This window comes from Periplaneta americana, chromosome 7, assembly GCF_040183065.1.
Source record: "Periplaneta americana isolate PAMFEO1 chromosome 7, P.americana_PAMFEO1_priV1, whole genome shotgun sequence".
In the NCBI taxonomy this organism is placed as follows: domain Eukaryota; kingdom Metazoa; phylum Arthropoda; class Insecta; order Blattodea; family Blattidae; genus Periplaneta; species Periplaneta americana.
In genome coordinates, this window is record NC_091123.1 from 187,641,931 (window position 1) to 187,714,019 (window position 72,089).

Genomic DNA, 72,089 nt, shown 5'->3' on the forward strand with positions numbered 1-72,089 from the left:
GAGGTGGAAATAAAGATTAAGAAGAGGTGGAAATAAAGACTAAGAAGGGGTGGAATAAAGACTAAGAAGGGGTGGAATAAAGATTAAGAAGGGGTGGAAATAAAGACTAAGAAGGGGTGGAATAAAGACTAAGAAGAGGTGGAAATAAAGATTAAGAAGAGGTGCAAATAAAGATTAAGAAGGGGTGGAAATAAAGACTAAGAAGGGGTGGAATAAAGACTAAGAAGAGGTGAAAATAAAGACTAAGAAGAGGTGAAAATAAAGACTAAGAAGCGGTGAAAATAAAGATTAAGAAGAGGTGAAAATAAAGACTAAGAAGAGGTGAAAATAAAGATTAAGAAGAGGTGGAAATAAAGACTAAGAAGGGGTGGAATAAAGACTAAGAAGAGGTGGAAATAAAGATTAAGAAGGGGTGGAAATAAAGACTAAGAAGGGGTGGAATAAAGACTAAGAAGAGGTGAAAATAAAGATTAAGAAGGGGTGGAAATAAAGACTAAGAAGGGGTGGAATAAAGACTAAGAAGAGGTGAAAATAAAGACTAAGAAGAGGTGGAAATAAAGACTAAGAAGAGGTGAAAATAAAGATTAAGAAGAGGTGGAAATAAAGACTAAGAAGGGGTGGAATAAAGACTAAGAAGAGGTGAAAATAAAGACTAAGAAGAGGTGGAAATAAAGACTAAGAAGAGGTGGAAATAAAGACTAAGAAGCGGTGAAAATAAAGATTAAGAAGAGGTGGAAATAAAGACTAAGAAGGGGTGGAATAAAGACTAAGAAGAGGTGGAAATAAAGATTAAGAAGGGGTGGAAATAAAGACTAAGAAGGGGTGGAATAAAGACTAAGAAGAGGTGAAAATAAAGATTAAGAAGGGGTGGAAATAAAGACTAAGAAGGGGTGGAATAAAGACTAAGAAGAGGTGAAAATAAAGACTAAGAAGAGGTGGAAATAAAGACTAAGAAGAGGTGAAAATAAAGATTAAGAAGAGGTGGAAATAAAGACTAAGAAGGGGTGGAATAAAGACTAAGAAGAGGTGAAAATAAAGACTAAGAAGAGGTGGAAATAAAGACTAAGAAGAGGTGAAAATAAAGATTAAGAAGAGGTGGAAATAAAGACTAAGAAGAGGTGAAAATAAAGATTAAGAAGGGGTGGAAATAAAGACTAAGAAGGGGTGGAATAAAGACTAAGAAGAGGTGAAAATAAAGACTAAGAAGAGGTGGAAATAAAGACTAAGAAGAGGTGAAAATAAAGATTAAGAAGAGGTGGAAATAAAGACTAAGAAGGGGTGGAATAAAGACTAAGAAGAGGTGGAAATAAAGATTAAGAAGGGGTGGAAATAAAGACTAAGAAGGGGTGGAATAAAGACTAAGAAGAGGTGAAAATAAAGATTAAGAAGAGGTGGAAATAAAGACTAAGAAGAGGTGAAAATAAAGACTAAGAAGAGGTGGAAATAAAGACTAAGAAGAGGTGAAAATAAAGACTAAGAAGAGGTGAAAATAAAGACTAAGAAGGGGTGGAATAAAGACTGAGAAGAGGTGAATATAAAGACTAAGAAGAGGTGGAATAAAGACTGAGAAGAGGTGGAAATAAAGACTAAGAAGAGGTGAAAATAAAGATTAAGAAGAGGTGGAAATAAAGACTAAGAAGGGGTGGAAATAAAGATTAAGAAGAGGTGGAAATAAAGACTAAGAAGGGGTGGAATAAAGACTAAGAAGAGGTGCAAATAAAGACTAAGAAGAGGTGGAAATAAAGACTAAGAAGAGGTGGAAATAAAGACTAAGGAGAGGTGAAAATAAAGACTAAGAAGAGGTGAAAATAAAGACTAAGAAGAGGTGGAAATAAAGATTAAGAAGGGGTGGAAATAAAGACTAAGAAGGGGTGGAATAAAGACTAAGAAGAGGTGAAAATAAAGATTAAGAAGAGGTGGAAATAAAGACTAAGAAGAGGTGGAATAAAGACTGAGAAGAGGTGGAAATAAAGACTAAGAAGGGGTGGAATAAAGACTAAGAAGGGGTGGAATAAAGACTAAGAAGGGGTGGAATAAAGACTAAGAAGAGGTGAAAATAAAGACTAAGAAGAGGTGGAAATAAAGACTAAGAAGAGGTGGAAATAAAGACTAAGAAGAGGTGAAAATAAAGACTAAGAAGAGGTGGAAATAAAGATTAAGAAGAGGCGGAAATAAAGACTAAGAAGGGGTGGAATAAAGACTAAGAAAAGGTGAAAATAAAGATTAAGAAGAGGTGGAAATAAAGACTAAGAAGAGGTGGAATAAAGACTGAGAAGAGGTGGAAATAAAGACTAAGAAGAGGTGAAAATAAAGACTAAGAAGAGGTGGAAATAAAGACTAAGAAGAGGTGAAAATAAAGACTAAGAAGAGGTGAAAATAAAGATTAAGAAGAGGTGGAAATAAAGACTAAGAAGAGGTGGAATAAAGACTGAGAAGAGGTGGAAATAAAGACTAAGAAGAGGTGAAAATAAAGACTAAGAAGAGGTGGAAATAAAGACTAAGAAGAGGTGAAAATAAAGACTAAGAAGAGGTGGAAATAAAGATTAAGAAGAGGTGGAAATAAAGACTAAGAAGGGGTGGAAATAAAGACTAAGAAGAGGTGGAATAAAGACTGAGAAGAGGTGGAAATAAAGACTAAGAAGGGGTGGAATAAAGACTAAGAAGGGGTGGAATAAAGACTAAGAAGGGGTGGAATAAAGACTAAGAAGAGGTGAAAATAAAGACTAAGAAGAGGTGGAAATAAAGACTAAGAAGAGGTGGAAATAAAGACTAAGAAGAGGTGGAAATAAAGATTAAGAAGAGGTGGAAATAAAGACTAAGAAGGGGTGGAATAAAGACTGAGAAGAGGTGAATATAAAGACTAAGAAGAGGTGGAATAAAGACTGAGAAGAGGTGGAAATAAAGACTAAGAAGAGGTGAAAATAAAGATTAAGAAGAGGTGGAAATAAAGACTAAGAAGGGGTGGAAATAAAGATTAAGAAGAGGTGGAAATAAAGACTAAGAAGGGGTGGAATAAAGACTAAGAAGAGGTGCAAATAAAGACTAAGAAGAGGTGGAAATAAAGACTAAGAAGAGGTGGAAATAAAGACTAAGGAGAGGTGAAAATAAAGACTAAGAAGAGGTGAAAATAAAGACTAAGAAGAGGTGAAAATAAAGACTAAGAAGAGGTGAAAATAAAGACTAAGAAGAGGTGGAAATAAAGACTAAGAAGAGGTGAAAATAAAGACTAAGAAGAGGTGGAAATAAAGATTAAGAAGAGGTGGAAATAAAGACTAAGAAGGGGTGGAATAAAGACTGAGAAGAGGTGAATATAAAGACTGAGAAGAGGTGGAATAAAGACTGAGAAGAGGTGGAAATAAAGACTAAGAAGAGGTGAAAATAAAGACTAAGAAGAGGTGGAAATAAAGACTAAGAAGAGGTGAAAATAAAGACTAAGAAGAGGTGGAAATAAAGATTAAGAAGAGGTGGAAATAAAGACTAAGAAGGGGTGGAATAAAGACTGAGAAGAGGTGAATATAAAGACTAAGAAGGGGTGGAATAAAGACTAAGAAGAGGTGAAAATAAAGATTAAGAAGAGGTGGAAATAAAGACTAAGAAGGGGTGGAATAAAGACTAAGAAGAGGTGAAAATAAAGACTAAGAAGGGGTGGAAATAAAGACTAAGAAGGGGTGGAATAAAGACTAAGAAGAGGTGAAAATAAAGACTAAGAAGAGGTGGAAATAAAGACTAAGAAGAGGTGAAAATAAAGATTAAGAAGAGGTGGAAATAAAGACTAAGAAGGGGTGGAATAAAGACTAAGAAGAGGTGAAAATAAAGATTAAGAAGAGGTGGAAATAAAGACTAAGAAGAGGTGGAATAAAGACTGAGAAGAGGTGGAAATAAAGACTAAGAAGAGGTGGAAATAAAGATTAAGAAGAGGTGGAAATAAAGACTAAGAAGGGGTGGAATAAAGACTAAGAAGAGGTGAATATAAAGACTAAGAAGAGGTGGAAATAAAGACTAAGAAGGGGTGGAATAAAGACTAAGAAGAGGTGAAAATAAAGATTAAGAAGAGGTGGAAATAAAGACTAAGAAGAGGTGGAATAAAGACTGAGAAGAGGTGGAAATAAAGACTAAGAAGAGGTGGAAATAAAGATTAAGAAGAGGTGGAAATAAAGACTAAGAAGGGGTGGAATAAAGACTAAGAAGAGGTGAAAATAAAGATTAAGAAGAGGTGGAAATAAAGACTAAGAAGAGGTGGAATAAAGACTGAGAAGAGGTGGAAATAAAGACTAAGAAGAGGTGGAAATAAAGATTAAGAAGAGGTGGAAATAAAGACTAAGAAGGGGTGGAATAAAGACTAAGAAGAGGTGAATATAAAGACTAAGAAGAGGTGGAAATAAAGACTAAGAAGAGGTGGAAATAAAGATTAAGAAGAGGTGGAAATAAAGACTAAGAAGAGGTGAAAATAAAGACTAAGAAGAGGTGGAATAAAGACTGAGAAGAGGTGGAAATAAAGATTAAGAAGAGGTGGAAATAAAGACTAAGAAGGGGTGGAATAAAGACTGAGAAGAGGTGAATATAAAGACTAAGAAGAGGTGAATATAAAGACTAAGAAGAGGTGGAAATAAAGACTAAGAAGAGGTGAAAATAAAGACTAAGAAGAGGTGGAAATAAAGATTAAGAAGAGGTGGAAATAAAGACTAAGAAGAGGTGGAAATAAAGACTAAGAAGAGGTGGAAATAAAGACTAAGAAGAGGTGAAAATAAAGACTAAGAAGAGGTGGAAATAAAGACTAAGAAGAGGTGAAAATAAAGACTAAGAAGAGGTGGAAATAAAGACTAAGAAGAGGTGAAAATAAAGACTAAGAAGAGGTGGAAATAAAGATTAAGAAGAGGTGGAAATAAAGACTAAGAAGGGGTGGAATAAAGACTGAGAAGAGGTGAATATAAAGACTAAGAAGAGGTGGAATAAAGACTGAGAAGAGGTGGAAATAAAGACTAAGAAGAGGTGGAAATAAAGATTAAGAAGAGGTGGAAATAAAGACTAAGAAGGGGTGGAATAAAGACTAAGAAGAGGTGAATATAAAGACTAAGAAGAGGTGGAAATAAAGACTAAGAAGAGGTGGAAATAAAGATTAAGAAGAGGTGGAAATAAAGACTAAGAAGAGGTGAAAATAAAGACTAAGAAGAGGTGGAATAAAGACTGAGAAGAGGTGGAAATAAAGATTAAGAAGAGGTGGAAATAAAGACTAAGAAGGGGTGGAATAAAGACTAAGAAGAGGTGAAAATAAAGACTAAGAAGAGGTGAAAATAAAGACTAAGAAGGGGTGGAATAAAGACTAAGAAGAGGTGTAAATAAAGACTAAGAAGAGATGGAAATAAAGACTAAGAAAATGTAGAAAATAAAAGCAAAGTAGTGAAGGAAAATGAAAAGAGAGCTAAGGAGGAAAATAAATGGAAATGAGAGATGTAATTAAAAGAAATAACCGCAAAATAAAACAAAGATGACTAAGAAGAAACAAATGAGAAGAGAAATAAGTAGAAAGACAATGAGTATAAAAACATGTAAGGGAAGGAAATAATAGCAATCAATGAAGGAAATAAAAACAAATAATTGGAAAAAAAGAAGTAAAGAACAAGAGTAAGATGAAAATGAAAATTGAAGGAAAATAAATGTGAAAGGCAGGTAAATTCAAACAATGAAGAGAAAGAAAATAAAATTATAAGGAAAGGAACGGAAGATGTCTAGAAGATGACAGAAGAAGAAGAAGGAGAAAGTAAGAAAAGTACGAGACGATAAATGAAAATAAGGGTACGAAGAAAGGGGAAACGATGAAAGAAATAGAAAAGACAGTTGAAAGAGAAACGGAAAGGGAAATAGCAAGAATGTGAAATAGAGTAGAAGAAGAAGACTGACAACTTTCAAGGGATAGGCCTATATACTTTTGAGTCCGTCACAAAATAGCGCCATATCTCCTGAAATCTCGCATGGAAACCAGGTGGAACGGAATATGGCAGCGAAGTTAGGAGATTCAATATAAAATCTATATTTATAAAAATTTAATTTCTACTTCACGTGTTAAGCTCTTGAGTTATACGAGATTGATTAATTCACTTCGCTATGAATTTGTATATAATTCTATTACTTTGTGTAGTACATGCCATCAAATGCAAATTCGGTAATCTAAAATGGAGTTTGGATTAGCTTATATCCTGCTTGATGTATGTACGTCGTTTCTAATAAAGTTTTAATGTAAATTTTGCGGGAGGAAATATAGGATCTGCTCTATAAACATGAAAAATAAGACTGGCCGTCGGATAACCGATCCCAAATTCCATTTCAATTCCATCAGCGGAGTAGACTGCGGGCGTGTCGCACACAACAGACAGGCTCCGGGCATTGGACTCGTGTGTATAATATATGGAATTAATTGCGTCTATGATCGGGACTATAGAGCTGATAAACCGATAGGCTGATCGCTTATTTACGTTCGCTTTAACAGTGGCGGCTTGTATGTGACAGCCAACATGAGTGCGACATTTTTCAATGAGCTGAAGCGGAAAAGCGGAAATGCACCCGCTGTTATTTCTCTTTTTATTCTTTATTGTGGCTGCATCAATGGCGCAAAGTACACTGAGTCACATTCAACCCACGAACACTTGCAGAGCTTTCGGAGTGATGCTGGAGCTTCACTCTCTTTGATAGACACGAATACTTCTTTAATTACACTTAACCTTTGAATGCAATACAGGAGCTATTGATTGTTATTCAATGTAAAATAAATCTTTATCGTCAAAGACTTGCCCCCTCCCTTTAGCGACTGTTTGAAGCGACTATCGATGGTCGCAAATAGCAAACATTTCAGATCAAATCGTCGAAATTTAAGACAACATAATAATAATAATCAGTGGCGCTACAGCTCGTGAAGGGCCTAGACCGACCAGCCGGCTGCTGCCTCATGCCCACATGTCGAAGCAGAGGTGGACGATCATCCAACCAGAATGGAGGTATCGTGTGGTTAGCACGATGATCCTCCCAGCTGTTATAGCTGTATTCGCAACCGGATTTCGCTACCTATCGTAGCTCCCCAAGTGCATCACGATGCTGGGTGGGCATCGGTCCCATACACTGGCCGAAATTTCATGAGAAAATTTCTTCCCCCATGAGGACTCGAACCAGCGCGCATTCCTTAACGCGAGTTCTAGGCGGGATGCCTTAGACCGCGACGCCACGGCGCGGGACTTTAAGACAACATAGGCAAGTATAAATACAAGAATTGTACGCCTGAAAACAGGTTTCGCTTTGTATACTGTCGTTAGAAAAGTGACATGGACAAGTAACAGCTGGCTTAGCGGTAACTCAACGCATTAGGTTTAGGGAATAAAATCTTACAACTTACACAGGGTGTTAAAAAGCATTCATTGTTTTGAGTGGTGGTAATACCCATCAGAAAAAGAAACAAAGTCCAATAAACTTTGGTCCTAAAATTGACATGTTCCGAGATATGAATACTTACTTGTTCAATAACAACATAAGAGATGCTCACTGTGATCTTCATTTTTTTAAAGAGCATTCATTATTCTGAGAGATGGCAGTGATGTTCAGACAAGTGAAGAAGTTTAACAAACATGAGTATTAAAATTAAATATTGCACGAAACAAGGACTTGGAAATTGGTATTGTAGGTTAGGTTAGGTAACTGTGGCTACGGCTGCGTTAGGGACAACTCTTTGCACGTCGGCCATACTGAGGCCTATTGTGCACCCCGAATTTATGGGATGAATGAGGATGAGGTGTACCAGCCCACCGGCCGCATGTGATCCCTCACCCGCTCACCCAATGGGGGCTCCCTACCCCCCGCTCTAAGTTCATACCGCCAAGATGACCAAACAGCACAGAACCCATTCCAACGGCCCTTCCAAGATGTCAAAGCGCCCTTGGAAGTGCACTTAAATAATGAATCCTGGCAGAGATATTGTGGAAGGCTGGGTACCCAGGAACGGTGGCGGGGAGAACGTTCCCTTCCGAAGGGGACGAGGACATGCGTCCTTTTCTTTTATGGATAGGGTATTTTACCTTTTTTACATAATACATTTAAATCTAGTAATTAAGTATATCAATACTTCAGACTCACATTGGGATATGATCATATTTGCATTCAATTTTTCATTTTGTTCGATTTTAACCTAACAGCAATGAGAAGAAATGCAACTCGCAAACATAACAACGCCCAAAGACAAACAAATGCAACTCGAAAATATAGGACACGTTTCCATGTAGACGTTGACTATTATCTTTGCAGAGGTATGGATGCTTTCCTTTAGTCATTTTGTAGAACCCGTAGACTTTACTCTGGCTAAATAAGGTGTCCGCTAACCATGTTTAAGTAATCGGTGATTATGAATGGTGCAAAGAAATTACATTTTAACCACGGTAACTGTTTAACCGTTGTTTCGTAACCTATGATTACTGCGTTTTTAACCGAGGTTGATACACTTTGACAAAATTGAAATTTATCCCGACTGGGGATCATTGAATATCCTTGGGATTACGTAGCAGAAGAATGCTATCATTCTTAATCATAATGGTAATGGATCAAACAAACACGTTTCCCTGCCATTTTTTTTTTCCTTGGTGATGGATCTGTCAAGTAGCTCTGAAACATTTGGCGTTTCTACATTTACGAGACAGTGGAGAAGCCCAAAGAAATGTCGCTCTACTTTAGACACCGTGAAAGTCTTAAGTCGTACAGTTTGTGATTTAAGATGTTATTTTTTAGAGGAGAAGAGAAACTCTAAGGTTCAATGATGCGTGTAAGTCACGATCGGGGTCTCGTAGTGTTTTTGTCAGCTATGTCTTGTGTTGTTTCTAACTGGAGATCTTGCATCATGTCTACCACACAACACATGAGTTCTAGCGTGTGTCTGTTTACATTGATCTGGACTGCTTATGCGAAATATCTGTCATCGAATTGAACAGTACATTGATGAAAGCTGAACAGTAATTAATCTGAACTAGATTTCGTGATTCGTTCACTTCACATCTTGATACAAATCCATCCTTACTGAGTTCGGTGTATTCTCGTTTTAATTTCCATCATTCTATAAGCTCTTAATATAACATTTTCGTCGCCCTAGGTCAGCCATGGCGAAAATGTGACTCACGAGCACATTGTGGCTCGCAATGATAGTTGTGCATGTCCCCTGCTTCCTACCTCCCCCAACCCCACCCTCTCACTCGCTGGAGTCAAACTCCGTGCCATTTGTATTTGTCTCTGACCTGCGAGTGGCGTATCGTCGCAATGTCTCTCTCGAAACCATGTACCTCTACAAAAACGAATGTTTCAAGTAGGATGGGAAGACGCAATTTTTTTGCTGCCAATATGATGAGAATATTAAATGTATGATTTGTTCACAAGTATTACGAGGAAAACTGTTGTATAACATAAAACGGCATTATACTACATGTTACTGATGAAACATTAAAAGGTTAAGTGTTGTTATTGTTATTATTATTGTTATTATCATCATCATCATCATCTCTGTACGTCGATCCTTTTTGAGCAGAGGTACGACTAATGCGGTTAGATCTTCGATTTAAAGTCACTGATTTACTATGTGATGTTAAATGAAAGCAGTTGACAAATGTTCAACCTTTCAAATCTTTGCCAAAAAATAAATATCCGAAGCTTCGTTCTTTCGCTTGCTCTGTTGAAGCCATGTTCGCTACAACTTACGTTTGTGAAAAATTATTTTCAACAATGAAAATAGTAAAAACCAAATTTAGATCACGACTGACAGACAAATACCTTCGTAATCAACTACGGCTGGCAGTAAGTGACATAATTCCTGATTTCGAAACTCTGTCGCAGAGACATTCTGAAGACAGTTAATTTTAGGTTGTGATAATGTGTCCTATGTTTTCTTGTTCATTTCTTTCTTCGTTACACGTACTAAACATTAGTTTGTAGCCTTGTACTGTATAAAATTTTATTCAAGTGCTTGACGTAAGGAAAATGAAAATCCGTTAATAAGTCAGACAGTTGCTTCACTTCCCCTTCGGGTGTCCGCCTCCCTCCATAGGTGCTATGCACGTTGCAGGTTACACAGTGGCTCGGCGTACCATCGCATTTTCGCCACGGCTGTCCTAGGTGATCTAGATATTGGATCAATGGCCCGCGGTATGAAGCCCGGACGAGGGCGATAAAATTTAAATGGCTATAGAATTTTTAAAATGGGAGAGAAATAAAGTTGTGGGTCTCTTGTCGTAGATTTACGAAACGTGAAATAATCCTGTCTCTCATGGGGAACTCGTGGCAAAATCTGTCAGCCATTACTAATCCTTGTACAATTTTGATGCTGCTTAAAGATGTCGTTAAACAGTACTGCTGTAACATTTTCTACTAGATTCGGTATTCCTATAAGACAACTGTTGTGAATAGAATAAATACATTCAACAATTCGGAGATTACATTCTAACGAGAGTTGAAAGAGTGGCTGATGGTCCGGGATGAGCCCCAGGGTTCGATCGTGGGCTCTTCTCGTGCTATGCAGTCCGCTCTCGAGAGACCCCTGAGATTCGTCTGTTTAAACAGCAGTACAGTAGCGCCACCGGCTTGTTTCTGGATGAACAGAGACTAGAGAGAATATGCCGTAGGTGGTCTGCGCACACTGAATTCCTATATACGAAAAGTACATAAGCCTATATTAAAGACTAGGATCAAGGTAAGGATGGAAGTTAAATTAATGTCAAAAATATCCCTTGAGGAAATAAAAGAAACGTCGTAACTTTACTGCCAAAAGACAATTGAAGGGTACACGGGAAAAACGATCAAGGTCCATCAAAAATCTAAATTGAGTTAATAATGCCATCTTATAGTGGAAAAGAAGTACTAACTAGTAATAGCTAGTAATAAGAAATCATCGTTCTTGACATTCCACTACGTCAATTTCTATTAAGCACACACATAACACAGTATTAAGTGCTTAAACTTCAAAATTCGTTTTTCTCGAAACTTTCTAAAATGGACCTTGATCGTTATTCCCGTGTACCCTTCAATTGTTAAGCGAAAATACGAGTAAGGGAATAGTTCCAAGAATATGTGTGATCTATTTTAGGAAATCTTGCATGTACAGGGACATCATTTTATTTTTACTAAAATTTCTAACATTAACCTGGCTATACCTTTGGATCAACGATTGAGAATCGGAAATGCCGTTTGCTACCCCCTACCACGACTGGAGTTCGATGATACTGGCGTAAAATACAAACAAATCACTTTACTAGGTATAGGAGGGAAGAAAAGTAGTTCATCCATTTACGTAAACTAGGAAATATCGTGATTTTGAGTTCGATAATTTTCATTAACTTTTTGTTTAATCAAAATACAGTACAGTATTAACAATGAGTGTTTTTACTCAAGAACTGAGCTGTCCATGTGGACGTATTCATTATGCAGTGTATATTATACTGTCTACAGCACATTAGCGTACAATATAGAGAATGAAGTTAAATTGAAAAATAATCATAATTTGGATATTTAAACACATTTTTTAAAATGGTGGCCGTTCATTTCGATACAGGCTTCAGTTCTAATGTGCATATTATCGCACTATAGATTATTGTACCTAATTCCAATTACCAGGTTCGTCCTTCGTACTTAGTAACTCATGTTGAAATAATTCTGTACCTACTCTATAAAAGAGTATCTTACGTACTGTAAATTCAATCTTCACTTCTGCCCGATCCGAAAAGATAAAAAATTACTCAGACATGCCATCTACTGTCCGTCCAAGTGGTTATGTCTTAGGGTCGTAGAAAGGGGGGAAATCACGTGACAGTTAATTACTTAACAAGGCCTTTTTATTTAAGTTATTTTAAACAGTTGTATGGATATAATATTACGTAGACTTCCAATTCCTAACAGAAATTAATGTTTTCAGAAAAGAGCTAAGACAGCCCAGCCACTAGCATTTACAGAGAGGCGAATAGAAGCAGGTGGGGGGGAAACCGGGATGAGAAGTAGGCAAATGGACGACAGTACAGAAATGTAGGTCTCTACTTAAATTTGGAACTTACTGGCTTTCCTTCGTACAAGAAAGTGGAAATAAGTTATCAGAATACATTAGAATAGACCGACAAAATGTCTGAAGTGAATTCATTCGCGATGAAGATAAACAGAATGCCGGTACTGAAACAGATTGTTAGATCATTCCGTGAATTTATGATAACGACTTTAATCACCAGAATAAGGTATGTTTGTGCGACTGTGAAGGGTAGAGAACCTGCAGTGGTCGCACATATGCCACTCTTATATAAATATTAAACTGTTCTGCACATTATTTTTACCGCGCTTCTCATATTCGTACTTCACAATTACTCTGGGGCTTCGGGTTATTTCTTGCGTAAATTGCAGATAAAGAGTGGTTAGATATAAAGTAAATATCTATTTTGTGTCAAAGAGAGCTATGTTACTGTATTTTTTATATAATTCAAACTTTTTATTTTATGCACGTAATCTCACACGAATTAATTTTAAATACTAAAATGAATAAATTTCATGAAATAAATTTAGGAGAAAAAAATATATATGAACAGACATTCTACTGCTGTGTTCCAGATAAAAGATATCCAAACAAAAAACCTGCATGCCTATCTCGGATAGTAACCTACTTATTCAAGGCATGGATGAATATAATAGGATGCGAAAGATGAAATCGTTTTTTTATTGGGTTATTTTACGACGCTGTATCAACATCTAGGTTATTTAGCGTCTGAATGATATGAAGGTGATTATGCCGGTGAAATGAGTCCGGGGTCCAGCACCGAAAGTTATCCAGCATTTGCTCGTATTGGGTTGAGGGAAAACCCCGGAAAAAACCTCAACCAGGTAACTTGCCCCGACTGGGATTCGAACCCGACCCGGGCCACCTGGTTTCGCGGCCAGACGCGCTGACCGTTACTCCACAGGTGTGGACAAGATGAAATCGTCATCGAGATCTTGTCTAAGTTGAGGCACCAACCATTGCTCCAATATGTCCAGATGTGAATGTCCAGTCATAGTAGCCTCAATGAAGAAGAAAGGTCCGTACAGTTTTCGTTGTGACAACGCGCAGAAAACATTCACCTTTGGTGAATCACGCTCATGTTCGATGATTCTGTGAGGTTTCTGTGTACCCCAAACACGACAGTTGTGCTTGTGAATTTTCCCACTCGTATGGAATGTCGCTTCGTCGCTGAAAATTAAGGGGCTGAATAAGTCATCGTCGTCTGCTGCCTGTTGTTGTAGCCGGCAAGAAAACTCGTCTGATCGTTGGATTGGACGTGCTGGAGTAAGGGACAGATGTTTCATGACATGGCCACCAAGGTCACCCGATATGACTGTATGTGACTTTTTTCTATGGGGGTAACTGAAGGACCGTGTGTTTGTACCGCCTTTGCCACGTGATTTATAGGAACTAAGAACCAGAATTCGAGAAGCTGCCGCCACGGTCACAGAGGATATGTTGAAAAGGGTATGGGAAGAGTTTGATTATCTTTTGGACATCTGCCGAGTCACTCGTGGTTCACACATTGAATCTCTGTAAGGTGTAAACAGAACTTTGAGAGTTTGACTTTAAACTGGCGTGTGTTTGAAAGTGCTGTCATTAGTATTTGTTGTGTAATAAAATATTGAAATGTTGCCGGACTTTTGGTATGCCCTGTACAAATATTTACAGGAAAGTTTCCAACACGAGCAAAACTCCTTAGCAGACGCTTCCGTGCAACAGGTCAGATTCCAAATGCGGTACCTTGGTTGTGCCGGTACTTAACAGTACTGATGACATTGACTCGAATATTAAAAAAGTCGTGTTTATGAGGTACAATTAAAATAACTCTGTATGATGAAACCAACATTGACACAATTCTAAGGTTCTATAAAGTAATGGCAGTTCACAGAATTCTTCATGGGTCTGTGAAGTGAGATTTTTGAGCCCAGTTTCGAGATATACAGTATATAAGACGTGATTAAATGAGAAATGAAAATATCACACATAAATTAAACATACGTAGTCGGGTAGAAGAAATAACAAAACATCAATAAAATTTCATTGAACATGTCGAAACTATCTTAAATTACAGAGCTTAGAGGAATAGGTCAGGAAAGACGATGAGCACAGTTTTAAATCCTTGAAGATGGAGGAGTCTAAAAAGATTAATCAATGAAGCTGTGATGATTATGATGATTTTAGAATTATATATGTGTCAGTGAAACGTACAGCAGAGTTCGTATAGGTCAGTTTCTGTCAGATGCGTTTCCAATTCACTGTGGGCTAAAGCAAGGAGATGCACTGTCACCTTTACTTTTTAACTTTGCTCTAGAGTATGCCATTAAGAAAGTGCAGGATAACAGAGAGAGTTTGGAATTGAACGGGTTACATCAGCTGCTTGTCTATGCGGATGACATGAATATGTTAGGAGAAAATCCACAAACGATTAGGGAAAACATGGGAATTTTACTAGAAGCAAGTAAAGAGATAGGTTTGGAAGTAAATCCCGAAAAGACGAAGTATATGATTATGTCTCGTGACCAGAATATTGTACGAAATGAAAATATACAAATTGGAAATTTATCTTTTGAAGAGGTGGAGAAGTTCAAATATCTGGGAGCAACAGTAACAAATATAATTAATGATACTCGGGAGGAAATTAAACACAGAATAAATATGGGAAATGCCTGTTATTATTCGGTTGAGAAACTTTTATCACCCAGTCTGCTGTCAAAAAATCTGAAAGTTAGAATTTATAAAACAGTTATATTACCGGTTGCTCTTTATGGTTGTGAAACTTGGACTATCACTTTGAGAGAGGAACATAGTTTTTTTTTTATTTTAGTAGGTTATTTTACGACGCTCTATCAACAGCTTTGGTTATTTAGCGTCTGAATGAGATGAAGGTGATAATGCCGGTGAAATGAGTCCGGGGTCCAACACCGTAAGTTACACAGCATTTGCTCATATTGGGTTGAGGGAAAACTCCGGAAAAAACCTCAACCAGGTAACTTGTCCCGACCGGGAATCGAACCCGGGCCACCTGGTTTCGCGGCTAGACGTGCTAACCGTTACTCCACAGGCGTGGACGAGGAACATAGGTTAAGGGTGTTTGAGAATAAGGTTCTTAGGAAAATATTTGGGGCTAAGAGGGATGAAGTTACAGGAGAATGGAGAAAGTTACATAACACAGAACTGCACGCATTGTATTCTTCACCTGACATAATTAGGAACATTAAATCCAGACGTTTGAGATGGGCAGGGCATGTAGCACGTATGGGCGAATCCAGAAATGCATATAGAATGTTAGTTGGGAGGCCATAGGGAAAAAGATCTTTAGGGAGGCCGAGACGTAGATGGGAGGATAATATTAAAATGGATTTGAGGGAGGTGGGATATGATGATAGAGAATGGATTAATCTTGCTCAGGATAGGGACCAATGGCGGGTTTATGTGAGGGCGGCAATGAACCTCCGGGTTCCTTAAAAGCCAGTAAGTAAGTACTAGTATTATTTACTGTTTTCTTAAAAAAAAAAAGAAAGTTAAAAATGATTGATGTGAAAATGAGGTCTGTAAATTCATCTGAGGACATAATATTTCAAAACTTAATATATTTAAGGAAAATATTTCCACCTGAACTGTTTAGGGAGCAGTTTTTTTTTTTTAATTTGGGCTGATACGAGAATGACTTTCGAATTGGTAATAGAATTGTTTCATAAATGCTGGGCTGATATGGAAATGTTTCTGCTTGCAGCTTAAACGGTTTTATGTAGACACGAGACTGATGATTTAATCACCAGCGACATCACTAGGCCTATAATGGAGCCGCCCCTGAATGTGCGGTGGCGTACATAAACCACGAGAGCGGGGAAATGGAATTGTTCATGCAGGAAAAATCCTGTGCTGTAATGGTAGTAATGTTCGGGGGGTTGTGTATTAATATTGGCGACCTACTTTAGCTTTTCCTGTAGGGCTTAAAATGATTTCAACCACTGACTTGCATCAACTGTATGAATAATCAACCGCAGCAAAAAATGTCAGCGGGGAGCCATTAAAAATATGCAGTTTGGAACCGAACTTTTGTCCTTTGGGAAACATTACATCTCTGTTTGGAATTAAAATTCGAAATTATCTCCTAATACACGATTTTCTACTATACAAGTTAAATTGGCTGACGTTATTTTGTTGGGAGTAATTAACACTAAAAACCCCTAAGCTTCTACAGGGACATCATTTTATTTTTATTTCAATTTTTATTGTACCTGAGTTTTTGAATGTACTTCACTCCCACCCCTTCTACTAATGAAGCCCTCCACACAAAATCAAGGCCGCATATAGTAAACAGTACTGAGTTAGTGAGTATAGTACGTTCCAGAAATATGTTCGCATTTTCCAGTGACGAAAGAGCTTTCAATATTGAATCATATTTTCGCACAGGTACTGTCGTCCGTTTACCTACGTCGCATCCCGATTTCCCCCACCAGCTTCTGCTCGCCCCTCTGTAAAAGCTGGGCTGTCTTAGCTCTTTTCTGAAAACATTAATTTCTGTTAGGAATTGCACGTCTACGTAATATTATACAACTGTTTAAAATAACTTAAATAAAAGGGCCTCGTTAAGTAATTGTCACGTGATTCCCCCCCTTTCTACGATCCTGGGACATAACCACTTGGGTCCACACCTGTGGAGTAACGGTCAGCGCGTCTGCCCGCGAAACCAGGTGGCCCGGGTTCGAATCTCGGTCGGGGCAAGTTACCTGGTTGAGGTTTTTTCCGGGGTTTTCTCTCAACCCAATACGAACAAATGCTGGGTAACTTTCGGTGTTGGACCCCGGACTCATTTCACCGGCATTATCACCTTCATTTCATTCAGACGCTAAATAACCTAGATGTTGATACAGCGTCGTAAAATAACCCAATAACTACTTGGACTGATAGTAGATAGCATGTCTGAGTAATTTTATCTGTGCGGGTCGGGCAGAAGTGAAGATTGAATTTACAGTACGTAAGGTACTCTTTTATAGAGTAGGTACAGAATTATTTCAACATGAGTTACTAGTACGAAGGACGGAATTTTCAATTGGAATTAGATTCAATAGTCTATAGTGCATAATATGCACAAAAGAACTGTAGCCTGTATCGAAATGAACGGCCACCATTTTCAAAAATGTGTTTAAATATCCATATTATGTTTATTTTTCAATTTAACTTCATTTTCTATATTGTACGCTAATGTTTTGTAGACAGTATAATATACACTGCATAATTAATACGTCGACATGGACAGCTCAGTTCGTGAGTAAAAACACTCATTGTTAATACTGTACTGTATTTTGATTAAACGAAAACCTAATGCAAATTATCGAACTCAAATCGCGATATTTCATAGTTTACGTAAATGGATGAACTACTTTTCTTCCCTCCTATACCTAGTAGAGTGATTTGTTTGTATATTACGCCAGTATCATCGAACTCCAGTCGTGGAAGGGTGTAGTAACCGTTGATCCAAAGGTATAGCCAGGTTAATATTAGAAATGTTAGTAGAAATAAAATGATGTCCCTGTACAATGCTACCAGAATGCGCTGCAGCTAGAAAGATAATAAATATTTTACCTTTTGTTCCCTTTAGAGAAATAAGATCGCACACCGCGTTAACGCTGCTGGCAAGATCCCTCTCAATTCTATACGCTTAATTAGTATCTTCTTTGCCACGCGAAAAGATAATTTTATCCAGTTTTAGTGGATTATAAGTATCTAAACAACTTCTGATAAAGTAAGCACACACATTAATTCCGTTATGAAACGGAAGTTAAGTCGTGAATTTTTGTTGATTATGTAACAGTACGCCCTATCAAATATGTGCAGAGGCATTAAATTTCGTTTAACACCTAACTTGGTTTAACTCCTCGTACTGCTGCTGAAATTGCTTATGAATTATGAATGTTTAAGACAGAATAAACCCTCCGCGCGCTCTCACTCGCTCCCTCTAGCTCTCTCTATCTCTCTCTCTTTTTCTCTCTGTTCCACAGTAGAGGATTCTCTTACCTCGTGGATAATCAACTGAATATAATGTTTAAATAAAGTGACAAAAATTCACAGAAGCCCTGTGATTGCTTGAATACGTCTTTGCTTTATTGATTTATATGTTGTTTTATTTTATTAGCTTCGAGACTTCGGACCCAATAGAGCAGTTCAGTGGGAAATCCGCATAACGGCGTACTGAGTATAGTGGTAAAGCGTACAGTGGGTGGGGTACTGTAGAATGGATGCCAACCAATAGCGTACGCAAAGAAAAACGCTCTAGATTTGAAGGTTCTGACGAATAACTTGGTTTTCATACAAACCTATTTTCAAACTGTGTCTGAAACTATTACACGGTTAGAAAAGCCAGAGCAAGAGATGCCGGAAGCCCTCAAATTAGTTGAGAAAATGATGCAGAGAATTAATGAGGCACCAAGTACACCGGTTACTGAACGTGTAAAACAGAAGTGGAAATCAATTTTATGTAAAAATAACGGGATATGGAACATTGTGTAATATAAACAGCAAATTAGTGGACATAGAGTCACCCGAGAATAATGGACTGTCTCTTACAGACTGCAATGATGTTAGGTTTTTTCGTTTTGCTCCTATCACGTCATGCGACGTAGAGCGCAGCTTTCTACAGTACAAACTTTGGCAGATAACTGAAAAAGAATTACGTTTGAGACACTGAGAATGTATCTTGTAGTACATTGCAATTCGGTACTGTAACTGCACTTCCTAAAGACGACCAGTAGGATAAATGAAAAAATTAAAATTGCTACATGCTTATTTCCACCTTTAACACTGTGTATAATTAAACACAAATGCTTATAAAAGACAGGAGAATAAATGCTTTTCACATTCTTTTGACATTGTCATTGTGTAATGTATATTTACTTTCAGAATGTCCATATGTGTGTGTTTCCCCATACTACCGTACTCTACTCTAAATAGCAACGTTGTTACCTCAACACATCTCTATCTACCTGCAGCGAGTCAACAACCTGTAGTACATGCACTGTAAACTTGTTATATCGGGTCCCAAGTCTGGAAGCCTGGTTATGACTTTTGTGTCCTTGACAAAACAATATAAAATGATTGAGTTAATAACATTCTAGTACATCTCTTTGTACATAAACAATAAACTCATCCATTTTCAGATGACTCTTCTCTATTACATGGACCCTATGTCATCATAACAGTATCGTTTGTTAAATGCAGATAACGTTAGTTGCTTATTAGATAACGGCAGTAGTTTAGTCTCTTATAAGTACATTATGCAATACTCAACAGATGGCAGCATGTGTATAGTTTGGCATATTCAACATCTAGGGAGATATCTTCAATTTCTTGTTACGGCTAATATATTAGATTTTCTCATCACTTATTGTATCTCGAAAAAAGACGTATTCTTTACGCCGAAAATATTAGATTTTCTCATCAATTATTGTGCCTCGAACAAGGACGTATTCGTTACGCCGAAAATATTAGATTTTCTCATCAATTATTGTACCTGTTATTCGTTACGCAGAAAATATTAGATTTTCTCAACAATTATTGTACCTTGAAAAAAAGACGTATTCACGTTTAAAATGTAACTATGTCTAATTTAATAAACTAGAGTTAGTACTTAAACACATATTTGATGAACATCAACAATAATATAGGATCCAATAACATGAAAAGGTGAATGTTAATAGTTAATGGAAGCTTTTATGGTCTGAATAATATTTTAAACTCCAAATCCATAACCCGGAAAAGAGATAAATCTGTATAGAACATTAATAATAAAACATGTCTTAAATAATGGCTGCGAGACATGGGTAATGAGTGAAGCAGGTGGAATACATCTGAGAGGGAAATCCTCGGGTGCGTCTTCGGAGGTGTAGTGAAAACTGAAGAACTGTATAGGCTGTACGCTGTTCAAGATACTGTCGCACACTTAAGTAGGAAGGATTGTATGGGCACGTTGTGCGATTCGAAAGTCAGCAATTGTTTAAACAAAAAAATATATGGGAACAGGGTATTCGGGCCGACCAAGTAGTATCTTTAAAATGCTCAGCGGCAGATGCAGTACATGGTAGGATCGTGTGGAAGAAAGCCAAGACCCAAGAAGGGTTGCAATGCAGTAACAGCTGATGATGTTGATGACGGTGATAATAATGATGATGTCTTCAAATTCATTGTGTTAATTTCTGTATGCTTTGAAATTCATTCTTGGAGAACTGATAATTAACGCGCATACATACTTTTATTTTTTCAATGTAAATGATAAGTGATAAAGTGTCAATGTATTATTTGCATGTAATTTACTATAATTATCTGTACCGTATATTAATTAATACTTACTTACTGGCTTTTAAGGAACCCGGAGGTTCATTGCCGCCCTCACATAAGCCCGCCATTGGTCCCTCTCCTGAGCAAGATTAATTCAGTCTCTACCATCATATCCCACCTCCCTCAAATCCATTTTAATATTATCTTCCCGCCTACGTCTCAGCCTCCCCAAAGGTCTTTTTCCCTCCTGCCTCCCAACTAACACCCTATATGCATTTCTGGATTCGCCCATACGTGCTACATGTCCTGCCCATCTCAAACGTCTGGATTTTATGTTCTTAATTATGTCAGGTGAAGAATACAATGCGTGCAGTTCTGTGTTGTGTAACTTTCTCCATTCTCCTGTAACTTCATCCCTCTTAGCCCCAAATATTTTCCTAAGAACCTTATTCTCAAACACCCTTAATCTCTGTTCCTCTCTCAAAGTGAGAGTTCAAGTTTCACAACCATAAAGAACAACCGGTAATATAACTGTTTTATAAATTCTAACTTTCAGATTTTTTGACAGAAGACTAGATGACAAAAGCTCCTCAACCGAATAATAACAGGCATTTCCCATATTTATTCTGCGTTTAATTTCCTCCGGAGTGTCATTTATATTTGTTACTGTTGCTCCAAGATATTTGAACTTCTCCACCTCTTCGAAAGATAAATCTCCAATTTTTATAGTTCCATTTCGTACAATATTCTGGTCACGAGACATAATCATATACTTTGTCTTTTCGGGATTTACTTCCAAACCTATCTCTTTACTTGCTTCCAGTAAAATTCCCGTGTTTTCCCTAATCGTTTGTGGATTTTCTCCTAACATATTCACGTCATCCGCATAAACAAGCAGCTGATGTAACCCGTTCAACTCCAAACCCTGTCTATTATCTTGAACTTTCCTAATGGCATATTCTAGAGCGTAATTAATATTATGATAAAAATACGGTTTAACGTTTAAATCTTCTTCCATTCCGTCCACGCTGTATTGGTAATATTCAAACTAAGCTATATTCGTTTTCCTGAATTTTCGATCAGTTAAACATACGGCGCATGCTCGGTGCTTAGTTGGAACTTGGAAAATTCAGGTGGACTAAATTTTGGTTATAGGTCTTTACAGGGGCAGGAAATAGCTCCACATATTGTTTCCAATACACAATACAAAAAATATTTGAGTATTTAATACAATATCGCCTTCAACTTGCGAGACGATATTGAACAAATGATAAGTAGAAAACAGTTCGCCTGAATCTCTCATGCCGAGCGGATGTCTGGTGCCGTCAGTGTGTGTTGCTAAGATACTGTGGGTTTCTGCATATCCTGAAGTTGATAGTAACGTGGTTAGGCTATCCACTAAGTTATAAACATGATGGAAACTAAAGTCAATAGGAAGAATACATTGAAAGCAACTTTAATACAGCGAAGCAGAGGCCGATCGCCATGGAAACACACAAGTGGGTGGAAGGTACGTGAAGATGAATTACAAACTTTGCAATTAATAGGAAAACAAAATGCAATGTATTTAAAATTTAAAACAAATGTTAAGTATGATACTCATTTAGTAACCATGTTGCCAACTCAACTGTAACACTTATGAGTGCAGAGAAGGTAAATATAGTTGTAACCTCTGTACATCAGGAATTTACAGCAGTAAGAATTTTTAACATTCTTCCGGAACTAATAATAATAATAATAATAATAATAATAATAATAATAATAATAATAATTTATTTAACCTGGGAGAGTTAAGGCCATACGGCCTTCTCTAACACTCAACCAGGAGTAAAACTGCGTTACAAAAACACTACAAATTTACAAAGTACACTACAATTTTACACACAAAACTGAATAAGATAATAATAATAAAATGAAAAAAGTAAGTAGAAATCAGACATAATATATAACATACAGAAAGAAAGGAAAAAGCATAATAAAATGTGAACAGTAGGTCAAAATAAATTAGACATACAAAGTATAAAAAATAAGACAATTATTGATGATGATAATAATAATAATAATAATAATAATAATAATAATAATAGCAGTAATAAAATAGTGCAGTACAAGGCATACAATGAATACATTATTTTTAAGTACACACAGTAAGGAAAATTATGATTATATATAGCTCAACTTATCACATTATAGATTACCATTATCGGAAAATATGAAAACAAAAATATAAAATAAGTTAAATATCACTAGAACATAAAAAAAATTTGAATACGTGGTAACATGCAATACAACACTTGTCATAATAGTAAGTTAGTTTGGCAACTCGTCATAAGATAATAATAGTATTAAAAATGTTCTACATAATTATGGAAATGTACACGAAGTTAGTAATGAAAAATGGCCAGCTCGGTACAAATTTCAAGTGAAACTGATACACGGCTCGTACAAATGATAGTTGTAAAACTAATGCCTTCTAGAGCTATAAGGCTTTTGTTTCTTATGTTGGACAAGAACAAATATGTTTCCGTTGTGAAAGTTCACCACAACTGAACCTTATTTGCCCGAAAAATAGTACATGAGAAGTTTACACTAGTTCCGCCGACATTTAGTGATTTATTTCCTACATTAAATAACAGGTTTGATAAAATCCGAAGAGACCTTTTATTCGACATATTATAAGATAAAATATTCCAAATTCGCTATTACAAAATATAATAGAAATCTACACAGACAGCAAAATAAGTGTCAAAATAAATAACTGTATATCCGAAAGAAAATTAGTTAATAATGGAGTTCGACAAGGTTGTCCACTATCACCAACTTTATTTAATATTTATATAAATGAAATTATTTTAAAATTGAACCAAATCTACACATCAGAAATCAAAATAACCAGTGCTCTAACATTAAATACTTTACTCTCTGCCGATGATCAAGTCATAATTTCTAATTCAGAGAATAATATACAAAGAGGGTTATATACATTACATAAAATATTAAAAGATTTTGGGTTGGAAATTTCAGCACAAAAATCAAAAGTAATAACATTTTTAGGACAAGACCCAGTCAGAAGTAAGATAATACACAATAACCAGTGCCTCGAACAAGTACAAAATTTAAATTATCTGGATTGTGAAATATCTTATCAAAATGAAAAAGATGTGAACAAGAAAATTACCAAATTTACACAAATTCTAGGAATAATAAACAATACATTAAAAGCTAAATTAGTACAAAAATCTACAAGAATAAAAATATATAATACACTAGCATTACCCTCCCTTTTATACGGAAGTGAGATTTGGACATTAAAGAAAAAAGACATGAACAGAATCAAAGCAATGGAAATGAAATTTTTCAGGAGGACAGCAGGATATACTCTTTTAGACCGAAAAAGGAATGAAGAAATTTTAGAACAATTAGAAGTAGAGTCAGTAGAAGAAAAAATCAGCAGATACAAATTCAGTTGGCTAGATCATGTAAGAAGAATGGAAAATTCAAGAATCCCAAAAATTATGATGCAGTATAAACCTAGAGGACATCGTCAACCAGAAAGATCTCTTAGACGACTGCTAGATGGGGCCGAAACAGGTCTACAGAGGCCTAATTCGTGAAGGATGATGATGATGAAAATGATGATGATGATGATTAAATAACAGTCACAACAACTCACAACAACCCGAACCTAGTGTGTCCCTACAACACCTAGATCCGAAGTTTGTAGGACATAGCAATGAAAATACAAATATAGCGAGAAAACATAATGCAATTGAAACAGAAATAAACACGAAGCATTGACAAAATATTACGAAGAGAGTTCATTTGCCAATCCTAAATTCTGCAACAGGGTCAAATGTCGAATCCAATACTGTAGACAGAATATACAGCCAGAAGGCAGGACGACCTCTACACACTGCGGGTGAAGACGGTCAAAACGGGTAGATGGAGGCTCAACACGAACGATGCCGGGACAATGCGTGTAAATAAATTGCATGAGGAGGAGACTATGAGTTAGAGTTGGGATTAAGGTACAAATAGCAAAACTGCAGATCATATACTAGGGCGCGAACCTCACAGACAACACGATGAGAATAAAGAATCAATGGAAAAGAAGGCAGCAGTGATCCAAGACTTAGACTCATTCTGTATGCTTTGTTATTGTGCAACCATATCAGAGATGTCGTAAAAAAAAAAAGTCGTACCTGAAAGTTAAATTTTGTATGAGGTGATTGTTTTGAAAACATGCATTTTTAATTTCAGTAACTCAAAAACCATTCATCTGGTCTTCCTTACTTACTTACTTACTTACTTACTTACTTACTTACTTACTTACTTACTGGCTTTTAAGGAGTCCGGAGGTTCATTGCCGCCCTCACATAAGCCCGCCATCGGTCCCTATCCTGAGTAAGTTTAATCCAGTCTCTACCATCATATCCCACCACCCTCAAATCCATTTTAATATTATCTTCCCATCTACGTCTCGGCCTTCCTAAAGGTCTTTTTCCCTCCGGCCTCCCAACTAACACGCTATATGCATTTCTGAATTCGCCCATACGTGCTACATGCCCTGCCCATCTCAAACGTCTGGATTTAATGTTCCTAATTATGTCAGGTGAAGAATACAATGCGTGCAGTTCTGTGTTGTGTAACTTTCTCCATTCTCCTGTAACTTCATCTCTCTTAACCCCAAATATTTTCCTGAGAACCTTATTCTCAAACACCCTTAACCAATGTTCCTCTCTCAACGTGAGAGTCCCAGTTTCACAACCATAAAGAACAACCGGTAATATAATTGTTTTATAAATTCTAACCTTCAGATTTTTTGACAGCAAACTGGATGTTAAAAGCTTCTCAACCGAATAATAACAGGCATTTCCCATATTTATTCTGCGTTTAATTTCCTCCCAAGTATCATTTATATTTGTTACTGTTGCTCCAAGATACAGTATTTGAACTTCTCCACCTCTTCGAAAGATAAATTTCCAATTTTTTTATTGCCATTTCGTACAATATTTCCGTCACGAGACATAATCATATACTTTGCCTTTTCAGGATTTACTTCCAAACCTATTTCTTTGCTTTAGCCCACAGTGAATTGGAAACGCATCTGACAGAAATTGACCTATACGAACTCTGCTGTACGTTTCACTGAGACACATTTTAATTGATCGAACTAGTTTCTTGGGAATACCAAATCCAATAAGAATATCATATAAAACTTCTCTCTTAACCGAGTCATATGCCTTTTTGAAATCTATGAATAACTGATGCACTGTACCCTTATTCTCCCATTTTTTTCTCCATTATCTGTCGAATACAAAATATCTGGTCAATAGTTGATCTATTACGCCTAAAACCACACTGATGATCCCGAATAATTTCATCTACATATGGAGTTAATCTTCTCAAAAGAATATTGGACAAAATTTTGTACGACGTCAACAAAAGTGATATTCCTCGAAAGTTACTACAGTTAGTCTTGTCCCCCTTCTTAAAGATAGGTACGATTCATCTGGTCATAATGAAACTTATTGCAAGAATGCTTATACGAAAGGGATTAAGTATACAAATGATGAAATGTCGTCCATCTTGCTTCATGAGTGATGCCATATTGGTGTCACTTATGAAGTTCAAACCTGTATCCCGTCATTTTCCCTTATCAAAAAGGCTAATGCACTGGCTGTCGGTATTTAGCAGTATCCAGTAGAAAAGTTCGACTAGAACTTGTTGAACGAAAATGTGTATTGCGGGCCAGTATCCTCGGGATACATCCGTCACTACTCCCTCCACCAAGAACTGATCGGCACTGCAAGTCATTATATCGGATCAACTGCTGAACTGAAAAGATATTGGGAGAGAGAAATTTTTTTCCGATAGTAATGGCTATCATCGATTTATTTTCAGTTCGACGATTTTTTATATTATTGCTAACCATCAGTTTTCTTATTTTCAGCTCACCTATAGGAACAAACAGTGCACTTTCCGTAATTTATTGTTTTAAATCTGAGAACAAATTGTTTAATCTAAGAGATATAATTCAGAAGCTCGTCCCGATGGCACGAGGGGCCTCATGACGGACCTGTGGGGGGTGCCCGCCTATCTGTCACCCTGGACGCGGAAGGACGTAACAAATTGCTTGTACGAAACAACAGCAATGGGACCGAGAGTCAAGGGGGGGGGGATAAAAAATCGATTGGGCGCGCAAATGTGAAACGTGGTCAGAATATGTGCGTGTCGTCGAAAGATGAGGAGAGGAAGGAAAGAGAAGATGAAAAGCGAGTAATCTCGACACCGACAATCAGAGCAGAATGAGCCTAACAGAATGAAGATATGCCGCCTTGAAGCGCTCTGTGTTTAGATTGAAATTTAAAGTAAATGGAAAATAAGGTAATCAGATTTTCAGGGGCTTTCAAGCCATTGAAATACAAATAACAAAAAAGATATGTGGAAATTTGAGAAGAAACATTTTCGTTTAAGCTAGGGATGTAACATTATGAGGTAGAGGAAAAATGTTTTTTCAACAATTTAAAAATGAATACAAGAGCATCTTATCTCACTAGATTCTCACTAGAGATTTCCGAAGTGCTCTTCTTCTGTTTTAATTCAGTGTTGGAAGGTTGTCCTGAAATACCCGACTAATCTCGTCTTGTGAAATAATTTGAAATGACTTGTGATATATTTTCTTTCACATTTTACATAATTTAAAACTACAGTAACTCACTGCAATATGCTACAAACCATTCTCAGACAATTAGGAAAAACACACTACCTTGGGCTACACTACGCACGAATGAGTAATCCCTTCATAACAGATTGAGCCGAACTGCACCCATTCAACGCCCGACAAACGCCCTTGAACTTCGGTCCGTACGATAGGCGCGCAGTGAGAGGGAACGTTCCTATACGTTCCGTGACGTCATATAGTAAGCGTACTGTATTTTACATATACTTACTTACTTACTTACTTTTAAGGAACCCGGAGGTTCATTGCCGCCCTCACATAAGCCCGCCATTGGTCCCTATCCTGTGCAAGATTAATCCAGTCTCTATCAACATATCCCACCTCCCTCAAATCCATTTTAATATTATCTTTCCATCTACGTCTCGGCCTCCCCAAAGGTCTTTTCCCCTCTGGCCTCCCAACTAACACTATATGCATTTCTGGATTCGCCCATACGTGCTACATGCCCTGCCCATCTCAAATGTCTGGATTTAATGTTCGTAATGATGTCAGGTGAAGAATACAATGCGTGCAGTTCTGTGTTGTGTAACTTTCTCCATTCTCCTGTAACTTCATCCCTCTTAGCCCCAAATATTTTCCTAAGCAACTTATTCTCAAACACCCTTAGCCTATGCTCCTCTCTCAAAGTGAGAGTCCAAGTTTCACAACCATAAAGAACAACCGGTAATATAATTGTTTTATAAATTCTAACTTTCACACTTTCTGCCAGCAGACTGGATGATAAAAGCTTCCCAACCGAATAATAACAGGCATTTCCCATATTTATTCTGTGTTTAATTTCCTCCCGAGTATCATTAATATTTGTTACTCTTGCTCCAAGATATTTGAACTTCTCCACCTCTTCAAAAGATAAATTTCCAATTTTTATGTTTCCATTTCGTACAATATTCTCGTCACGAGACATAATCATATACTTTGTCTTTTCGGGATTTACTTTCAAACCTATTTCTTTACTTGCTTCCAGTAAAATTCCCGTATTTTCCCTAATCGTTTGTGGATTTTCTCCTAACATATTCACGTCATCCGCATAGACAAGCAGCTGATGTAACCCGTTCAATTTTAAACCCTCTCTGTTATCCTGGACTCTAGAGCAAAGTTAAAAAGTAAAGGTGATAGTGCATCTCCTTGCTTTAGCCCACAGTGAATTGGAAACGCATCTGACAGAAACTGACCTATACGAACTCTGCTGTTCTTTTCACTGAGACACATTTTAATTAATCGAACTAGTTTCTTGGGAATACCAAATTCAATAAGAATACCATATAAAACTTCTCTCTTAACCGAGTCATATGCCTTTTTGAAATCTGTGAATAACTGATGCTCTGTACCCTTATACTCCCATTATCCCTAGTAAAAATGATCTTTTATTGCATATAAACTGCCTTTAAATATAGCATATACTTATTTATTGTTGTTATCATAAATAATTCAAGATCCAAGTGGTATTCCTGGTGTTCACGGACTTATGTAGACAAACAGTGCCGGTGCATGAGGGAAGAGTCCCTGGTTCATTGAAGCGTGAAGTGTTGACTTGCAAGTTGCTTTCCGTACGAATCTAGTATGAGTATGTAAACCTAGCTTGAATTAAAACTAATCGAACGCAGGACTATTTATAACGGAGAATCGCGACTTGACGCGTCCGACGTGGACTGCGACTAGACAGATTAGGAGTGACTTGCTTGCAAATGAAGAGAAATCGCCGCGCAAGAGAAACTGGGGGAGTTTAATAGCGGCGAAGATTTAGAAAAATCTCTTCTTCAAGGAAGACGGGTGCAGAGAGAATTCAACGGAGATCAGTCTGAGTTGAAATTGATGTTGTGCAACCTTTCCTATTCGGTTCTCATCCACGCTTCTCGAGGTCTGAAGCTGAGTAAGTTACCCTGAGTTTTGTTTGCTTGTTGTACTCTTCGTGCACTCCAGTAGCTGCAATGCATTGTTTCAGTTTTCTAAGAAAGAACCCTTCTATGGAGAAAGCATTCTTATCTTCCATACACACAACATGAGATAAATCACTCTGAATCTGTGTGTTTTATTTTTTATTATTTTTAGTATGTTCTTTACGACGCTTTATCAACAGCTTAGGTTATTTAGCGTCTGAATGAGATGAAGGTGATAATGCCGGTGAAATGAGTCCGGGCTCCAACACCGAAAGTTACCCAGCATTTGCTCATATTGGGTTGAGGGAAAACCCCGGAAAAAAACCTCAACCAGATAACTTGCCCCGACCGGGAATCGAACCCGGGCCACCTTGTTTAGCAGCCAGGCGCGGTGACCGTTACTCCACAAGTGTGGACTGAGTGTTTTATTATGCCGATCTGCAATAATAACAGTCGACCTTGTTGGCGAGTTGGTATAGTGCTGGCCTTCCATGCCCAAGGTTGCGGGTTCGATCCCGGGCCAGGTTGATGGCATTTAAGTGTGCTTAAATGCGACAGGCTTATGTCAGTAGATTTACTGTCATGTAAAGGAACTGCGGGACAATATTCCGGCACATCCGGCGATGCTGATATAACCTCTGCAGTTGCGAGCGTCGTTAAATAAAACATAACAATTAACATTTCAATAATAACAATAATAATGTAGGAATGGCATGTGCCTTCGAAGCTCTTAATATTGGCCACTCCTGAGTCTTCTGTTTTCTAATTTTAATCTACTTTGGAATATTGAGATATCGCTATTTGATTGCTACAAGTTTTGTTGACAATTAGATTGAACCGCCTATGAAGGAAAATTAATCATTTACTGCTGAGCACGCGATCATCTCTAGTTAAACGAATCTTCGAAATGCAGAGTCAATATATAACGGAACATTGGAGTACCATCGTCAGTAACCACAAAACCTAAGGGTCGTATTCGCAGACGAGACTTTGGACCAAAGTTGAGTTTGGAAAGTAAAAAGTCACCATTTTCCTATTCACTTTGACGAAAGTAAACTTCAATCGTGATTTTACTTCGAAGTCACCAAAAATCTAGACTTTGACTTTGACTTTCGTTCGTGGACACAAGGAAAATGGCTGATATTTGGAAAACTGTTGAATTTTCCGAGAATATTGAAGACATCCAGGAGATTATTAAAGCTGCTCATGTTCCTTAGCGTATTATTATAGATTATAAATTAAAATCAAGGTACAGATTTGATAAACAGACCGTATTAAATACCTCGTCATGTTTCAACTTACATTGATGAATAATCAAAAAGGATTGTCTATTCCACCAATAAATAATACAATTTATTTCATGGCGATTTTACGCTACAGGTACCGGTAAGGATTGATAGCTTAATATTGATTTTGACTATTTAATTCTATAAGGAATAGGTTATACAGTTGGATATGCAGTTAATTTATAATCCTGCTGTCGTCATAATAATGTTTCTTGTATATTGATTTCAAATAATTTTTAAGTAGTTTCTGCAGACATGCACGGAATAACTATGCCATCTGACAGCAGGATAATATGTCTCTTTCATAGTCTGTCATTGGTGGCATCTTCTTATCTTCTATATCTTCAGAATAAAATTATTTTACAGTGAAATAATTTGAGAGCTTAATGTGAAACTAATGTAACTACAATCGATGTTTTTTTTTATTCGCAACAAAATTCTTAACAGGCAGTGCTATTTCAGATAAACTATACCATTATGTTTTGTAGTTATGAAATTGTGTTATATACAAGACTGTTGGAACTGAATTACGATTTTTTGTGGCCAAGTAGAAGAACAAATTATTATCGATTGGTGTAAAGATCTAAAAATGTCAATTTTTTTTACGTACGTTAGTTTCACAATAAGCCCTCGAATAATTTATTATTCTTATGTAAAGCTGCAGGAACGGTTAAAAATTGCTTAACATGTACCAATGTTCAATTGTTTCATTGACTCAAAAGATGGCTTTGATTGTGGCAATGCCTACTCTACTTCAGCTATTCATTAATTTAATTCGTTTAGAAGGCCGTGATTGTGATTGCCAACATTAGAACAAGATCGTCAAATCTAGACTTACTGAAGTCAAAGTCAAAGTCGCAGAAATATTGTCTATGAATAGGACTTTTAACAAAGTTAAACTTTACTACGAAAGTCGACTTTGGGAAGTCTTCATCCAAAGTCTCGTTTATGAATACGGCCCTAAATGCTTGAAACAAGACACTTCATACAACTTCCTATATTATAGTGTGTTAGCTATTTCCAGCTTACATTCTTATGGTCTTCACTTATTTAGAAATACACAATTTTTATTTTGTACAGATGATTCAGGGGGACTATTAACTATTTTAGGGGGTGGTAGTATGAAGTATCCTGAATAAAAAGTTAATACAAATATATGCCCAATTTCCAAAAGGTGTGGTCTACAGCGCTTTGAATGTTCCGCATTGCAAGTCTTACAAATGGTACGAAGAAAGACATGGCTACGTAAGTTACTATTGATTACATTCAAAGGAACAGTACGTGTCTCTCTTTTCAGAACATATGAGGGTGACTATTCATAGTTGCTGTACAGAAACAGCTGTTTGTAGTTTCCTTGGCTACGAGGACGGGAATATTCTTCCAGCATGACGAAGCCCTGTACATTTAGTGTCAGATGAAATTTTTCATTCCCCGTATAATAGATCAGATTTTACTCCTGTCGATTTTTTTCTGTGGAAGATGAAAACTGAAGTGTACGAAAACAAAGTAAAGACAAGGAACGAATTTATCGCTCGCATTGAACAGTGCTGCCCTCATAAAAAAACGACAAGATGGTCTGAGAAGAGCAGGATTTAAGGCCCATTCACAAAGAAAATTAAACATAATCGTAACATAAACACAGAAGTTTGCGCCCAGGCTACCAAATGGGATCATTCACAATGATTCACATAAGCATTGACATTAACATTACCGTAAGACGTTAACATGAAAGTTTGCAAACTCCAAACTTTCATGCTTATGCTTACGTGATTTGCAAACAGAACACAATCGTGGAGCGCTGAAGTATACGACAGAATATGAGGAAATGGCGTCGTTGTTATGTTTCCATGGTTACCAAGTATGTTTGCTGTTATGTTTATGTTCCCATCGTGACTGATGGTATGACTTGTTGATTTTACCGTAACGTTTACATTCTTAAGTTAACGCTTACGTTATGTTTAATTTTCATTGTGAATGAGCCTTTACTGTTACTGTGCATTGAAGTGTTGAAAGGTATTGATATCATATCTAAATAAACAATAGACGTGTCATTCAAGACATTTGTTTTTCCTGCTTGTCACTTATATCAACTGTCATTTCGCACCATTAAAACAACTGTATCTCCACATTCGTTTGAATATTGGACATGTTTATATGAACTTTTTTACTCAGAACAGCTGTACTACAAATCCATAAAATATTTACTGTTCTTCCTGATTCGCCTTCTATATTACTGAACTGAAGTGATGTTGAATAATTTCGAGGGAAAAATTGTTCCGGAGCCGGGTATCGAACCCGGGACCTTTGGTTTGACGTACCAACGCTCTACCACTGAGCTACTCGGGAACTCTAACCGACTCTAACCGACCGATCGGGATCGGGGTCGGTTAGAGTTCCCGAGTAGCTCAGTGGTAGAGCGTTGGTACGTCAAACCAAAGGTCCCGGGTTCGATACCCGGCTCCGGAACAATTTTTCCCTCGAAATTATTCAAATCAACTTTACAGGGAGTTATACCTGAAATCTTGATTTGCATAATACACGTCACTGTTCGTTAACAGAAAACCACAATTTAAGTCACACAGAGTTAGTGTGCACTCGAAGTTGGTTGCTTGACGGTTGTCAGCCCACTTTGAGGTCTGTGGATATAGAGGGAAAAATTGGATCGGGGTCGGTTAGAGTTCCCGAGTAGCTCAGTGGTAGAGCGTTGGTACGTCAAACCAAAGGTCCCGGGTTCGATACCCGGCTCCGGAACAATTTTTCCCTCGAAATTATTCAAATCAACTTTACAGGGAGTTATACCTGAAATCTTGATTTGCATAATACACGTCACTGTTCGTTAACAGAAAACCACAATTTAAGTCACACAGAGTTAGTGTGCACTCGAAGTTGGTTGCTTGACGGTTGTCAGCCCACTTTGAGGTCTGTGGATATAGAGGGAAAAATTGGATCGGGGTCGGTTAGAGTTCCCGAGTAGCTCAGTGGTAGAGCGTTGGTACGTCAAACCAAAGGTCCCGGGTTCGATACCCGGCTCCGGAACAATTTTTCCCTCGAAATTATTCAAATCAACTTTACAGGGAGTTATACCTGAAATCTTGATTTGCATAATACACGTCACTGTTCGTTAACAGAAAACCACAATTTAAGTCACACAGAGTTAGTGTGCACTCGAAGTTGGTTGCTTGACGGTTGTCAGCCCACTTTGAGGTCTGTGGATATAGAGGGAAAAATTGGATCGGGGTCGGTTAGAGTTCCCGAGTAGCTCAGTGGTAGAGCGTTGGTACGTCAAACCAAAGGTCCCGGGTTCGATACCCGGCTCCGGAACAATTTTTCCCTCGAAATTATTCAAATCAACTTTACAGGGAGTTATACCTGAAATCTTGATTTGAAGTGATGTTATTTCATTTTCATCTCCATTACAAATCCTCCCACAAAGAATATGTATGTATGTACGTATGTATGTATGTATGTATTTATTAACACTACAATTGGGTATACACCCGGTGGCAGTGATATATAATATACAATAATTACAATTACATGAAATAAAATAAACGTAAATGAAATAAAATAAAATAAACGTAAATCTATCAATAGTAGATGCAATAAACCTAGGACTATAAAAAAAACCTATTCTATAATAACGCCTACGATAAGCAAAAGTAAATCTAACTTATAAGTACTTCTATTTCACCCAACTATAACCAATTTAAGTAATTACATATCACCTTAATTAATTACACACGAACTTAATTACATATCACCTTAATTAATTACACACGAACTTAATTACATATCATCTTAATTACATATCACCTTAATTTATTTACATATCAACTAAATTACGTATCATCTTAATTAATTACATATCAACTTAATTAATTATATATCAACTCAATTAATTACATGACAACTTAAATAATTACACTGCACCTCCAATTAAATTTTCAGTCTAATCTTCTGAACCTTTCCTTAAATGTATTGATTTTAAGAGGACCACCCTGAAAGATTGCCGCAGGTAAGCTGTTCCAGTCTTCTATTGTGCGGTTAACAAAGGTAAATTTTGCCACGTCCGTTCTTTGTTTTCTACATTTAAACTTCCTAATATGATCAGTTCTTCCTAAGTATGATGGTGTTGCTAATCTAGCATTGATGTCGGTCCATGCTTTGTGTCCCATTTGTGCCTTAAACAATGCGGTGAGTCTGGTTTTTCGTCGCCTTGATTTGAGAAGTTCCCACCCTAAGGCCCAATTGTATAAAACTCCCTGACTAAAGATCAATTTTGATCGAAGATCGAAAAGTAAACCAAGTTCAGACACTTCTTCTATTGTATAAAACTTTTCTGCGATCAAATTACCTTGGTTCAAATGCAATCTAAGTTCACGTGAAAAGGATTTGGCAACATCGCATAAACAGGTGAAATACGTGATGCGCGGACCATGTTATACAGGTTTGTTCAGTGTTGGCAATCTAGCGATTTTAACTCTTTTTCAACAACAATTTCTTTTAACTTTTATATTGCTTAAATAGGGCTTTAGTGACCTTTTTAGCACCCCATAGTGACCAAATTCAATCTTTCTTTGTTGATAATGAGAAATCTAGCGACTTTACAACTACTTTTTGGCGACTTTCTGTACACTCTGTTGGAGACACTGGTTTTTTTTTTTTTCAATGTAAATAATGGCGGACAATAAGAAGAAGGTTGACTGTTCTCCAAGTTGTTATCATGTTATGGTGTTTGATATTGCTAAACATAATAAAGCTTTATAAAACGACAATTTTCGTTTAGTAATACAGTTAATTGAACATTTATGAATGTACCTATCATATCCATTAATAATTAATGGTTGTTATAAACATAATATAATTATAGGTTATGTTATTTGATACTGCTGAACACGATAGGGCCTCATAAAATATAAGAATGTTTGTGTATTAAGGCAAGAAATTGAAAGAAATATATATAAATGTACCTAACATATCTATTAATATTAATAATAATGGATATTTTATTTGCACAATCTGTCACTCGTATATTTCAAACAGAAAAGAAATAACTGAACTTGGATCATCTAACTTAATCGGAGAAATTTCTTCAGTCAAAGTTGACTTTAGTTTGAGACAAATTAATCTCAGATTAGACTTTATACAACATAAAATTCCAAGTTCAGCTGAAACAACGATCAATTTAACCTCTGATCTAAGATTAAATGGTTTATACAATCGGGCCTAGGTCTTTTACTATCTCCTCACAATGTCTCTTCCCCATTTTGACATATTTTGCTGCCTTGCGTTGAACCTTTTCTATTGAATCGATTTGGTTTTTGTCTGTACGGATCCCAGCCTACTGTTCCATATTCCATAATTGGGCGAACAATCTGATTAACTTTCAAAAACACACATTTTACGCCTAATGATAACTCTATACAAATTTTGGTGAAGCACATTTAGGAAGCCTACTTTTAATTATGATTTGTTCTGACGTGGTGTTAGGATTAAATGAAACCCTTTGCTGTTTGGGGTTAAATAAATGATATTAAATTTGTGATCACAGCACGTTTCTATTCCGCGTTGAATGTCGGTCCAGCTACATATTAACCCGTTGCCCCACGGTTGGAAGAGGTGATATCTCCATTAATTTCTGTCTGAAGTGTCAAAGCAATTATCAGATACACACACAGCGATTTTTTCCCTCTTTCGGAAATAAACTGAAGCTCATTGCTAGTGACAGTCCAGGCCTTCATGATTATGTGCAATAGTTGATAATTGGTCACTTATTATCACTTCACACAAAATTGACGTCAATTTATTAATAATAAACACAACAGCTCGAGGTCAAGCGCCCCACTCACATCTGATTTATGTAAAACGCGCACTGGATCGAGGCCGCGATTCTTCACAATTAGCGGCGCAATGTCTGTGTTGCCGTCACGTGACACGTGATCCCGCATCAGTCGTTTGTCGTCCCATTATTTAACACGAAATAATTCATTCCCATTAAATTAACGTTCATTTTAATTGCATTTCAACATTTACTGTGCTCATCGCTGTATATTCAACGTTATAGTACAGCTTGAAGGCACATTTATAGGGCCGCTGTATTTGACGTCACTGCTCTTGACGGGGTATATCGCCCTGATCAGTAGTCATCCTTAACTGGCTCCGACTTAAAGAACGCAGAACTTTACACTCTTTGTCTTTACTCTATCGAATTCTGCACACCTTAACACCAAATTACCTTTCTTCTCGTTTCTCTTATCTATACTCTAACCACGACGTAAATACCAGATCACTTATCTGTGGCACGCTAAGTATACCTCTTCATAGAACATCTTGTTATTCATCATCTTTTACAATATACATCTCGCGTCAATGGAATTCCTTGTCACAAAGTATTAGGGGCTGCAAGACAACAAACACCTTTAAGAACAGCTTAAAAGATAACCTTCTTAGCATTTCACTCCAATCATACTGATTTAAAATATTACTGACTACACTGTTGCTTTTTTTCTTTAGACATCATCCTGATTGTGCTGCATTTTCAAAATTGTCTCATAATAATCTCTTTCTATTATCTAATATTATTTGAAATATATTAACATTCTATGTATTTTAGTTTAATTCTGCTACACAGTTTATTTCAGTGTTTAATTAATAGTTGATGGTATTTTGTTGTTTAATTCGTAAATAACTCTTGTATACATGTAACTCTCACCTAAATCAAATTGTTGAATTCTTTGTAAGTTCATGCATATGTATATACACTTTTTGCTGGTTGAGTGGAAGAGAAGGCCTTACGGCCTTAACTCTGCCAGCTAAAATAAATCATTATTATTATTATTATTATTATTATTATTATTATTATTATTATTATTATTATTATTATAGTGATGTCAAAACAAGCGCATTCTTCTGACCTTGACGTCATGCGCGCGCATCAAGCGCTAAGTATGGAAAGAGGAAGGGTTGTGTATGTGAATAAGCAACCTGTTGCATTAAGAAAACAGTGGTGCACAAACTGCAAACGTGAAATTTTATGTCGTTATTTTTATATGGCTTCTTTCTATTTGATAAAATCTATATTGTCTGTAAAACAAAAGTACTAATACCAATTTCTTAATATTGCACTTGTGTTTTAAATTTTAATAACGTAATAGAGAGTTAAGAAGGAATATTCACATAAATTCCGTAGTAGTACAACTATACTGTACTAAATGGATGAAATACATCAATCATAAAGAAACTGATATCCAGAAAAAAAATGAGATTGTGACATGATAAGTTGGAATTGATATTGATGGTACCTTTAGCCTTATAAAAATAATCAATAAACTAATCAAAACAATATTACAGTACAAAGCAAAGTTACCTAGGTACTGTATCTGTTTTAAGTGTAACTCATATTCCATAACAAAACTCTTATCGCATTATGCTTTTAAGGTGATATTTGTGAGCAACTTCCTATCATCAGAATATTAAATTATTTTCTCCAAATCTGCTGAAGCTATAGACTGACATTTTTACAACACATGGGCACGTATCTTTTGCTTATGATGTAACAGTAGTTGCTTTGTTAATTCATTTCCTTACAAACAATTTCCATGCGAATATTTTCAACATTTTCAATACACTATCTTCAGTAATACGTATATACGGTATATTAGATTTACGAAAACATTCTGTAAGGCAACTAAATAAATAGGCCTATACTTGAAAATTTCACTTTTCTATAAAAGAAGTTGAGAAAATATTTCTTTTGAATAAAAAATCAAACTTGTGAAACATGAGCATTAAAATTAAAACTTACATTCTTATAATGCACTTATACTTCTCAGACAAATCTAAAAATTACCATGGATACAGTTTTAATAAGTTCTCTTCCCTTTATCTATTGAATCAGTGCTGGCCATCCCTGAATATAGCTCGACCAAGCGGCATATACCACCTCTTTCGTCTGTCTCTTTCCTTTCAGCTGTAAAGCGCTCAGGCTCCCCTGAGCTCTAAAGCGCGCGCTTGCTCCTATGGGCATCAATTGACATCACTGGCCTATAATCAGGTTGATTATAATGAAAAATTGATTCAATGGCGGTAGAAGGAACAGAATAGCCCCCTGGAAACTTTTGGGGTAACTCAGTACTACAGCTCAGGCCTCGTCTGTCACTCAAGTGCTAGCACGCTGGCCCGGGTTCGATCTCCGGTCAGGTCATGTCGTGGTTAATGCAGACGTTGCAGAGGGTTTTCCAGTGGTACTCCCGTTTCCCTATATCATTCCACCAACACTTCATCTCCCCCTCATCTGCAGTAGTAAAAACAGGCTCTAGTGAAGTCTTGGTTTCCCATGCTGATTCAGGAAGGAATTGGGGCACCTGAGGCTACTCGTGTGTGGACAGGGCCTGGCTCTATCAGGGACTGAGATAGGATGGCCCACCTGTCAGCGTCGATCGCGAATGCCACACAGGCCAGTTCGCCGCTGCTGTCTTGCGCTCTCTCTGCCGTCTCTCATACTTCCAGCGGCAGTCTTGGGTTTGTTTGATTCGCCTTGGAATGCTCTTCTCTCCTGTTGAGCTCGTCTCCAATTTTTCTTTCTCTCAGCGTTCCAAATTTGAGGCATTTTGAAAGTTTATCAATTTTGACGACTACTGTTTGAAAGTTGAGGGTCCATTTACTCCAGATATTTTTTTTTTATTTATTTAGTCGATCTCATCACTACTCTTGATATATCGATACCTCAAACGTTCGGATTGGTTTAGGTCTCGCAAAGATATATATATATATATATATATATATATATATAAAGTACACGGCATATCCAGTGAGGGCACTAATCGAAGAATTGACATCATTGCATTTAAACCTCCCTCTCTTGAAGTTTACATCATAGACCCTACTGTGAGATTCGAATCGCACGAACACCAGCCAGAAGAAGTACACGAGGAAAAAAGGAATATATATGAACCTTCCATCAGTTTTTATAAGGACAAATACCATCTGGAATCCATCGTCATTACGGGACTAATGATAGGAGCCCGTGGGACCATACCCCGGTTCCTAGTCGACTTCTGTAAATCTTTTGGCCTGCATAAAAGTATTTTAAGAGATCTAACAATTGCAGCACTCAAAGCCTCAATAGCTATTTTCAGGCATCATACATATGGACCATGGCTAATTCGCATCTCCTTGACGTTACTTCGTTTAATATCATGTGTTTCAATATAATTCAAATTCTTTATTTTTCACTCTAACAACAATTTATCACTAAGCCTCAAGGCTTTTGCTCTATTGTATCATGGTACTCTTTGTTGATGGCAACCTGTACTGGTTACAGGAAGAAATTAAATTAAATTAAATTATATATATATATATATATATATATATATATAGACAGAGAGAGAGAGAGAGAGAGATTACGTAAAACAATTTATATCTTTGTTATACTTCGGTCATATTTACCAATTAATATTTTACGTCTCATTTATTTAGCTTTTTTTCAATCCATTCTCCAGTATGGAATTTTAGGGTGGGGACATGCATGTATTTCTAATCTCACTCCACGAAGACTTATTCAGAAGAGAATAATTAAAATATGCCTTAATAAACCAATTGATTACTCATCCCAGCTTTTGTTCACTGATTTTAATGTTTTGAAAATTAAACAGATTTATTATATTGCCTTATTAATCTTCATACATAAAAATCGTAATAAATTCAAATTGTATCATCATAAATATGGAACTAAAAGATCCGATTTTATACGACTAGAGGAACCAAAGTGTTACACAAGCACAGCTCTGAGCCATGGTATCTACTTTGGTCCAAGGTTATACAATGAAATAATTGATAAATACCCAAATTTGGAAAATTTTAGTATCAGAAATTTAAAAAATAGCTTTAGGAATTTAATTTTTAAAGAATATATATTGATTTAATATGTATATGTATTTGTATGACTTAAAAATTGAAATTGTATTTTGAAATTTAATTTATTCCTGTAATTTTTTTTCTTGACCCACTTTGTGTCAAATAATTATCTTTGTTTGTGTTTAGATATCTCCCTGAGCACGAGTTTTTACTCCTTCAGGGAAGAACTAAGATTGTATTTTTGTACATGTTATTTTACTAACAATAAACTTCAATATAAATCAGTGGCGGCCGGTGAGGCATTCTGGTAGTGGTGCCAAAAATGAAAAAAAAAAAAAAAAAAAAATGATTGCATGTAAATCACCCAAGTAAAAGATGATAATCACAGCTCACGTTTACATTAGGTTATATAAAACACATTAGTTAAACCAGCTATTTTACCAGGTGTGCAGTTAATAATGCATCTAGTAACAGTTACAATAACATTTCCGAAACTAATAACGAAATTTACAGATACAGATAATCAAAACTTTCTCAGTATTGTTAGTCAAATACAAATAACTTTCATAACTAGTAAAATTACTGGCAAAAACTCGCGAGATGAACAATGATATAGATAATAAATGAATACGTTTGCACTTTATTTAACAGGCCGATGAATCCAAGGTATCAGCCTGAATAACACATGTTCATGTCCTGCACAGATCTCATGTATTGTTAACAGAAGCATCAATACTATAGCAACAGTGTAGCGATATTTAGTTGCCGCGAAATAAAACAAATATTACACAAAATTAACAAATAGTATTACACAATATGAAAAAAAAATCTTTCTAAAAAGAACCATGACTGACTATCTCTGCATTCAATATATTTAAATGGATAATAATTTACACATACAAATCCAAGTTGTGTGCATCAGTTTTGAATTGGCAACATTACATTAAGATTTGGCGCGGAACTTTAACTTGTGTTTTCGTGCAAGTCTGCGCTTGATGGTTCCCTGAAAACGTCTCCAACAACCCTGCCATCTAGCGAAATTTCTGCATTACTGTGCTCTAGCGGGCGGAATGTTAACTACTGAGTAAAATTGAATTCGGCTCAAAGTCTGCCATAAGAAACGCATATGAACTAGAATCAGTAGCCTTTTGTACAGTGTTATATGGGGGCAGATAATGCCACACCGAACTGGCTCCATTGTTCGGAGAAACGCTGCAAGAGTGCGTCCCGATCTGTGCGCGCGCCCGTTCAGATGAAATACGAATAAAATGTGTAGAAGTAAACTATTAAAACTCCTTTTTAGGATATTATTTTTTGTTCCTTTCATTGATGGTGCCATGGCACACTGGTACTGCCCTGATATAAATGTTAAATAGTACGTACTGTATATACAAAACTGAAGGAGGACAAAGGCGTAGATATTCTACATGAAAATATCGCGCCACAAATATAGCCAAGCAGAAAATGGTAACGTTTTCATGGATAAATGTTGATGCTTGTATAAGAATCTCTTTTATAGACCTCGTGTATTAATATTTTATGACGTCATACATATTCTTCGTAGTTAATGCAGTGTTGTAAATAGCAAGGGAGCAATATACCATATACAGCTATCTACTATATGCTGAAAAGAAGACGGGAATAAAGTTAAATCGCTCCTTTCGTAACATGGAAACGACGTTGCTAACGACGCTGGAAATGCCTTGCCCCTGGTGTTGCGACTCCAATAGGTCGAGAAAAAGGCTGCATGTGTCTTGGACTCAGGAAATTGTTTCCTTTGTGTCCGATCTGTGAGAACACTTGAAAATGCACTTTAGAAAAAAATTCACATCAAGTCTTTAGCAGTTATTCGGCCGAAATGGCGGGACATAAAGCGAGAGAACGCGATATTGAAGCCTATTCGTACAACAGAATTGCAGATTAGCTTCGCTGCGCACAGAGCTTTCTACAGCTTCAGGGTTCAATGGAGTCTATAAACTTCAGCGGTGCGTTGTTAGTATTGGGTAAAAATAATTAAATGTTTTCTTGTGAAGAATGAATTTTTATTCCAAGCCGACTCTGTAATCATGACACTCAGAATCAGACCAAATTATCTTTATGAGAGTTTAAGAAGGAAATAAAGCGCTAGGATTTTGCTAAAATCTTAAGTACTGCTATTGTAAATTTTACCATAAAATATAAGAATTTGAACAGAAATTACTATATTCTTAGAAATAGATTAAACATCGACCTAATCTTATAAGTAGACAGTGGATGCGGGATGACTTATCGTTGAATGTAGGTGCACATTTACTATATAGGGTGTAACAACTTTAATATTTAGAATTTCTGGAACACGTTCCCTGACACGTTCTACGTCGATTAAACCTAACATACCTATATCCAAAGTTCTATAGGTTTGGAGTATTTGTACCCCAAAGTTCAATTTTTTAGTTTAATTTTATCGCTGAATACTGAAAGAAGTAACACCAATTTCCGAAAGTGACATGTCTATGTCATTATTTTTATTAGTACCATATTACATTTTAATATCAACTACTTGTGAGTATGAAAGAAGCAGTGCAAAGTTGAAAAAAAATGTCCTTAAGATTCCAAACACTGTACTTCTTGAAATTTGCCAATAGGCACGTGAAAATACCTGTGCACTAGGAATCCTATGATTTGGGAACCGTGCTTGATATGAAAAAACAGCTGCTGTTGCATTGCCATCACACAGTCCATACACATGAACTATGTCGGCATATTCCTGAGGTGTGTACACAAAAGGCATGTTTTAATGGTCAAAACTCAATAAAAAGACTAGTCACAATACGGTTTATTTTTCTCACAACTGTTATTTTAAACTGTTGTCTGTTTCGTTTCCTTAGCAACCTAAACAATTTTAATTTAATTTCTCTTAAAAGTAAAATTTCTTTCATTCACTGCTTTTCAAATGTTTCTTATGTATCTCTACTTAGTAATGCCATAAAATAGTCCTTGTATAAACGGTATAATGCTTGGAGCTGCAAGAAGTTCTATTTTTTCCAGCTCTGTTATCTCTGTAACCTCTCAATGTCGTATATAGGTATGTTAGGTTTAATCAACGTAGAATGTGTCAGGGAATATGTTCCTGAAATTCTAAACATTAAAGTTGTTACACCCTGTATATTACATTTTTTTCGTTCAAACCATTGGCTGAACAGGTTTTAAACGTAAACATACGACGTCAACATGCTACTGTGTCTCCGTAAAGTCAGAAGGAAAAGAAAAATAACGTACTGTAATACATTCCTTCAGGGGCGGCCCGTCCCTATGTGCTACAGCACAGTGATAATTTTTGCTCAAATAATGTATTAGTAATACCATAGTATCTGATCTGTCATTTAACAATTTCCCGTGGTTATATTCATGACGCATTATCGAGTGTTTAGTCTTCGCTCTTCGCTCTTTGGTGCCTCAGGGGGTTCGTTGTGCTACTCTGAACTTCATATGAGAATGTAGACATTTATGCGCATGTGCGAAGCAAAAATCACTGCTCTAATTGGCTATTTTTACGCGGGGAAATGCTGTAGTCAGCTTCAGCACAACACAGCTTGGAGATTGCAAAAGTAAAGCGTAACGAGAGAATGCTTGTTTGTGGAAGAACTCGGAACTATTTACAATGTATTTGGTAATTCAAATATCAGACTGCTGCTGCCATCTACCCGTAGGCCTATGAGGTTTCTCCTGAATCCGCTAGCAAGCGACGGAAAATGGAATCCTAGAAAATTGAAGCCAAGGAAGTATGTGACTGTATAATTCAGGAAACTACTCACCGTTTCCAGTCTTTAAGCTACCTAGACGCAACAAAATTGTTAAACAGCAAATTTTTTAGAATTTTTCGTATAATTTTCGTGAACGCGAACTTGAAGTTGCTGCCAACGGCTATACTATACTGAAGAAAAGAGTGTTAAAGACACAACTTTTCCTTAAGTCATCCCGCATCCACTGTCTAAATAAGATTTTATTTATTGTGTTTGATATATTTTCTTATCTTTTCAGGTAAGCAAGAAATCCCCATGAGCGAATACGAAGATATGGCAAGTAAACTGTACACAACTTGTTACAACTTCTTAATTTAAAAGGATTATACTATACAGGGTGATAAAAAGGATCTAATATTTTAAGAGGTGGTAGAGCTCATTCAAACAAGTAAAAAGCTCTCATAAACATGTCCTAAAAGTAATATCTTCCGAGATATTAGAGCTTAATTTATTCATAGCAGACTTCCATTCTGCCCCAGGGCGTGTTCATAGACTATATCGACGTGACGTCATGTTCCGCGCGCGACACAGATATGGTCCGGGTCAGTTTACTTCATATCCCAAGGGTGACACCTAACGATTTTTCCCCCATTACTACATATGCTAGTGGATTGTGATGATTTTATAGTTTATAGGTTGAATTTTCTTTTGCCAACTTAATTTCGAATTGCGATACTGACAAATACTACAAATGGTAGTGATTTTGAAACTGGTATGTTGGCAGCTGAGACAAATATCGACAATATTTGTCGGTACTGGAGTGCCATGAAATTAAAATTGTACTAGATTTCTGAGCCGGTTACTGGAAGCTAGTGAAATTTGAACATAATAATAATTAATTAATATCAGTATTAATATTAATACATAATAGTTATTTTATGTGTTGCTTTATGCAGGTAAGTTTTCGGAGTTGGTACTAATAATTTCATGTGATCAAACAAAATACATTTGTAGGTTAGGTCTCGTGAGTCAGTTGTTTAGTCAAACCAATGAATTTCGTATTGCCAGACAAAATACTTGACATGTTGATCCCTTTCTCGTATAGTTTGCTTACGAAGATGTGTTACAAATTATTGAATTATTTAGAATAACCTTCCAACATAAAGTACGGTAAGTAAATAAGTCATTTAGTACGTAGGATCGTGTGATATCTGGTAACAGTTGGCAACACTGACAAGATGGCAATATTTGCTGTTTAGGAACTGTTCTTATGTGACACCCACTATACTATTAGGGAACACTTGCTGACATTCTATTCATGATTCAAAACTAGACCCCGCAGACTGTTCACGATGCATTCTAGTGATAAAGAACGATACTACGATCATCCTACAATTTAAATTATTTATTAATTTATTTAATTGATTTATTTTCATTTGTATAGTTAAAGCCTTCTCTTCCACTCAACGAGTATAAAAATATATAGCAAATATTTTATAAATAATTATATAATAAAGTAATTTTAATTTCCATAGCAGGCTTCCTTTTAACTTGTCAAAAGCTTTTATGTAATCTATAAATGCTATTACAGTTGTGAAATACGTTCTCCGTTTTTCGATAAGTACGATACGTTTTGTTACTGTAAAAATACAATCGCTACAGGAGAGCCCTTTTCTTAAACAATAATTGTATGAGTAATTAAATATATTGACGACTTCATTGCCCTTAAGTATCACACAGTCTCAGCTACATTTTAACTTTTGAATTTCGGCTCCATTGACAGGCATCAGAGGTCTGCATCGGACGTTTTCGCTCGAGCGCCAAGTAGTTCATAGCATAATCCGATAGGTAGCGCACATGGATGATGGGTAAAATTGTCACGAGCGATAAATCCTCGAACGTTATAAGCCAAGCGTTAGACATTCGTTCTTGTTACAGTGATGAACTGTGTAGTAACATCATAGATGTTTATCATTTCAAAACTTTGCAGTGTTTAACTAAACTGTCCATAGTACAACTACAAAACTTGCTTTAAAATGTAATATAAATGTTGTAGGTAAATGTTCCCCCCCCCCCACACAGGAGTGATTTTGTTTTTGCCACATCTGATAGATGTTATTGGATGTAAATGTAATTATTATAAACGGAGAACACAATCACGATAATGCAAGAACTGTATCAAGTTTTCTAGTAATAATAATAATAATAATAATAATAATAATAATAATAATAATCTCTAATAATTAGTGTATCAATCTTTGCGTCTGTAACAGTTGTGCAGCACGATTATTCGTTTTATTATATTTTCTGTGACGTTATCTCTGTACTAATCTTGTTATTAATCTACTGCTATATCAATAATATTTTGTAAAACGTTTCTACATTGTCGCAGTATATAGGCGGAACACTATGTATGGACCTATCATATTATATATGTGGTAAATCAAATATTGAATTGGTATAGCGCTGGCCTTCTATGCCCAAGGTTGCAGGTTCTATCCCGGGCTAGGTCAATGGCATTTAAGTGTGCTTAAATGCGACAGGCTCATGTCAGTAGATTTACTGGCATGTAAAAGAATTCCTGCGGAACAAAATTCCGGCACATCCGGCGACGCTGATATAACCTCTGCAGTTGCGAACGTCGTTAAATAAAACATAACAAAAAATATTGAATAATTATTAATTAGCATAATAACTGTATATCGAAGTTTTTCATACTATTTTATTTATAACTTCATGTTCCTGTTTTGGTACGTTCCATTGACTGTTCCATTAACGTTTGTCATAAACGCAGAAAATAAAGCCTTATTTTTACCGTGTGAGCAAAACATATGTGTATCTTATCTGTCGCCTTCCATACAAGATAAGACATGTCGGTGAGATGACCTTGTACTGTGCTTCTATTTATTACGAGCGTATCACGACCGATCTTATCTCACTCGAGGATGCGACACTCGACCGAGTTCAAGCGAGCGATTTAACTCCAATGCATCACTCTGACAGGCATAGTAACCATACAACACTAGCACGAATGTCCTGCACTGGATTCGAACCTACAACCGTGTGTATCTTACTCACAGATTGCATCGCGACCGACCGTGTAATGAAGATGTTAGCTAAGTGAAGACTCGTTATTTTTTGCCACTAAAGACCGTGATCCGTGTGATTGAGTAGCCCTGTTGTGTGGTTGTCGCGAACCACAGTATTGACCGACAGAGGAGCGTGAAGTTTATATTCGTGCTGTCACCTCGAATCGCTCGCCACTTTGTGAGCTGACAGCCACACGCCTTTGTCTCCCCGTGGCCCACACTTCTCCCCTGAATCACCCACGGGAACCTCCCATTTATTTTTCCATATTTCCTTCATAAGATTTTTGTTGGTTTCCTTTCTTTTGGGAGAGAGCAATTTTCATAAAATGAAATGGAAAGATAGCGAAAGAAACGACTATTGTACACTGGTTCCCGATCTTCACGCTTGGTGGCGTTCGTGCGGCCGGATAGACGCATTCTCTTTTATTAAAGTTCTCTCTGAGCAAACATTTCCTTTGTCGGATCAGCACTGAAACTAATTGGATATTTTGCTTGAGTGATAGATTGATGGCTGATTGACATTTGCTATTTCGGTGCTTGTGCAGACTAGGATGAAGGAGACAGAAGGCAAGCCTTCTGAGCAGAAGTTACAATTCGCTTCACTTTTCTGCAAAGTCGTTATATTGCAACCCTCTAATAATAATAATAATAATAATAATAATAATAATAATAATAATAATAATAATAATAATAAAAATAATAATAATACTTTATTATCAGAACAAAGACACATATTGATTGTTATATAAAAACACTAGCACCCCCAGAAAGAGTAAGTTACATACTCTGCTCAGGGGCATTGCACATAATGTTAAGACGTGTTGGTCTTTTGTCGGAAAGGAGAGTTATTGCGTAACAACAGGCATCATAGAGTCCGTGGAGCTATCGCCTGTCTTCTTCGGAACAAGGGTTGGGAAGTTCATGAAGAGGTCCACTGCATTTCTGAAGAGACTCTCACAGAAGGGCGGATATAATAGCAATAAACAGGCAACAACAAAAGGCTATTATCATAGATCCAACTATACGTATAGAGAGAGATCTAAACCAAAATCATCAGGTTGATCAGGAAAAGAGGGCCATTTATGAACCTTGTATTCCCTACCTTAGTGCCAAGTATAACATCCCTCTCTTCAATTGGTCAGTGACAGGTTTATTTTTTGGTGCTCGGAGTTCTTTACCAAAATTTACATATCATTTTTTAAAACAATTATCAATATCATCTTTTGAAATTAAAAAAATCATCTCGCAAATTCTCAATGATTCCCTGTAGATTATACAGTTTCATTTATACCACTCAGAAGGCCTTAATTAAGGATACGCTAATTTTAAATAAAATCTTTTATTTATAAGTATAATTTTATAGTCATCTTCTAAGATTTTATTTTATAATTGATAATCAATGGTACTTAATTATTACATTTTATAACAATATTCATATTTAATTATATTAATTATATTTGTTTGCTATTAATTTCCGGATCCTCGTGGTCATCCTTAATTATTAAGGCCGGAAGAGTTATTTCTCTCTCTTAAAGTAAAAAATGAAAAAAAAAAAACAAAAGAAGAAGGAAAAGCGCACAGATATAACAATAATTGAACTTTAAATTTTCTCTCTAAACAGCAATTTTTAATTGACTTTTTTAAATAAGGAGTATATCTCATCTTCCCCATTTCTTTTAAAGACAAAAGTCATAAAAGTGTTTTGTGCCAACTAGTACGTCACCTCTGGATGAATTAGCTGTACTAAAAATTCAGCAATACTAAAATAATGCATTAATTTCGAAATTGAATAGGCCTAGAGAAAAACTATCGCTCTCACACCAGTCTTAGTAGGAGATGATGAACGAACATTATTATTATTATTATTATTATTATTATTATTATTATATATGTCATCTGCAGAGAAATTGAGAATTTAGTTAGGAAATATGAATCACTGTCAGGTCCTTATAATACTGCATTAGTCGGCACTTTTTATGCTATATCTAGGAAGCTTTTGCATTTGTTGTCAATCTTAATTATCGAGACACGAATTGGAACAGCGCAGCCACTTAGCAGGGTCTAGGACCGAATACACCAACTGATCCACAGTGCATACATTTTATCTTTCCACACTCGCTGGAAGTAGAGCGGAAGGGGCAGTACACAGCGCACTTGTCCACATGCGAGCGTGGAAAGATAAAATGTATACACTATATAATACAGGCTGCCTAGTTCTAACCAAACATTCAAATATGTTCAATGACAAAAGGAGAACACTAATTTTTTTTTAAAATACATATAATTTACTAAAATCTGGCGATTGTAATGTACTATATTTATATGTATTAAATAATAATAATAATAATAATAATAATAATAATAATAATAATAATAATAATAATAATAATAATAATAATAATAATTAGGGCTAGGATTTTGATGAAATTGCATCTTTTTTCTAGTAAGCCAGAAACATAGCTGCTTTAGTATTTATATGTTATGTGATAAACTGAGTGTTTTAAAACATATTTCTTAGGGCATTTTTTTGTATTTTTCACCTCTTACAACTCATAAGAGCATTTTTTGTTTTATTCGGTCTTTTTTAGGTATTTTCATTTAATTTTTGCCATAATCCTCATTATTAATTTAAAATATTATTTATTTCCTTTGATATTTTCTTTACATATTTTATCCATTAATATCCATTATTTTGTATAATATTTTAATCTTTTTCTACACAAATATTATCTTTTTAACGTAGTACACCCCACGTAATGGATCAGTCCAACCACCCTTCAATATAGACTCCTCTATACTTGCTAGTTCCGGATAAGAATGGACTTGTGGTAGACTACATGGAATTACATCGGGTAAAACAATTAATTAAAGTGTACTACTTAGAAAAATTATGTAAAATTAAATAAACTTGAATGTTGGTAGTAGAATTTAATTTAATTACTAGTCTATATATTAATATTCCTACTAAGCCAATTATGTAAGATCAATTTTTAGGGCATTTTAAGGACATTTTTGAAAGATTTTTAGTTCATAAATGCATTGTTTTAGTACATTTTTTTCATGGTTTATAGGTCATCAAAATCCTAGCCCTAATAATAATAATAATAATAATAATAATAATAATGTAATTTAAATATTTTTCCTGTAATATATATAAAACCATTTAAACCTGAAGAAAATTGAAACAACTACCGGTACTATTTTTAACGACAATTATTCTTAAATACTTACTTAGTCTATTCTTAAATTCGTTCGCTGTCTAGCAGTCTCTGATATTGTTCTGATAACTCTGTCCCGAAGATCTCCATCTTATTCAGGCTGTCCTTTTCTTGATCAGCTCACACACTACATTACATAGAATCTGTTGTCTTTCTGTTTTTATAAAAGTGGCAAGCTGTTTGGTTTAACTTTCATTCGCTTCCAGAAGTGCATAATCAGCGCTCAGATGAAAATGATTTAGTATCCCTAAAGGAATTATACAGGGTGTTTCAGAAATACTTTGACAAACTTTGAGGGCATGTTCCTCACACCAAAACAAGAAAAAAAGTTCATATAAGCATATGTCCGAAAATCCTTAGATTTTTGGTTATTAATGAAAGAACATAATGAAACATCTGTTAGATATTGTCAGCTTGGTAGCAAGTGTTGCAAGTTTAATCAATTCAGAAACTCATAACAAATGTTCAAATGACAAATGACTGCAGTACACAAGTCTCCTTGGCAACACATAGCCATCTAGGATACAATGGGTACATCAGCAGACTTGTGTTCATAACAACATTCTATTATTATATCTAACAAATTGAATTATTATCTGTTACAAACTTAAGTTAAGTTGTTGGATTATACCTCAAAACTGTAACGTAAACTTTCATTGTTATGAGTTTCTGAATTGATTAAAATTGCAACAATTGCTACTAAAGTGACAATATCTAAAATATGTTTCATTATGTTCTTTCATTAATAACTAAACAACTAAGGATTTCCGGACATATGTTTATATGAACTTTTTTTCTTGTTTTGTTGTGAGGAACATGCTCACAAGATTTGTCAAACTATTTCTGAAACACCCTGTATACAAATAATTAAATCTGGTGCATTGCTAACGGGTGCAGATATCTAAAGGGAAAAATATAAAAAAGGATCAGTTTCATTTACCAAAATCCAAATTTTAGCCATTATGATAGATGATTAACATTTTGTTTCCTAAACTCGTCATAACATAAGCCTTTGATAATACATTATGCTGCTAATTAACGTAGTTTTGCCGTGTTCCATTCATTTAGCATTACCATAATTATTATTGATATCCGCCCGTGTTTCACGTTAATGCTGGGAATTCGAGGAATTGTTACAAGCGCTGCATACCTCATTTTGTGTTATTAAATCCTCAATTGGATACCGATATGTACCTGCGTTTATTACGTATGAAATTAGGAACTTTTTTGAAAGAGTTTTTAGTTCTTATTTGGTGTGGTTAACACTTGTAAATCTTTTAATATTCTGAATTGCGATTGTGTATTTTGTATCTATGTGAAATTTATTAGTTATTATTATTATTATTATTATTATTATTATTATTATTATTATTACAGACGTGGACAAATTATTAACAAAATCGACGATTTTTATGATAATTCCATTAACAAAATTTGACTTCTCAATTTAACCTACAGTTAAAATTTTGCATATTTCCATCTACAGTAGATATAAATATGCAAAAATGTAGGCTATTCTAAATTGAAGAGTCAAATTTTGTAAAAGGTATATAATAAAATCTTCAATTTTGCTAATAATTTGTAAATATGCAAAAATGTCAACTGCAGTTTAAAGTGAAGAGTCAAATTTTGTAAAAATATATAATAAAAATATTCAGTTTCGCTAATAATTTGAAAATATCCTAAATGCCACCTGTAGTCCAAATTGAAGAATCGAATTTTGTAAAAATATACAAAAAATCTTCACTTTTTCTAATAATTTGTAAATATGCAAAAATATCAACTGTAGTCTAAATTGAAGAGTCAAATTTTGTAAAAATATACAATACAAATCTTCAATTTTTCTAATAATTTGGAAATACGCAAAGATGTCAACTGTAGTCTAAATTGAAGAATCATATTTTGTAAAAATATATAATAAAAATCTCCAATTTTGCTAATAATTTGTCCACGTCTGTATTATTATTTAATACATATAAATATAGTACATTACAATCGCCGAATTTTAGTAAATTATATGTATTTTAAAATATTAGTAAAGAAATAGGTTTGGAAGTAAATCCCGAAAAGGCAAAGTATTATGTCTCGTGACGAGAATATTGTACGAAATGGAAATATAAAAATTGGAAATTTATCCTTTGAAGAGGTGGAGAAATTCAAATAACTGAAAGCAACAGTAATAAATGTAAATGATACTCGGGAGGAAATTAAACACAGAATAAATATGCGAAATGCCTGTTATTATTCGGTTGAGAAGCTTTATCATCCAGTCTGCTGTCAAAAAATCTGAAAGTTAGAATTTATCATCATCATCGTCCTTGCAGGTATTAGGCCTAGTGGCCTGTTACGGTCTCCGTCCATCTTTTCAGGGGGCGTCCCAAAGATCGTCTTCCATGTGGTATATAGCGGAGAATTTATCTTGGGAGTCTGGAACGGTCCATTCTATTGCCATAGTTAAGCCATTTTTGTCTGTAGTGGTTGAGATGTTCATAAATAAGTGTAATTTGCAATTCTTTTGTAAGTAGTTCATTCCTTTCGTGGTCAAGCAAGCTGTAGCTGGCAGTCCTCCTTAGACATCTCATTTCCGCAGTTGTTAGGCGTTGGACATCTGAGTTTCGGAGAGTCCAGGCCTCACTACCATACATGAGGACAGGTCTTGCTAGAACTTTATATGCTTTTAACCTGGTATGTTCTTGGGTTTTCGTGGTTGTGAAAACCTGGTTGATGGTTCACTTTGAGAGAGGAACAGAGATTAAGGGTGTTTGAGAATAAGTGCTCAGGAAAATATTTGGGGCTAAGAGGGATGAAGTTGTAGGAGAATGGAGAAAATTACACAACGCAGAACTGCACGCATTGTATTCTTCACCTAACATAATTAGGAACATTAAATGCAGACGTTTGAGATGGGCAGGGCATGTAGCACGTATGGGCGAATCCAGAAATGCATATAGAGTGTTAGTTGGGAGGCTGGAGGGAAAAAGACCTTTGGGGAAGCCGAAACGTAGATGGGAGGATAATATTAAAATGTATTTGAGGGAGGTGGAATATTATGATAGAGACTGGATTGTTCTTGGTCAGGATAGGGACCAATGGCGGGCTTATGTGAGGGCGGCAATGAACCTCCGGATTCCTTAAAAGCCAGTAAGTAAGTAATTATTATTGTTATTATTATTATTATTATTATTATTATTATTATTATTATTATTATTGCCAACGCAACTAATATTTTGTAATGCTATATAATTATCTGCAGTAGAGTAGCGGTTAAGGCGTTGCCGGGAGGTCCCGGGTTCGATTCCCGCTCTATTGGTATCCTTTTGGACACAGTGTGATCCTGGGGTTCATTCATAAGTACCAGAGGTATTTCCTTAGGGGTAAAAGCGGCGGAAACGTAGAACTGACAGTCCTACTACCATTAATGTCTGTACAGGTGGAAGGCCTAACCTCTCGCAACTTCTGTGGGCCTCCATGGTCTGTAATGGGGATGACAAAGAAATACGTTCCTTGACAAGGTGTCCTTTGGGATGGAAGATCTGTCCTTTACTGAGACCTTCAGGCAAAATTGCCGCTTATCTGCTTCCTGCTTTCAGAGAAGTTGCCATTAGCAACGTTTTGTGATGTCTCAGCGGCAATATATGAATTATGAGTGTGGATGCAATAAACTCATAGATTACAATGGAACTTTGGTTCTTAGCTTGAAGTAAACCATAGTAATATGCGTTACAAGAACGGTATGTTGAAGTTTTCATGATCGAGGAAAAGTTTGAAAAAGCGAAACGTAGTTGAGCTTTTTTAATTTCCGAGAATTGAAAGAAAACATACCGCTCGTGTATCGTACATTATTTTGTGCGAATATCGTTTATTACATACCTGAAAGACGATTTTCTAATTAGTTGCAATGAAATCTCCATGTTGGTTTCTGTTCAATGACGGCAAATTTGCAAAACAAAAATATCTATCTTCAACATTGTTGCTTTAAAATGTTTTCTGTGTTTACTATACTCCAGCAGGCCGTGATATACGTCTGTCTTTTTTTCCCCCTAGTCTATGGAATCTTGTTGATTTTTTCACGGCTTCCTTAATGTTACTTGCATCACCAATGCAGTAACTTTAGTGGAGTTATAGAGTTTACTTAATTTTTGCAAATATTTAAAAACAATAATTAACAGTGCAATTTAGGTGAAATTGCAGTGGTAAGTTTCCAATTTATAATTATTACTATATTGAACGTCTCTAAAAATAATATGTTAAAAGCCTAAAGCAGTAAAATCAATATGTCACTTAAGCTGTAAGAAGAGGGAAATTGTTATGTGTGTTCGGTTGGGAACACTGAATGTGGAATTTTAGACTTTCCGCGGATTGGTTTTGTGCGGAAACCAAGCAAATACGCACGATCTCGCACAAAATAGTAATATACGTTACAAGAGCGGTATGTTGACGTTTTCATGGTCGAGGAAAAGATTGAAAAAGCGAAACGTAGTTGAGCTTTTTTAATTTCCGAGAACATGAAAACAAACATACCGCTCGTGTATCGTACATTATTTTGTGCGAAGATCGTTTATTACATACCTGAAAGACGAATTTCTAATTAGTTGCAATGAAATCTCCATCTTGGTTTCTGTTTAATGTCGGCAACTTCGGAAAATCAAAATATCTTTCTTCAACATTGTTGCTATAAAATGTTTTCTGTGTTTACTATACTCCAGCAGACCGTGATATACGTCTGTCTTTTTTTCCACCAGTGTATAAATGCGAACTTAAAACAAACGGTAAGGTTATGTAATGATTTATTTTTCATTTTAATATTTTAACAACATTATTTATATAACACATTGCAGCAATAACATCCGCATCTGGAATCTTGTTGATTTTTTCACGGCTTCCTTAATGTTACTTGTATCAGGAATGCAATAAGTTTCGTGGAGTAGTAGACTTTACTTAATTTTTGCAAATATTTAAAAACAATAATTAACATTGCAATTTAGGTGAAATTGCAGTGGTAAGTTTCCAATTTATAATTATTACAATGTTAAACGTCTCTAAAAATGATATGTTAAAAGCCTAAAGCAGTAAAATGAATGTCGCGCTTAAGCGGTAAGAAGAGGGAAATTGTTATGTGTGTTACGTTGGGAATACTGAATGTGGTATTTCACACTTACCGCGTATTGGTTCTGTGCGGAAAACAAGCAAATACGCACGATCTCGCACAAAAGTATTAACATATTACAGATATTCACTATATTCCTCACATTATTGAAACTCGCAGAAGCATTTCCGAGTGAAAGTGAGAATTTTAGACATTAAAGACAGTTGTAGACTTAGATGGCTTGTACTTCAGTTTCTGTCACAAACTTTACAGATTTTTTTCTCTGTTCCCGCTTCCAAAAACCACAGTCCACATAGCCGAAGGGTAGAACAGTTCTTCCGCCCCGAATTGTGGCGAAGATCGGCCTCGCATCCACTATTAAAGCTGCAGACTTTGGGAAAACTGACCGCTGCTCTGAACCGAAAGCTGATACTACACGAGTTGGGCAGATGTAAGGCGATCGTGTATTGGTTTGGTTTTGCAAAGAGTAAAAACCATCGCTACGATCCTTTTTAAACTTACCTCGTGGACATACAATTTAAGTATACAATGCGTGCAGTTCTGCGTTGTGTAACTTCATCCCTCTTAGCCCCATACATTTTCCTAAGCATATTATTATCGAACCTCTGTTTCTCTCTCAAAGTTTGAGTCCAAGTTATACACACGAGCGATTCCATCTCAAATCGACCGAATTATAGAGAAAATTGACCTTACAATTTCTAAATACAATGAAACTTTTTTTGTACGTAGAGAACTGTGATATAATGCTTTGTGCAAAGTTTGAGGCATCAGAACTTCATAGTGTTTAAATTAAAAATATTTTAATTTATCGTATTTTCATAAAAATTTGCAATTTTAAACTGTTGTAGCTCCGAAACCCTTTCATCCAAAGATCAAAATCATGGTTTATTTTGATGCTGAGAAATTAAAGTTTATATTGACATATAAACAGATTTTCTTACTTTTTATGGAAATGGAGAAATTTAGATTTTTCCTCATTAAGACGCCTTTGGCCACGAAAAAATATTTAAAAAATATAGAGCTAGATTCCGCATTGAAAGTACAAATAAACACATATTTTTTACTGATGGTATGTTGATAAGAAAGTATTGAAAATACCAAATAAAGAAAATAAATAGTATGCACGTGAACTAACCAGCTGACTGTGAGGCGGGAGCTAGCCGAGACAAGCAAGGCCAGGAGACATAAACACGTGATGTGTCGTCTAGCAGCGCATGGCCGTGCTAGCTTCATCACAGGAGTAAAATGACGCCCCACGCTCGTTTATCTTCAGATCTCGGCCAGTGCGTGCGGTACTGCGCCGTTCAAGTCTAGGGGTGTGAAAATAATCTATTTAATACCCTCGAAACTTATTGCCGTACCACTAAGCAAACAATGCCGAATCTCTCTTAATAATTTGATTTTGTTTGGCTAATATTATTGAATTATATTATATATTTTTTGTTTCCCGATTTTGAAGGATCTAATTAATTATTTTAGTTGCTGTTTTATAATTATTAATAATAATTAGTTAGTGGTAAAATGTTATTTGGCTTCAATGGTTTCTGGTTTTTCAAGAAATGAAAAACCAGAAACCAAGCAAGGTTTTTTCTCTATATTTTTTTACATTTTTACAAATGGCCAAAAAGCTTAAAAGCAAGTAAAATCAGATTATCTGTCTCTCTGTGTTCAATAAAAATAAGGATTTTCTTCTTCACATAACCTACCAAATGTCAGCTTCAAAATAAGCTCTCGTTCAATGTTCTGCAGTAAATGGTTCCAGAGTTCTGAGCGCTGAAAGAGGCTTGTTTGTATAAAATACGCTAAATTTGTCGCTCAATAATACGAAAACCGTTTGACTTTCGATAGTATATTTTTGAAAATGCACTCCCCTCAGCACCTTGTATAAATAGGGAAAAAATTAGAGTATAAAAAAAATGCGAGGTTTTTTACTGATCGATTTCATATGGAATAGCCCACACGTAATATTCAATACAGTAGGATTCGTCTTGGTATTCCAAGGTATGTGAAATCTGCCAATCTTTGCAAGCAGTAAGTTAGGCCTGTAATGTAGGCTAATTTTTAAGTGTCTGCAGTGCAGGTTGCTGACTCCACAGGAACACCTTCCTTGTTCAGCGATATGGGAAGCTGCGTAATCATCAAGGTGTAATTAATTTCCTTCGCTGCTTACTACAATAATCCTGCAGCTGAAGTTATCTGCTGCGAGATGCAAAGGATCATTCTTATGGTTGACTGCGCGCTTTCATGCCCCGCTGCCTTGCTTGCTCATATCTCTGCCAGATCTTAAACTCGTGTGGCCCAACGCGTTGGTGTGCTCTTATCACAACAATGTGACGCAGACAGCCTAGATACCAGGCGCGGCGCACAGAACAATTATTTACATACCGTGGTATTTTCGCACGTTCAAAATTGAATTTATTCTTTGATATGCCATTCAGACATGTTATGATATGGCCTAGTATTTAGTAACGCTGAAGTTAAGTACATTTTCAGTAACACATAGGCTAATCCTTATTACATAATTCAGCAGTTTCATCTCGTTACTCTTATTGTTACTTACTGGCTTTTAAGGAACCCGGAGGTTCATTGCCGCCCTCACATAAGCCCGCCATCGGTCCCTATCCTGAGCAAGATTAATCCAGTCCCTACCATCATATCCCACCTCCCTCAAATACATTTTAATATTATCTTCCCATCTACGTCTCAGCCTCCTTAAAGGTCTTTTTCCCTCCGGCTTCCCAACTAACACTTTATATGCATTTCTGGATTCGCCCATACGTGCTACATTCCCTGAACATCTCAAATGTCTGGATTTAATGTTCCTAATTATGTCAGGTGAAGAATACAATGCGTGCAGTTCTGTGTTGTGTAACTTTCTCCATTCTCCTGTAACTTCATCCCTCTTAGCCTCAAATATTTTCCTAAGCACTTTATTCTCAAACACCCTTAACCTATGTTCTTCTATCAAAATGAGAGTCCAAGTTTCACAACTATACAGAACAACCGGTAATATAACTGTTTTATAAATTCTAACTTTCAGATTTTTCGACAGCGGACTGGATGACAAAAGCTTCTCAACCGAATAATAACAGGCATTTCCCATATTTATTCTGCGTTTAATTTCCTCCCGAGTATATTTTGTTACTGTTGCTCCAAGATATTTGAACTTCTCCGCCTCTTCAAAAGATAAATTTCTAATTTTTATATTTCCATTTCGTACAATATTCTGGTGACGAGACATAATCATATACTTTGTTTTTTCGGGATTTACTTCCAAACCTATCTCTTTACTTGCTTCCAGTAAAAGTGCCTTGTTTTCCCTAATCGTTTGTGGATTTTCTCCTAACATATTCACGTCATCCGCATAGACAAGCAGCTGATGTAATCCGTTCAATTCCAAACCCTCTCTGTTATCCTGAACTTTCCTAATGGCATACTCTAAAGCAAAGTTAAAAAGTAAAGGTGATAGTGCATCTCCTTGCTTTAGCCCACAGTGAATTGGAAACGCATCTCACAGAAACTGACCTATACGGACTCTGCTGTATGTTTCACTGAGACACATTTTAATTAATCGAACTAGTTTCTTGGGAATACCAAATTCAATAAGAATATCATATAAAACTTCCCTCTTAACCGAGTCATATGCCTTTTTGAAATCTATGAATAACTGATGTACTGTACCCTTATACTCCCATTTTTTCTCCATTATCTGTCGAATACAAAAAATCTGATCAATAGTCGATCTATTACGCCGAAAACCGCACTGATGATCCCGGGGGAAAAAAAAGACAGACGTATATCACGGCCTGCTGGAATATAGTAAACACAGAAAACATTTTATAGCAACAATGTTGAAGAAAGATATTTTGGTTTTCCGAAGTTGCCGTCATTAAACAGAAACCAACATGGAGATTTCATTGCAACTAATTAGAAATTCGTCTTTCAGGTATGTAATAAACGATCTTCGCACAAAATAATGTACGATACACGAGCGGTATGTTTGTTTTCATGTTGTCGGAAATTAAAAAAGCTCAACTACGTTTCGCTTTTTCAATCTTTTCCTCGACCATGAAAACGTCAACATACCGCTCTTGTAACGCATATTACTATTTCATCATCTTGTAAAAATTACTTCAACAAAGCTCCATTTGATTAAAAAGTGACCTGATTGTTTAATAATCCCTATATCTTGTGTAGAGCTTACTAGAGAAGTTTTAAGTTGACAGTAGTCTGGTTCATATACCGGGCAGACGGAATAAAAACAGATGAAAGCTGTGTTAGTTTGAAAAATAGAGCGGAAACACTTTCTTCAGAAGTGACTCTAATAAAGTTACGTGACGAGCGAGCAGTGCTGACGCAATTACGCGCCAGTAATCGAGATCAATTACGACGCGTAGTAAACTTCACCGGAAAATATGAATGGCTGAGAGGAAGCGACAGGATGCCTTGTGTAACTCCTTGCAAACAGACTGATTGCTGCCTTCTAGTTTAAGGACATGTTCTTAACTTCTTCACCTTTGTTCTAAAAGTCTGTTGCATTTTTCTGGCCTATCTGTGTCACCAAACATGACCATTATGCCAAACAATTAACTATTGTTTATTTATTTTACTAGCTGAAAGCATCCGGCGTTGCACGGGTTTTCCTTTCTGCTGCTATTTTTAATTAAACTGGTTATTACATTTTCAGAAATCTCGGAAACCTAACTATAGACAACAAAAACGAATTTGTCTTTACTAAGCTAAGAGGAATCTTTACTTAACGTCACTTACACGAATTGATGAACTCCTTAGCCAAATGCCTGCCAGCGTTAACTCAATATAAAACAGTTGTAAATCAGGCACCGAAAAGAAAACATATCAGATGCCTGACGTTCAACCGTTTTTTTTAATTTATTTTATTTTATTTATTTACTTATTTATTTATTTATTCATTCATTCATTCATTCATTCATTTATTCATTCATTCATTGTCGTGTAGTTAAGGCCATTCCGCACCGCCCGAAATACAGATAAAATAATAGAAAAATCAAACTATTAACAAAGTAAAACCCAAAGAAAATATGATTCCTTTCCCTCTTTCTGATCAGTTTCAGCATCGAATCAATATGTAGGGCCTACTTATTGCACGAATTATCTAGTTCTAGCCTTCGTGATGTGTATCAACAATGTAATTTAATTTCGTGTTATAATTTCCAAGGCCTCATGAAAGTCAATGTTGAATACAACAGACAATAATAAAGAACAATTGACTGTAGAATATTTTTCATTTTAATATTATACATGGATATTTGATCTATTTATTTTTATTTTTTATATTTTTAATTAATTTAACGTCCATTTGCACAATTTTAATGTAGCCTATGCTTTGCTCCTGATTATGAAGGTTAAATGTGCAAACTTTGGCACATATCGGTCAAAGCGTGTAGATTTTTATAGAGAACATACACACATACATAAATACATACATACCCACATTCACTTTGATATATTAAGATTTGTTTAATGTTCTAGTAGGTGCATTGCTTAGAAACGTTAACCCTAACGATCAGAGATGTATTTCCTTGCTTTCTAGTATCTATCAGACTATTTAGAGCGGCATAGTGTTGAAGATAGTGTCTGTCCATTTCTTCTTCCGTATCACAAAGCATACAGATAGAAAAATCGATGCAGATGTTTTCAGAGCAAGTCGTGGCCGGTATGGACTCACCAACTACTATCCTTCTCGGACCGTTTGATGTGTTCATAATTTGGCTTTTCCAATGTTTTACATATTATGCTCTGGCTTCTATTTCTAGTAGAGATATTTTTCTTGTTACACTCATTTCAGATGCGATTTAGGTCTGTTGGCTAAGCTTCCACTGGCGTTTTGTCGAAGTATTCGCCTGAAGGACAAACGTTAATATTATGTTGCCCAGAATACAATGTATTACCGTATCTCAGGAGTAGACGCAACATTTTCTTAGGCGCATAAAGAAGTTCTACAGGGCAGTACAGTTTAAAAAGATATTATGCCTACATAAACATCTGTAATTAAAAGAAACTACATAAATAAAATAATTTTAAAGTATAAATCACAGAAATTAACTTGTCTTGAAATAATAACATTGCTATAAAAGACATAACATTTTGATAAACATTTAGTAAACGATATTATGTGTTCTTTGCTATAAATCTAACTCCCGTGTGAGCAAAATTCGTTTTCGGAGGGAAATTTTGAGTATATACAATAGTACATAGCTTAATAAATTATTACGAAGAAAGAAAGATAATATATAAAAAGTGACAGTAACTGAAATACTTATTTAGTAAAAATTTAGTATCAGTAAGAAGTCAGAATAAAAGTTGACAATGAGAGAGAGAGAGAGAGAGAGAGAGAGAGAGAGAGAAATAACTCGTCCGGCCTTAATTAAGGATGACCACGAGGATCCGGAAATTAATAGCAACTAAATATAATTAATTAAATATGAATATTATTATAAAAATAAAATGTAATAATTAAGCACCACTGATTATCCATTATAAAATAAAATCTTAGAAGATGACTATAAAATTATACTTATAAATAAAAGATTTTATTTAAAATTAGCATATCCTTAATTAAGGCCTTCTGAGTGGTATAAATGAAACTGTATAATCTGCAGGGAATCTTTAAGAATTTGCGAAATGATTTTTTGAATTTCAAAAGATGATATTGATAATAATTGTTTTAAAAAATGATATGTAAATTTTGGTAAAGAACTCCGAGCACCAAAAAATAAACCTGTCACTGACCAATTGAAGAGAGGGATGTTATACTTGGCACTAAGGTAGGGAATACAAGGTTCATAAATGGCCCTCTTTTCCTGATCAACCTGACGAGCTTGGTTTAGATCTCTCTCCATGCGTATAGTTGGATCTATGATAATAGCCTTTAGTTGTTGCCTGTTTATTGCTAATATATCCGCTCTTCTGAGAGAGTCGTTTTCAGAATAAAATGAGAATCAAATTAATGACAATAATCACAAGATATCTAAAATAAATAAGTCAAATGTACGTATTATATTAATACTAACTGCAATTTACGTATTCTAAATATCTCTTTCGTATTCAATTTGAATTCATACATGTTATAATTTCTTAATAATTTATATATATTTCAAAATCGTATTATAATTTTTTTATGAATAAATTTTTGCACAGCAGTTGTGATACATTTTGCCTTTTCTTGTAGGCCTAAGGTTATATTTTATTTCATTTTCATGTGGAAGAAAGTAATAATGTATATTTAAAAATGTGTTACAATTGCACTTCGCTTTCGATATCTCAATGACTTCACGTTGTCCCAAATGTCCCAGTTTCAGCGCTACCACTTACGTCAGTGATGTCAAAGCAAGCGCATTTTTCTACCTTGACGTCGTGCGCGGGCAGCAAGCGCTAAGTATGGAAAGAGGAAGGGTTGTGTATATGAATAAGCAACCTGTTGGATTAAGAAAACAGTGGTGCACAAACTTCAAACGGAACGTGAAATTTTATGTCGTTATTTTTATATGGCTTCTTTCTGTTTAATATTATCTATATTGTCTGTAAAACAAAAGTACTAACACTGATTTCTTAATATTGCACTTGTGTTTTAAATCTTAATAACATAATAGAGAGTTAAGAAGGAATATTCACTTAAATTCCATAGTATTGTACTGTATTAAGTGGATGAAATACATCATTCATAAAGAAAGTGATATTCCAAAGAAATAGATTGAGTGTGACATGATAAGTTGGAATTTATATTGATGGTACCTTTAGCCTTATAAAAGTAATCAATAAACTAATCAAAACAATGTTACAGTACAAAGCAAAGTTACCTAGGTACTGTATATGTTTTAACTGTAACTAATATTACATAACAAAACTCTTATCGCATTATGCTTTTAAGGTGATATTTGTGAGCAACTTCCTATCATCAGAATATTAAATTATTTTCTCCAAATCTGCTGAAGCTATAGAGCTGACATTTTTACAACACATGGGCACGCATCTTCTGCTTATGATGTAACAGTAGTTGCTTTGTTAATTCATGTCCTTACAAACAATTTCCATGCGAATATTTTCAAAACGTTCAATACACTATCTTCAGTAATACGTATATACGGTATATTAGATTTACGAAAACATTCTGTAAGGCTACTATATAAGCCTATATTTGAAAATTTCACTTTTCTATACGAAAAGTTGAGAAAATATTTCTTTTGAATAAAAAAATCAAACTTGTGAAACATGAGCATTAAAATTAAAACTTACATTCTTATAATGCACTTATACTTCTCAGATAAATCTAAAAATTAACATGGATACAGTTTTAATAAGTTCTCTTCCCTTTATCTATTGAATCAGTGCTGGCCATCCCTGAATATAACTCATGGGCACGTATCTTTTGCTTATGATGTAACAGTAGTTGCTTTGTTAATTCATTTCATTACAAACAATTTCCAAGCGAATATTTTCAAAATGTTAAATACACTATTTTCAGTAATACGTATATACGGTATATTAGATTTACGAAAACATTCTGTAAGGCTACTATATAAGCGTATATTTGAAAATTTCACTTTTCTATACGAAAAGTTTGGAAAATATTTCTTTTGAATAAAAAACTCAAACTTGTGAAAAATGAGCATTAAAATTAAAACTTACATTCTTATAATGCACTTATACTTCTCAGGCAAATCTAAAAATTACCATGGATACAGTTTTAATAAGTTCTCTTCCCTTCATCTATTGACTCAGTGCTGGCCATTCCTGAATATGAGTAGTTCAGAGCAGAAGTGGTGTAAGTCAAGAATGGGTAATGAGTGTTAAAGTAAATATTCTGTAAAATACAACGTAAAGTAGCAATGAATATGTCCTTCTCGCTATCCAGTAACTACTAATACTTTAAATAAATTGAATATTAATTGCTACTTTACGCTGTATTTTACAGAATGTTTACTTTAACACTCATTACCCATTCTTGACTTACACCACTTCTGCTCTGAACGACTCATATATTGTAGCTCGACCAAGCGGCATATACCACCTCTTTCGTCTGTTTTTCCTTTCCGCTGTAAAGCACTCAGGCTCTCCTGAGCTCTAAAGCGCACGCTTGCTCCTATGGGCATCAATTGACATGCCTGACTTAAGTAATCTTCAACGTCAACTACACCTAGACAGACAGCACTATGGATAGAAGTAAACAAGTCATAGACTGTTCCGGCACCCCCACCCAATATTCTGCTATCAGTTCACCTGTATCGCCCCGACTGGAACCTGAACTTCCAAGTCTAGTCATGAGGAGTGGAGAGTGCGTCTTGTAAACCTCTGACTGACTTGCAAGTGGAGATTAACAGTAACGGCACGTAAATGACAAGAAAGGCACCTAAAGGGGTGGGGAAGTGGCTTGCATGTTTATAAACTATACCGAGTAAAAGTGGTAACCTTTAGTGCAGATTTTTAAAATTTTATTGGGTTATTTTACGACGCCGTATCAACATCTAGGTTATTTAGCGTCTGAATGATATGAAGGTGATAATGCCAGTGAAATGAGTCCGGGGTCCAACACCGAAAGTTACCCAGCATTTGCTCGTATTGGGTTGAGGGAAAACCCCGGAAAAAACCTCAACCAGGTAACTTGCCCCGACCGGGATTCGAACCCGGGCCACCTGGTTTCGCAGCCAGACGCCCTGACCGTTACTCCACAGGTGTGGACTTTAGTGCAGATAAATCCAGGCTTGAATCATAGCCTTTCCGTCCAAGAAAGTTACATGGCTACATAATCTCTCTACATGCGCTGAGAATCGTTTGTCGATAATTTTTTATCGCTATTGATGAACTATTGTTATTCAAACGAACTGTTAGAACACTGATGGTTTAAATTAGCTTTCCAAGTAAAACCTGTCGAACGGTGGTGAAACCGCGTACTTACAGAAGATTTATGCACGTAGTAAACCAGCTACTGTATTGAAACAATGACGCTAGCACTCATCAATATTTTTAAATGAAAGTTTTTTCGTGAGTATGAACCAGTCGTAAGAACTTGAGCCGCATCATTTCGCATGGAGAGTTGAGCTGACGAAAGAAATGTCATCGACACAAAAGGATGAGAGAGATGGGCTGCCTAGTCGTTGGCTCTGAAATTCAAACCTCGCGATGTGAAATTATTAATGGACTGCTGTAACTGTGCCCGCGGAGTTAAATTCAGTCTCATCATTTGTGTTGGATGAGGCTCAGCAGCGATTTTCACGCTCGGGTCACTCTGAGGTAATGAATCCTGTGAGTGTCGAGGAGGAAAGCGATGGTTAAAGTAGCTATAGGCAGCAGTTTACTGACTGATACAGCGAAATATATACCTCAAAACATGTTTGTTGATTGTATTACTTTATGTAATATTAAGTAATGAATTGTATTGAATTCTTTAGGACTATCATATTATGTATGATTTTTATACCTCTAACGGGATTTACAATCAATCCGCATTGGGGATCTTGAAAGTAGAAGCACTAGTGGTGGGAATCCTGCGACGTAGGTCAGCATGACACCAAACTTCACCTTTGTATGTAAAGAGACAGAAAATCGCATTGAGAATGTTGAATACCTCACGCCATTAAAGTAATAGCACAGTCTAGTATATACAGTCACGAAGCTTGAGTTGTGAGGCTGCTAGGAACATAGACTGTGCCGGTATTATTTCACATTGTCTGTAATGAGGCGATATTAGCGAACCTAGTGGTTAGCAACTATCTATGGATGCATATTTACTACGCATTGAGTTTTGTAACGAAAACCAATGCTTTCTCTTAAAAAAAATCAGTAGAATATACCAAAGCGAAACATCTTCGATTAATTTTAATTCTCATATTATATTAAAAAATTTTAGCTAGTTTAACTTTCTTTTCTTTGTTCAATTTGTATTCTTTATGTACAGGGACATCATTTTATTTTTACTTCAAATTTTATTGTACCTGAGTTTTTGAATGTACTTCACTTCCACCCCTTCTACTAATGAATTTCAACTGTCCTCCACACAGATCCAAGACCGCATATACAGTCATAGTAGCCTTACGGTCATAGTAAACAGTACGTTCCAAAAATATGTTCGCGTTTTCCAGTGACGAAAGAGCTTTCAATATTGAATCATTTTCGCACAGGTACTGTCGTCCATTTGCCTACATCGCATCCCGGTTTCCCCCACCAGCTTCTATTCGCCCTCTGTAAAGGCTAGTGACTGGGCTCTCTTAGCTCTTTTCTGAGAACATTAATTTCTGTTAGGAATTGGACGTGTACGTAATATTATACAGCTGTTTAAAATAACTTATAAAAAGGGCCTCGTTAAGTAATTAACTGTCACGTGATTTCCTCCCTTTCTACGACCCTAAGACATAACCACTTGGACGGACAGTAGATAGCATGTCTGACTAATTTTATCTTTTCAGATCGGGCAGAAGTGAAGATTGAATTTACAGTACGTAAGGTACTCTTTTATAGAGTAGGTACAGAATTATTTCAACATGAGTTACTAGTACGAAGGACGAAACTGGTAATTGGAATTAGGTACAATAGTCTATAGTGCTATAATATGCACATGAGAACTGAAGCCTGTATCGAAATGAATGGCCACCATTTTCAAAAATGTGTTTAAATATCCATATTATAATTATTTTTCAATTTAACTTCATTCTCTATATTGTAAGCTAATGTGCTGTAGACAGTATAATATACACTGCATAATGAATACGTCCACATGGACAGCTCAGTTCGTGAGTAAAAACACTCATTGTTAATACTGTACTGTATTTTGATTAAACAAAAACCTAATGAAAATTATGAAACTCAAAATCGCGATAGTTCCTAGTTTACGTAAATGGATGAACTACTTTTCTTCCCACCTTACCTAGTAAAGTGATTTGTTTGTATATTACGCCAGTATCATCGAACTCCAGTCGTGGAAGGGGATAGCAAACGGCATTTCTGGTCTCAACCGTTGATTCAAAGGTATAGTCAGGTTAATATTAGAAATGTTAGTAAAAATAAAATGATGTCCCTGTACTTCACTATTTTAGTAACAGATTGAAAATTACACCCATGCAAAAGCTATTAGTTCGCAAGTTTTAGCAATAAGAAAACAAGAGTTTCATCTTTAAATTGACTAATTAGAGCAGTAAACACGCTTAATACTTACTTACTGGCTTTTAAGGAGCCCGGAGGTTCATTGCCGTCCTCACATAAGCCCGCCATTGGTCCCTATCCTGAGAAAGATCAATCCAGTCTGTACCATCATATCCCACCTCCCTCAAATACATTTTAATATTATCTTTCCATCTACGTCTCGGCCTCCCTAAAGGTCTTTTTCCGTCCGTCCTCCCAACTAACACTCTATATGCATTTCTAGATTCGCCCATACGTGCTACATGTCCTGCCCATCTCAAACGTCTGGATTTAATGTTCCTAATTATGTCAGGTGAAGAATACAATGCGTGCAGTTCTGTGTTGTGTAACTTTCTCCATTCTCCTGTAACTTCATCCCTTTTAGCCCCAAATATTTTCGTAAGCACCTTATTCTCAAACACCCTTAACCTACGTTCCTCTCTCAAAGTGACAGTCCAAGTTTCACAACCATAAAGAACAACCGGTAATATAACTGTTTTATAAATTCTAACTTTCAGATTTTTTGACAGCAGACTGGATGATAAAAGCTTCTCAACCGAATAATAAAACACGCTTAATAAGAAATAAAAGTAATACGAATTCTATACACAATCTCTGCAATGGTTTTAAACATGAAGAAATTTATTAATGAAATTACTGATGCACAAGTAACCAGAATTGAAACTGCAGTTTGTTCAGAAAGGATTTGTTGAAGTAAGTGTAGCTACACAGCAAGGCACTCTGTTTTCTCGTTGCTATGGAAATGTTTCCGATAGCGTTAGGCTATTCGAAGAGGACGAGACGTTGTCAGTGATGCCTGTGGACACAAAGCATCTTCGAATTCGCTCAACCATGGAATGATGCCCCACCCTGAGAACGTGTTTCGGTTCTGATCTACTTTCTGCGGCGGAGCTCTGTATCTTGAAAGCTGTTTCAAAGAGGACCAAATTTAGACACTATAATGTAGAACTCTGTCGCTCATATCACATTCCACGTGTATGGCAGAGTATGCCGATGCACAGAGTTGTTGTAAACTGGCCGGGATATCACGCCAATGTTCGTGAGTGATTTAATAAGTCGCTGCATTCTCATCCACCTCAGTTTGTTTAGATAGCGATCAAAGGTAATGTACGGTACAGCATAAATTGCACACACTTCACCTGTCACGCGATAACCTATTAAACTGTTCTTTCTGCGTAAATGTGTTGAATATACAGTGTAGATCATGTGATAATCTACACGTTTACTTGCTAAGAAGTCGAGTTTTCAGAGAAAAACAAAATCCTTTTATTTTGCTGTACTTCCTTAACGGTTATGGTTCCGATAATTGTTTAACCGTTCGCTTTACGTAATGGTATTGGAAATTTTCCAACAACTAATACTTTTACCAAGAAAGTACAATGTATATTACATTTTACAGAAAAATAAATGCCTTTTTTTGCTCTATTTTCGTAGCCTTTATGTATTAGATAGGCCTAATAAAATTGTTGAAAAATTAGTTTTATATAAATTTGCTAAATACGTAGTGTGATTCTTTCAACAACTAATACGTTTACCTATAAAGAAAGGTGTTACGTTTTTACAGAAATAATAATAATAAATGTATTTTTGTTCTATTTCGGTAACGGCTAGAATAATCTTAATTTGAAAAGTGTTTTGTATAGTTATCTTTTTAAACTCCAAATCCTTTGTCTGAAATTTTCGATTGAAATTATAGTTTTGTAATAATAATTAATGTATTAAAATCATTTCATACATAAAAAATACTTCCAGAATTTAAAAATTTTTGTCATTACTATTCGAGAGAAAATAGTGGGTCTTGAAATGTTGGGAAGTGTCTCAAGAATACTCTCAACGCAGGTCATGCGATTTGAAATAGGCTATCACTAGAAACATGTGGGGACCTGCACTCATATCCCCATGACCCCGGTAATTACTCTAAATTTAATTAATAATTACATCTCTCCCTGCCTGCCTCTTCGTAATTGAGTCAACATAAAGCCAAATGGCTGGTCTCTACTTTGAGACGATTCAACAAGGCTCTAGTCATAAATCAATCGACCTCCTACCTAAAAGCCAAATTGGCTAGTCTCTTATATTGAGACAACTCATCCTGCCTAAGCTTTTTCCGTGGTTTTCCTAAGGCGTTAAGACAAATGCCGGGATGAGCCCTAAGAGAAATGGGCCACGGACCTATATGCCCTTCCCCATATATTATACTCTCCCTTTTCTAACAAACGACCTAATGCCCTAGTTCAGAGTCTATAAATTGCCTGTTACATGTACGCAATGCGAAAGGACAGGGAACCTTTCAATTTGCAGATTCAGAATTCACGGCGTTTCTCCTGGCGGTCTTCACCTGCCTTGTCATCGAACAACAGACGACAGAGTCTTCTCGACTCCTCCTGCACTGCGAAATGACAAAGTTCCTTTCAATGTGCAGATTTACACCATCCATCTCCTCCTCGTCCCGTCCCGTGATCACCTTGATCACATTTCCGTCCCCTCGCGTATGTGGTACCTAAGAGGTTACGTCCATTTTCGGTTTTCCCCTTCAAAATTTTCTAGAACTCCTTCAGTGGAGCAGCGTAACACGGAGTGAGACTAGTAGCCAACAGGCTTGGAGCTCACATATTTAGTTTCGTACAGCCCCCCAACCCCTTGCAAGGACGCGTTTTGCGTACCTTTTAAATTTCGTCTCCCAATTCTCCTCTTTCAATTCAAGTCAAAACATGTGGGGTATCAAAAGGTACTTTTAAGAATATTATTATTATTATTTTATTATTATTATTTTATTGATAATTATTATTTTTTATTATCTTATTATTATCTTATTGTTTTATTGTTATTATTTTATTATTCTTATTATTATTGTTATTATTATTATTATTATTATTATTATTATTATTTTATTTTATTATTATTATCTTATTATTATTTATTATTATTATTATTTCATCTCATTGCCATTTTCTATCATTCATTCTCATCATCATTTGTTGTTTTGTTTTGTTTTGTATCGTGCTAAACTGTAATTGGCCTTGTGCTGTTGTTTTTGCATGTTAATATTCTAAATAAATAAATAAATAATGTTATCATTATGTTATTATTATTTCACTATTATTAAGTATTATTTTATTATTATCTTATTATTATTATTTTATTATTATTATCTTATTATCTTATTCTTATTATTATTTTCTTATTATTATTATTATTAATATTATTTTGTTATTATCTTATTATTATTATTATTATTATTATTAAATTATTATCTTATTATTATTATTTTATTATTTTATCTTATTATGATTATTATGATGATTATTATGATTATTATTATTATTAAATTATTATCTTATTATTATTATTTTATTATTTTATCTTATTATGATTATTATGATGATTATTATGATTATTATTATTATTATTATTATTATTATTAAATTATTATCTTATTATTATTATTATTTTATTATTTTATCTTATTATGATTATTATTATTATTATTATTATTATTATTACTATTATTATTATTATTATTATTATTATTATTATTATTATTATTATTACTCCACTAAATTCGTACCGTCACAGTATTCGACGTGCCGTATATGAAGAGAGACACAAGCTAAACCTGCCACCTCAGCAGTTCGTGCTGTAATTCCCGATTATTCTGCTGTAGAAGTTGTGGGGCGGGTGGTATCTGCACAGTAAGGCGCTCAGCCGCCAGGTGAGCAAACACGAATGTGAAATGTGTTTCACTTGGCACGAAATCTGAGCCTGAGCTTCGGGCAGTCTCGAGTTGCTCACGTCAGCCAGTCACAGACAAATGCTTTATATATTAATGTTGTGCTATATCATGACTCCCTCGTATAGCGGTCTCCCTATTAGCTGTTGGATCAGAGTTCACGGATTCATACCCTGCCCAGGGCGTTGGGTTTTGAAGGGCGATGAAATTCTTGTTTAACTTTTTCCGGTACAGAAGCGAAACTGTGGGTTCCGTGTCGTAGATTTACGGCATTATTAAGAATAGTCCCTTGTAGAGGGCTCCAGGTAAAATTTGTCGGCCGTTTCCTGTACACGTCGAAATTACTAGCTAGCACACTGGGCTCGTAACAGTGTCGTCTGTGCCCCCCCCCCCCAGTATTATGTTCAACTGCATCATGTTATCTTGTGGGAGCGCCCTGCACATGTGTATTTTTTTTGCTGGTTACATGGAAAAAAACGCCTTACAGCCTTAGCACTGCCAGCTAAAATAAATTATTATTATTATTATTATTATTATTATTATTATTATTATTATTATTATTACTACTACTACTACTACTTCTACTACTACTACTACTTCGTTCTTAAGTCAACAAATACCATTACAACATCTGTTGCGGAGATATCTGTTGTAGAATTACTGAAATGTGTCGGATCACAGCACCGCCGTCTGGATCCCTTCCCTTAGCGTCTCGTTAGGCGAGGGGATCCAGACGGCGGTGGATCACAGTTTCACTGCTCCATTACATTCTCTGTGTTGTGATGTACAACGTATAGTGTGGATTGAAATTGGAGAATCGTTGAAGTTGAGGTAAGTCGAAAAGAGTCTTGGATTGATTGTGGGCTGTTCGGCATTGAAAAAACCAATAATGTACAATATACCGTGTTATACTATATTACCCTTCCTGTAGTATGTGGACTTACCATTTTTCGAACTCTGATTCAATCCCTGGTGTTGATT

At 35.7% G+C, this 72,089-nt stretch overlaps 5 non-coding genes across 5 annotated transcripts; 4 read left to right on the forward strand and 1 right to left on the reverse strand.

Annotated features, from left to right (window-relative positions):
• Nucleotides 1–32,487: 32,487 nt before the first annotated feature.
• On the reverse strand, nt 32,488–32,559 carry TRNAD-GUC (transfer RNA aspartic acid (anticodon GUC)). Its single transcript has one exon. It is a non-coding gene; the product is annotated as a tRNA-Asp (tRNA).
• Nucleotides 32,560–32,607: 48 nt separating this feature from the next.
• On the forward strand, nt 32,608–32,679 carry TRNAD-GUC (transfer RNA aspartic acid (anticodon GUC)). Its single transcript has one exon. It is a non-coding gene; the product is annotated as a tRNA-Asp (tRNA).
• A 213-nt stretch (nt 32,680–32,892) lies between these two features.
• Nucleotides 32,893–32,964, forward strand: TRNAD-GUC (transfer RNA aspartic acid (anticodon GUC)). The gene has a single exon. It is a non-coding gene; the product is annotated as a tRNA-Asp (tRNA).
• A 213-nt stretch (nt 32,965–33,177) lies between these two features.
• TRNAD-GUC (transfer RNA aspartic acid (anticodon GUC)) lies at nt 33,178–33,249 on the forward strand. Its single transcript has one exon. It is a non-coding gene; the product is annotated as a tRNA-Asp (tRNA).
• A 213-nt stretch (nt 33,250–33,462) lies between these two features.
• TRNAD-GUC (transfer RNA aspartic acid (anticodon GUC)) lies at nt 33,463–33,534 on the forward strand. The gene has a single exon. It is a non-coding gene; the product is annotated as a tRNA-Asp (tRNA).
• The last annotated feature ends 38,555 nt before the right edge of the window (nt 33,535–72,089 follow it).